The 72,089-nt window shown below is 43.5% G+C and overlaps 1 protein-coding gene across 1 annotated transcript; it reads left to right on the forward strand.

Annotated features, from left to right (window-relative positions):
- Positions 1-4,085: 4,085 nt before the first annotated feature.
- LOC145395295 (uncharacterized) lies at positions 4,086-44,305 on the forward strand. The gene is made up of 7 exons (XM_080268973.1): positions 4,086-4,166; positions 4,395-4,517; positions 10,963-11,186; positions 14,974-15,132; positions 15,542-15,632; positions 16,436-16,736; positions 44,175-44,305. Exons 1-7 carry the CDS (start codon positions 4,086-4,088, stop codon positions 44,303-44,305), a joined length of 1,110 nt encoding a protein of 369 aa, XP_080125099.1.
- The last annotated feature ends 27,784 nt before the right edge of the window (positions 44,306-72,089 follow it).

Consider the following 72,089-nt stretch of genomic DNA (forward strand, 5'->3'; position numbering starts at 1 on the left):
TTTCCACAAAGTAAGTGTATGGCCACATGACATGGTTTACTTTATATTCGACATACCACCGGTGTATCATACGCGCAGGTATAGCGGGGTACATATGGGGAGATGGGGTTCCTAGTGAGATATAACCAAGATTTCGGTAAGTATTGTGGGAATGTTTTTGTTGCTCCTTTCACTGTGCATGCAGTCTGATACCGCTCTAATTCTGTGTTTGTCCTTGCTTCTGACGGTCTAATCACCCCGTCTTCTACCGGTGAATTGCGTTTGGAATGATGATGAAGTGGTACTAATGCAAACTACGCTATCATTAAAAGGATTATCAACCTGTCTTTTAAGATGGGAGATTGTGCCTGATTTTCTTTAAGATCAGTGCATTATTTTCTATTCTTCATGGTGAAAATGGCTGCATCAATTAAACTCTTTATGATACCACCTAATTAAAAACACAAAAAAGTAAATCATCCGCCTACAAACATCTCATCTTCATCAGGTCCACTGACACTATCCATCACGGCTCTGCTCTAAGGCTGGTATTCTCGTCGGTTAAGGAGGCTCCCTAGCATCTCTTCCGTGACGATGTATTTCACAAAGTACCCAGTAACATTTTGTTTATTTGGTTCTTATATCTTTTTAATAGTGACATAGATTGCATGAATAACACTCATTCATTCATTATCTAATCCAGGATTGCCCCATAAAGAGCGTAGGAACCCGGGGCTAGGCAAGTTGGTCCTGACATTTAACATGAGACTGACCAGCCTCATTCATCCCTGACTAGCATTACATGAGCAATAAGCCTCAATCATCCCTTGGACGTAAATCCGCAAAGGCTCAATCCAACTGGAGCGGATTAATTACCCACTAAACCACCAGGCGCCATAATTTAGTTATAAGATTACCACCCAGCGTGGTAAATGGTTTCCTGGTGTACAGGAAGCCATTTGACTTGTCACTCAGTGTAGACTCACCCGTATACAGAAGGGAGATGAAAGAATGAAGGAAAAACAAAGAAAAAGAAGGAAGGAAAGAAGGAAGGAAGAGGGGAATGGGCAGCACTACATCAAATGACTGGATGGTGAGCGCCCCCACTTACGACTAGCGTCCCCACCCACCACACAAGTATAAAGTAACGCAGCAGAATCTGGAATAAATCGGCAAGGAAGAGGTGTTAATAACTTTACTAACCGTACGAATATACCGCCCTGAAAAAATACGGATCATAAGTGTTCTTTAAAAACTTTCCTTTTGCTTAGACTGAATGTTAATTTTAAGCTGAAATAAAATCAACGCTTCATCTATTTATATATCTTGCAAGTAAATAATCCACTTTGAAACAGGTATGTGTTGCTATCCTTGGTTTTCTGTCTGTCTGTCTGTCTGTCTGTCTGTCTGTCTGTCTCTCTCTCTCTCTCTCTCTCTCTCTCTCTCGTCACTAAACAGCTTAAAGATAAAACCAGTATTATATATATATATAAACGTGACAGGTGGCTGGTAATCTTAATGGACCCAATTTCTAATCCCGGCTGGGGTAGTTAACTGTTTGAGGATTTAAATTTCATTTCAGCAGATTTTACCACCTACCAGAAGGCCCGTCGACATGTAGAAATACCCCCGCTAATACCAATACACACGTCCTGTATGAGACAGCCCTGGCACGTTTTCAGTGTGAACTGTGGGTATTAGCGTCGAAGCGGTAACATGTGGAAGCTGCATAATAAAAGGAATGACTACTGGGCCTTAGGAACGGGCTTTGAAATCTATGCCCAGAGTGCGAAACATAAAACTAATATAAGCTTTATTTCCTATCTGATCAGCTCGATTATCTATTATTGTTTTCTATTGTTTCTCCATAAAAAGATCAGCACAATGCTCCTAATCAGTCTTGCCACAGAGCTACATAATTATAATCATTTGAAGCAAGAACTCGTCCTCAATGATAAGACACTGATAATACTGATTGTGGGGAGAGACACTGACATAATGATAACACTGATGATTTGATTATTTTGAATATAGGGAATAACACTGATAATATTCATCATACTGGCTGTAGGGAGAGACACTGATAATACTGAATGCAGGAAGACCCTGATAATGATGATTGCACTAAATAAATGACCAAGGTCCGACTTCTCGTTGGGTTAGGAGTCTCCCTAGCACCCATTCCACGACGATTGATTTTTGGATGCGGCTGGTTAGTATCCTTTTGCACGTTATCTAGGCACAGTATGGCGATTTTACAATGATTTCAGTAACATAGAAAGACAGTAAGGTGTAATGAGCACTATAAGTCGCTCAGGAAGAGATGTTACGGCGCTTCCTTAACCGAGGAGAATGGGAACCCAAGAGCTAAGAGGTATGCACTATCAGAAGCAGTAAAGAAAAGGCTGGACTTAGAACCATGCAGTACCTTCAAAATATTGCACTTTCCTGAAAATCTTTGAAGGAATGGGCTCGAGATGCACCGTTAAATAACGATGTCGTTTTGGTTAATGTTGAAAGTGGCATTTATAATCATGAAATACCGTAGGTCTTTATGCAACGATGATGATCCGCAGTTAAACTGAAAAGCGACATTTTATTCAATTTACGAAGAATCCATTGAAGCAAAGGCGTTAGTCATTTTTCCACTCATCTTGTTGGTATCATGACGTGCTTTTCATGCTCCATATTCTCTTCAGTTAATCCGCCCTATCCCTACGTTTTCTGGGCAGTGGTAGGCCCCAGTCCCGATATTTTTGGACCTTTTTTTTTTTTTTTGGCTCAAACATCCGTTTTTGGTGAGAAACATCGAAAATTCATAGAGAAATCGCTCACCTGAGGTTTAAAATACTCGATCTAGGTACGAGTACCTCCTTACCTGACTGGGTTTTCTAACAGGCTGGCACCAAAGAAAACGAGTTATATGGGAGGGTAACTATTTTATCCACTCATAAACAGTATTTATTTATTTACTTGGTACGAATTTATATGTAGTACAAGAGTATATTGGTTTTCAAACAGTAATATAGGCATTATAATCATTGTTTCACTCACTAACTCATCACCATTCATGACCTTTTTTTCCCACATTACCTGATCATCATTTCTGACTGTTTCTTCCTCTAATGCTATGTAAACTTTGTCCTCCACATTGTCATCGATTGAGGAATCACTCTGGCCCTGAATGTCTTTATTGGCCAGGTCACTGGTAACAGGTGAATTGCCAAGACAATGGCGTGAAGGGGGGGGAGAGGTTATGTGATGTAAGGCATTTTCCCTGCTTGGCATCTTGTAGAGGAATAGAGGAAGGTGTCCCGTGTTTATGTGCCAAAAATCACTCGCGAAATCACTCGCGAAAATTGAAAATTGTGCAAATTAGGGACCTTGCAATGTTGCCGTGTTAATTCACGTCTCCAGGATATGAAAGCACATCATGTGAGGACGTGAATTCACGTCTCCAGGACACGGCGGGTTAAGGAAGCTCTCTAACCCCATTTCCTAAGTGACTTTTTTTTTTTTTACATCTTACACTCTTCGTGTTGCATAAATCATTCAAGTATCGCCATACTCTACATAAAAAACGTACAAAAGGATATTAACCAGCCACATTCAAAAGTAGCCGCTAAGAGCGCGTCCACACTTGTCCTCGAACATGTGTTGGCAAAACAGCTAGCAACATGTTTGAATACAGATATGCTGCAGTATTTGGACAAATGTATGCAAACATGTTTCAGTGCAACTTCGAATTTACTGGCAGCAGAGGTAAAAGAAGCAGTTCGATGAGTGTCCATACGAGGCAGCTGAGCATGATGTAACCAACATGAGCTGGAAGCTGTTGTTGCGGCTTGTTCGTTATTGTGTTATTTACACGTTGCCAGCACTTGATCCAGCAACCGTGTGGATGTCCCCAAAGGAAGAAGTACTTGGGAGTTTCCTTTTGCAACAAGAATTCGGTCCCATATCCTTACAGCCCTCCCAGTTACTTATTTTAACTTAATGAGAGTCTCTTGTACTGATGGGGCTAACGGAATTTCTCCAGGATTAGTGATGATGATGATAAGGATAATAATTTTGAAGGTGCAGACGACACTGGCTCAGCTGTGAAAATGGCGAAGATACTGAATGCCGTGTTACAAGCTTCGTCACAGGACCTCTCGGTTACTTTTTTCATGGAGAAAAATACGCTGGTAGGTATTTCTAGACTTGTAATTTCTTTTCATGATGTATGAGTTGGGTGGGTAGGGGACAAGCATCATGAAATCAATGGGCTATAGTAGATATTATTCATTTTTATAACACATCTTAAACATTCGATAGTGACCTGAGCAGTGATATTAAGCAATGGTTAATGTTGAGTATAATGACTTATGTAATATACAAGGCGGATTTAAGGTCTTCTAACCCTAATCCTGCAGTTTGCTGGTATAGCTGACGTGACGGCGTGTTTGGGTGTGGGTGTGTTTGGTATGAGTGTGGGCGGCCAGGACGCTAATGTGACGCAAGTACACACGTCTCGGGTGGTCGGCCAGGCTCGTCAGGTAGGTCACTGTCATATCACTGCTGAGGGGGGTAGGTATCTGTCTCATTATTGCTTAGGCGAGAAGGTCACTGTCACATTACTGCTGAGGCGGGTAGGTCAATGTCACATTACTGTTGAGAAGGGTAGTACACTGACACGTCACTGCTGAGGCAGGTGGGACTCATCCTGCTCTGAAGTGTCTTTATACTCTTTTGTTTTTTAAATGATGAGTGTACTTAAAGACGTAAAAACGCTCATGAATTCCTTAACACTTTAACTGCGGGCATTGTTTTGCCCCGACTGGCCTCTCCCGCGGGAGTTTCAGCCAAAATGTAAACAAACTTTAAACCTTTATAACTCTGCACAAAATAAATCTAGAGTGAAAAAAATGTAAACAAACTTTAAACCTTTATAACTCTGCACAAAATAAATCTAGAGTGAAAAATAAGGTACCAATTGAAAGTACTAACCTTCGGCTTTGCAATGATGTAGGTTTCATGATTTCGTTGACTATCACTGGATGGGCAGTGCCGTTAGAAGTAAGCGATCTAAAATCACTATTTTTCGCTCACACACCATTACCTTCGCTCACACACCATTACCAAATGCCAACCTCATTCTGATAATAATACTATAAACATATATGAACACTGCACATACGATAAACACCCACTCTGTGTTCACTGAGGCAGGTAAAAGGCACTGTAATTGCCCGCACTTCACTGCCACATCAGCGGTGTTGTAATCTCTATTTTTCGTTCACACATCATTACCAAATGCCAACTTCATTCTGATAATAATACTATAAACATATATGAACACTGCACATACGATAAACACCCACCCTGTGTTCACTGAGGCAGGTAAAAGGCACTGTAATTGCCCGCACTTCACTGCCACATCAGCGGTGTTGTAATCACTATTTTTCGCTCACACACCATTACCAAATGCCAACCTCATTCTGATAATAATACTATAAACATATATGAACACTGCACATACGATAAACATCCACTCTGTGTGAACTGAGGCAGGTAAAAGGCACTGTAATTGCCTGCACTTCACTGCCACATCAGCGGTGTTGTCACTCACACAGCTGGACAGATACTGATGCGTGTTGGTCAGGGGTGGGGTGGGGGGCCCGGGGGGTGGGAGGTGGGGGCCCGGGGGGTGGGAGGAGGGAGGTGGGGGTCGGCTGGAGTGAAAGAACTTAATAGCTACTCTCCCTTGAAACAATTGGCGCACGGAAAAAACGCAGGGTATTCAAAATATTCACAAACATTCGAGAATGACACCCGCAGTTTGGTCCAGTTTTTGCAATGTCATTCTGAGATGACACCCGCGGTTAAAGGGTTAACCTTGTAGTACATTGTTCAGAATCCAGTGCAAAAGACGTAGATGAAATTATTAGTTGGCCAGAGCCGGTATTCTCGTTGGTTAAAGAAGCTCCCTCTCATTTTTTCTCAAGCGATTTATTTGGTTATTAAACCTTACTGCCCTCTTCAGTGTAACATAAATCCGTGTAGGTTGCTACGGATTCACTAAACTGATTATCAAAATTTATGGAGAGAAAAGCTGGAGAGGCGACAGGACCTCCGATGCCGACATTTTTTTATGTTTTCACGATTATTAATGTATTTACATTATTTCAGTACAGGGGGATATTGTTGCGGTATTTGTTATTCAAAACTGATTAACCAAGAATACAGCACAGAGATAGCGCATACCTCCGCCAGTGCCTATACCAGACAATTCAGGTCCCCACCAAAATGCTATACTACAGGCATATAGATTTCTGTGTGCAAGTGGTTTAGCATGTCAGTGAAGGTAAGCGTACCCGTCTTTCAAATAATCTAATACATAAATCATTAAAAAAAAAAGATTATCCAAAGAAATTGGATAATGCTGCAATGGACAGCAAGATAGAGAGACAGATAGACATAAAACGTGGGCAGAAATGTACACAATTTTTCTTTCCATGCACAACACTTCAGCACAACACTTTCATGGCACCTCACATTGTTTTCGTATTCTCGTGCCTCCCGGGCAATCTGTCCACAGTATACGTCCTGTGAACGTGGACAGCGACAAACCGTCTGTATATATTTTAAGTACTCCTAATATAAGGTACACACAAGCTGCGATACAATTCCTACATTTCGACTCAATCCTCCAGATGCTTTATGTAAAATCGAAAGCAGTATCTACGCAGTCATACCACCTGACTAGAGGCAAGCTGTGTAAGGGGCGCATAATAATACCCTATCTATCTATGTATTACCAGACGCCTTAATCCCTTAAGGGGTGGCGACAAACAAATCACCTCCATGTCGCCGTGTCCCCCGCCATTTCACTGCCCTGCACCCAGCTCACACACCCCTCTCTCATATACCTCTCTATCGCTCCATCTCATCCTTGGCCTCTCCCTCCACCTCATTCACATACACTCCCCTCGTCAGTCTCTCACCCTCCACCCTCTCCACTTGGTCAAACCATCTCAGCGTGTTTCTATGTTGCTTCCTATCACATCCACATCGACACCACAAAGCTCCCTCACTTCCTCATTTGTCAGTCTGTCTCTCCATGTGACTCAACATGCTCCTCTGAAATAACTCATTTCCACTTTTGTCCCTCCAACAAAGTCCAAGCTTCACTTCCATATGTCAGACTTAGTATCACGGTACTGTCATGTTGTAACTTTAATCATTTCCATGCTCACTTCCCTGTTTCTTATCACTGCCTTCAAGGAACCAGCAACCTTTCTTCCTTGTTGTAGCCTTTCAAGCACTTCACCCTCTAAACTTCCATCCTTACTCATCACACTACCCAAGTACTTAAAGGCACTCATTTTTTCAATTTCCTCCTCATCCAACCTCACTGTACATTCACTGACTTCACTTCTCTCGAAGACCAAAACTTTACTCTTCCCTACATTCACCTTTAGATTCTGTTTCTTACAAACTTTCCCAGACTCATCCACCAAGCCTTGCAGCTCCACTTGTTCTTCACTTAATAATACAGTATCATCTGCAAACAACAGTACAGGGAGTTTCCAAACACTGCCTTCTCTCACTAGGGCCGCTTCAACATCCACTGCCCTACCTTGTATCTCTTATATAACCCCATCCACATACAGATTGAACAACCATGGAGACGTGACACATCCCTGTTTCAATCCAACCTTCAAATAGGAGAATTCACTCAGTTCACTATCCACAGGCAATGCAGCCTTGGCACCCTCATACGTACTCCTCACGGCATTCAACAACTTCCCATCTACTTCATATATTCTTAATACTTTCCAAAATCCTTGTGTATCCACCCTGTCATATGCTTTCTCCAAATCCATGAAGGCCGCATACAACCTCCTTCCCATGTCTAGACTCTTTTCCACTAAAGATCTGAGAATAAATATCTAATCTACACAACCCCTTCCCTTCCTAAAACCTCCCTGTTCTTCTTAACAAATTCCTCTGTTATTTCCCTAACTCAGTTAATAAGTATCCTGCCATATACTTTTCCTGTTACACTAAGAAGACAAATGCCCCTATGATTACCATATACTTTTTCCCCTTTTCCTTTGTACAGGGGACTAATTATACCAGACTTCTAATCCTCCAGGACTCTGCCTTCCTCCCAGGCCAATCTGCACATCTTCCACACCCATCCTATTACTATCTCTCCCCCATGCTTCAGCATTTCACCACACACTCCATCAATTCCTCGGGCTCTCTCCATTTTAACTTTCCTTATTGATTCCACGACTTCCATCCTACTGATTTCTTCCTCTCTTCTCACATCCCTCCGTCTCCCAGCCATTCCCCAGCTACCTACACTCACATTACTTTCATTCTCTATGTTCAACAGTTCTTTAAATGTTCTCTCCATCTCCTCACTTTTTCTCCCTTCTCTACTAGTAATCTACCATTTATATTTTTCACTCCCCAACTAACTTCTTTGGTACCATGTCCTAATCTACCTCTTTCCAGGACATTTTCTTACATTCCGTCCACTTTATCCTCAAATTCCAAATTCCTCATCCACTTTATTCTTACTCTCTGTTACTAATCGTTTCACCTCGCTCTTCCTCTCTACATATAACTCTCTCGTCTGTATTTCATCTTCTTCCACTCGCTATATGCTTTCTTCTTTTGTGCCACAGCCTCTCTCACCTCTTCATTCCACCATGCTGTTCCATGAACCTCCTTTCGTCTTCTCTTCACACCACACACTACCTCACGTGCTGCACAGATTTCTTTTGTGAATATCTTGCTCACGCCTTCCACGTCCCCCATCTGCTCCATTCCATATTTACCCAATTGCTCCTCCACTTCCCTCTTTTATTCTGCCTTTTTTTTTCCATCTTTTTGCAACCCTTCCACCCTCCTTGCATGAACTACTTCCTCCTCTCCTTCGCTTCTATATCTCCATTTTACTTGGACTTTGATCCTGACCACCACCAAATGGTGGTTAGAAAGTCCACTCCCCCATCCTTTATATACCTTTGCGTCCATTACACACCTTCTCATCCTTTCATCCACATACACATAATCGATCATTGTCTTCCGTTCATTCATTTCACCAGCCGCCCTTCTCAACACTCGCCACATACAGTATACCTATGGAACATTTTGTGCCTGCAGAGGGTATTGGCAAACACCAACCCCCTCCCGGCACAAATGTCCGCTAAAGCACTGCCATTCTCATCCATCTCTGCAGGCACAACCTACTCAGCAACTATTTCATTTACCTTCACATTCCCTACTTTTCCATTCATATCTCCAATCAAAAACACTCTTTCATTCCTTTTAAACATTTCCATGCACGCTTCCACATTTGTCCAGAACTCTTCTCTCACTCTTCTTGCACGATCATCCGTTGACTCATAGATGCACACAACCGCCCACATTAATCCAACTTTCAATCTTACCCACACACACAATCCTTGAGGCAACAAATCCATACTCTCTTATATTCTCCTTCCATCTGTTACTCAAAACAATACACACTCCCTCTCTTGCCCTCTCTTTCTTACCTACTCCAACTCATTTACCCCATCCATACTCCCATTTTCTCACACTCTCTCCTCACCATTTAGTTTCAGTTAATCCATATACATCCACTTTCACAGCTTCAAGCACCTGGATAATCCCTCTCTTTTTCAGCTCATCATTTGCACTCCTTACATTCCAAGTAGCTATCCATACAATGCCTTTAGTCCGGTCCTTAGTTGTCACCTTTTGGTCTGTCCTGGTCCACGGCTTCTTGTTCGTATTTTTAGTTAGTTGTTTTCCGGGGAGGGGCACTAACTCTCCGCCAACCCGCTTACCGTCACGGAGGGAACACATGTCGGTTGGTTGTATGGTTGCCACCCAGCTTTGTATATGCTTTTCTGGTTTACATGAAATCATTTAGCTTGCCACTCAATGTACCTTGTAGAGCTACCCTAAAAACAGAGTACCACTACAATAAGGGGTGGAATATGGGCGCCCCCACCCATCACACTGATATTGTGCATAATTTTACTTCATGCAGAGATGGAGATAGTGCGTCCGTGTCTGTATAGATCCTAACCACTGATGAGTTAAACGTATGGTCTTTTATCTACATAAGTTCTGTTTTTGAGACAGGCAATATAGTTCTCAGAGAACCACCTCTGTGTTCGGACATTCATATGACAATATTCTGGTACGTTCCATACAATAAAAACATGATCTTGTAGCCATGAATAAATGATGTATGCAGCTTAGCCTACAGTCAGTGAAGCATTCTGGTGATTACTTTATTCTGGTCAATAATGATCTTTGTCCAGACAGTACATAGCAAAACCACTTTTACTACGATTATTCTTCTGTTATTTGTCAAATTTTCCTACGAACAATAATAATTTCAGTCGAAAAGAGATTTCGTTTGCAGTGGCAACTTCTTCAAAAATATAAATTTTGGATATTATTAGTACTACCATATGGTAATCCTATCAAACTCAAGAAAAGCCTTTTTAGGAAAAATTTTACAAACGAAAATATTTTTTGTACATTTGGTTGCACAGTCCATAAAAAATCCATTATTTCCACATGTATTTATTTTTTTTTAACAGGATTATTAGCAGACATTCGTTTTAGGCATATAGCACTCCAGTATAGTATATATTATAGGTCATTTACTCAATCTTGGACCAGATTTTTGTCCTTTTGCAATTTATTTTAGGTAGTTTAGTGGCAGAAAAAGACAATGCAGTGTCTCTATGTCCTTTCCATAGCAATTCTTCATGAACAGCATGATATTCTAGTGTTAATCTGTTATTACGACGCAGCACCCAAGATGAGGAAATGTCAGTTATAGATGACGTTAGAGCAAAAAGAGTGTGGTGATGTCAAGAGCTATCAAGGTGGGTCAATAATTCACTTTGCAGATCGTGTATGTGCAGCTCCCGCCATTAAATTCTAACAGAGAAAGTGTTTCAGCTACGGCAGGTGTCCAGGTCCATGGCAATGGTGGTGGTGAGTGATGACCCAGCCTTCCTCACCACGTTCACTGAATGGTCTCAAAGGGAGCGTCTGTTGGTGTGGTCCACGAGACTCGTTATTCTCTCCCGTCTCCCACTCCACCGCCTCCACCACCTCAGCAAAACCCTCGCTATGACCATTTCCATGCTCATCGTACTCAATACCCCGTCACGTCCTACTGGGTCAGAATAATACACCGAAATTGTTACATCACAACTTAAGAGTAATATTATGTCTCAGTGCATGAATAACCTTACGACTATGTTTATCACTTTCCAGATGCAGTGTGTATGTGTATTTGCCGTATGTGAAGCCAGACGCCCAGCCATTGCGAATTGCCTCTTGCAGGAATAAGGAGAGTTTAATGATCGAATTTCACCAACCTCCTTTCCATGATAAGTTCAATAGGTAAATTATTAGTTACATGAGGCTTTAGCTCATAAGGTAGTCGGTTGAGGGAACTCCCCAACACCTCTTCCGTATCGATTATTTTCGGATACGATTGGCTAATATAGTTTTTGCACGTAATTTGTGCGGAGCATGATGATATGAGAATTGTTTAAGTAATGCAGAAGAGGGCGGCAAGGTGTAATATGCAAGATAAATGACCTAGGAAGAGTTCAAAAGGAGCTTTCTTAACAGACAAGAATACGGGCCTTCTTCACCCACATAACTGACAGCCGGGGCACAACCTCCATTGATAAGAAATGTAATTATGATAATCTTTTAAATGTTTACTTGAGGATAGGTTGTGGAGGATTTAACAACAGGAAGCGTCAAAGAGAAAAGATGAAAAGTGCTCTATGTACAGTCTCCAGCAAAAATCGAGAGACCGGCATGACGAGCAGGTAGTTATATGTGGCACCGCTGCATCCCCAGTTTCAAACCCTCCCACCCCCCTTCCTCATTCCCATTCATTCGTCTACCTTTCACCCTCCCCACATCCAAGGGCAATAGAGTAAGGCCTACTCGCATTGTCACAACTACTCTTTCGTCATCCATTTGTCTTGGGAAATAATGGTTTTGTTATGATAATGAATAAAAACACATTACACAGTGTTTTACTGCACAGTTTAGTTATTTATACACCATGACCTGAACGCAGGGTGATGTAGTAATGTAATCGTATGATAGTGAAGTCTGTAATCATACACTTTATCATTTTGCTGTTGTATCCAGTCAGTGTGTAACATTAAACAGCCGGAAGCTATAAGTAGATGTTTGTAGTGGTCGGTGGTGTGTGGAGGCGGGTAGTTGGCCGTCACACGTTGTGGTGGGGTCATGAGGAGAGGGAATTGGGCCGTGGGTCGACGGCTGTACCCGGGGTGGTGGATAGTGTGTGTGTGTGTGTGTGTGTGTGTGTGTGTGTGTGTGTGTGTGTTTTCCACCAGTGCTCATAAATACATCTTTATTATCATCATGAAGTGTGCATTACAATATTGTCCACTGCGCCATATAATAGTGACATTTATAGTTTAACCATATGGCAAATAAACATCTAATGATCAGTGCACAGTAAGACCTTATTTTCTAAATGTTATTCAGTCAGATATGCAGTGCAATAGCAGATTATAATACATCAGTTTGAACGTAGCCTTTAACTCTACAGAGTAAGTCAGGCTAGAACACCAGATCTCCAGTAAAACATTCACTATTGTCACTATATCACATGTTATTGTAGGGCAACTGGAACAGGACGATAGCAAAGGTGGTGGGTGGCCCTAGTCGGTGTTGATAGGGTTGCCTTATCATTCCCTTAGTTATCCACAACATTCCATTATCATATAAATCCAGTGTATGACCCCATTGTTTCACATCGTTTTATAATGTGTTCTTAAGTATACCGGTAGTCAGTTACTCTTCCTTATTAAATATTTGTGTAACCAAAACCGTTTGTCCATTTTATCATCCTTCCCTCTCTCAGTTTCAGCTGACGATAGTTAACGGAAAAAACCATGGCCACACAGAGACAGAGGAAAGTAGTAACAGACATGGGACAGAAGTTGAAAAGCAAATAATAATAAGGTTAACCTGGCCACTACGTCTATTACGTTGCTATAAGTAACACTGACCAGTGTGAACCGTAACTCATCAAACCTTTATTGAAGACGTTCTCGCTGAAAACGAATAAACTGAATTATCTGTTGTATGGCACGATAATGTTGATTAGCGTCAGCTGCAATCAAGACAAGTTTGTTTGGTTACTATGCAGATCATCCATTTGCCCAATTTAGTTACTGGTTTCCTTTTTCGAAATACGTCGTGTTATAATCGTGTGAATCACAAATTACACCCTATTGCAGTTATAACTATATAAGGCGAGGTTATATTCCTGATATTGTTATCAAATAGTGGTGGGTCTCTTGCTGGAATGAATGGTATTAAGTGGCTGAGGCAAGGGGTGGAGGGGGTTGGTTGTATGCAGCACCGGATTAACCATGCTGTGGCTTGGTAGGCAGTGCAGACTGTTGGCCTGCAACATATAGATCTCTTTTTCCGTTAATTCCGGTGAACTTATGGCATGGCCTATAATGGCCTTTTTTGGTGGCCTCATGGATGATGGCACTTATTTGGACGGCCAAAGCGTATATTTATTCCGCTCTGGAAGTCTGGGTGGCTGTGACAGGGCCGTGGCCTGGTAGGCAGTTGCCTAATTTGCCTATACCTGGTAATCCGGCCCTGGTTGTATGGTGTGCGTGGGGTCAGCACACCACATGGCTCACTTTACTGTTGGCTGTCCTGTGTATGAAATTGACCTTGATACTTATACTATCGTCAGCAGCAATGAATGGCGTCTTAGTATTGACTGACCTTTGGTAATGCCAGCAACCACATCATGGCCTCGGCTTGATCAGCTTAGGTAATTTAACCACCAGACAAACTGTCATCCAGTCCCTATTGCCCAACGTTATCCAGCATCATGTATTAAGACATCAATTACCAAGATATTACTGATCATGTGTTTTACTTATCAGCAACACTTTGCTATTATCACACATGGGGTATTAGTAGTAACTAATGGTAATGACCTATAATAGAGTTTGTAAAGTAACTGATTACGTCGAGTAAGGGAAGGAGCATACCACTGAACACTACAAACATCTGCTTATAGCTTCCGATTGTTTATTGTTACACACTGACTGGATACAACCATCAGAATTATAAATTGTATGATTACAGACCTCACTGACATACAAATATACTACTATTTTATATCACCCTGTGTTCAGATCATGGTGTATGAGTAACTATACTAGGCAGTAAAACACTGTGTAATGTGTTTTTATTCGTTATCATAACAAAACCATTATTTCCCAAGACAAATGGGTGACGGAAGAGTGGTTGTGACAATGCGAGTAGGTTCTTACTCTCTTGCCCTTAAATGTGGGGAGGGGGGAGGGTAGACGAATTAACGGGAACGAGGGAGGGGGTGGGAGGGGTTGAAACTGGGGGTGCGGCGGTGCCGCACATACTGTACCAACCTGCTCGTCAAGCCGGTCGCTCGATTTTTGCTGGAGACTGTACTGAATCGATTATCTGCATGCATTAATCCATTGTAAATTTATTTTATATCATCATAACCATGTTCCATACATTAAAATGTGTAGGCATAGTTCATAAATATGAGCAGGTAATTGTAATGGTAAATGAACTATCAAGAGACAACCTTGAGAAATGAGCCACAAACCCGTCACTCATCACTGCAGCTTTCGAAATATGCAAGCTTCTCCCCAGAAGCCATTCACACATTATTCTACCATTTTTCAGTCACTCTGATAATTTATTTTGTTCTTACTGTTGCCAGAAAGTAACATTCAGTTTAGGGGAAAAAGTATCTTCTGTGAAGCAGTGATTTTATAACACATCAAATAATTTCAGAAGTAAGGGTTCTTTCCTTCTGAAACGGCCAACTGTTCTAAGTGTTAATTATAACATGTAATTTTTAACAGAAATTTCATTTGCCTGTAGATTCTTGGATGGTACTCAGTTGACAGTGGCTCACGCGCCGATGCCTTTCTACATGACCAAGGTGGTGGATGACCCAAAGGCATTCGTGGGGAAGCGAGTCATTATACTCAGCCCTGAAGTTACTCTGCTGGAAGTCATAGCAGAAGTTTTGAACTTCGAGTACGTTAAAATACAATGTATATATATATATATATATATATATATATATATATATATATATATATATATATATATATATATATATATATAATATAATTATAGAAGTGCTTTTCCTTGAGGTGCATTATTTGCCTGAAAAAGAATTGCTATTTATGTTGTAAAATAATCCAGACCCCTAGGAAACGAACTTGCCTCTTGTTTGGTATGTCTTTCATTAACCCTTCAGTAAATGGAGAGTCAATATTTCCTTAATTTGTATCTGTGTAACTGTGTACAGTGACTTTCTTGAACCAGTGTAGTTACAGAATACCGATGAGTATTGATATTAAAGTTAAAGCCAGACTACCTGAAGAGAACCATATCTTCTTTGTGGCTGAGTATACAGTGTATCTCGTCTCGTGCCATTCAGCTTCACGTTTGTCGCGCCCCATGATGGTGCCTGGGGGGCCAAGAGACCGGATGGTTCCTGGTCAGGCATGATTGGAATGACACAGCGGGAAGTAAGTTTCTGTTTTAAAGATTAATTATAGTAACTGGTATTAATATGCATACTGACAAATAATCTCTCTCCTCGGAAGTAGACTATAATTAAAATATTTCTGTGAATCATATATATCAAATAATGATTAATTTTAAACACTTGTTTAATATGCACTGCTATCCACATTTCTGATGTGGCACACGAATGCAAGAAGTGGTTTGGAACTTCCACAGTCAGGGCCTGTTTATATCTCTGTTCTTTCCTAAATCAGTTCACGTTTGCATGTTTGTTACAAAAAATGTTCATTCCTTCATCAATGCAGTACGTTCAGTTCCACACGCATTTCTTTCGGATACTCAGACACCAGTGATTCAAAAATTTCCACTCACTCTCACATTTCCTCCTGTATGGCCTCTCTCTCTCTCTCTCTCTCTCTCTCTCTCTGATATGTATGTTCTCTGTACATCATTTCTTTTCGTAAGAATTCACCTTTTTAACAAAGTCTACTACACTCACACTCCATATCTCAAGCTTACTGTCTCATATCTCACTGCTAAGCCAATTTTGCATAAGATACTGTATTTCTAACACCTCCTGATATTCACTGTCATATATGCAACTATTTTGTCCCCCGTGCAAACATTTTATAACTTTTTTTTCCTTACTGATTTGTGTGGTGTGTGTGTGTGTGTGTGTGTGTGTGTGTGTGTGTGTGTGTGTGTGTGTGTGTGTGTGTGTGTGTGTGTGTGTGTGTGTGTGATTGCTTGTGCCATACTGTCCCTGACGTGGCAGATAATTCTATTTCATCATTATCACACCTAGGAGGCGGACATTGGCTTGGGTTACTTTACCATCTCCTTGGAACGTGCTACAGCAGTCGACTTTGCCTACCCTATAGTTTTTTTCAACACGCGCATCCTAGGGGGTCGAGGACAGGGTGAGGTGGATCCCTGGAGCTTCCTGCTGCCACTGGGTCCCTTAGTGTGGGTGGGCATCCTGGTGACACTGATGGCGGTGCTCGCTGCTTTGCAACTCCTGCCACACTGCCTGCCTGTGAGTGCATCACACTGGAAGAGATTGTTCGTCAACACTGCCAACTGTGTTCGACTATTGCTGCAACAAGGTGAGGTGCACTCGTCCTTTTTTTCAAGCTTTTGGTTTGCAAGTCATACACAGAGGATGTTTTAGTAATGTTTTTTTTTTTCTTTTGACATCTGATATTAGAAGGATTCACGATGTGTTCTGTTGCGAGACTTTTTGTTTTGATATCTTCAGGACTGACGACTTCTCCAGATTTTTCAGTTATTTGTTTTCGATTACCACTGTCAGCATCACCTCTTAATAATTTCATGGAGGTGTTCACACAGTCTGGAGTCTTTTTTTTTTTTTTTTTTAATATGAGGATGAAGGAACCATAGGCCACGAGCCCGCAAAAATTGTTCCCTCCAAGAGAAAAACAAAATACAAGAGAGAGCCAAATTCAAGATCCGATCATTTCGAGATGCCTGGACACACTGCGTTTGAAAGATTGGAGACCATAGGAAGCAGGAAATACAGATGGGGGAGACAGTTCCAGAGCTGAGCTGCTGCATTAATGAAGGACCGGGAGTAACGGTTAACTCTTGCATTAGAGAGTTGGACAGAAAAGGGATGAGAGTTTGCTGCTAGACGGGTGCTACACGCCCGTCGAAGATGTGGAGAGATGCAAGCAGACAGTTCAGAGGAGCAATGACCATAGAAGTGGCGATAGAAAAGAGATATAGATGCAACAGTGCGGCAAAGAGACAGAGGTTGCAGGGAGTCAGTAAGATGTGGAGAGTTAATGAGAGGAAAAGCCTCTAACTCCACCCTATTGAGAAGGGCTGTATGTGGGGAACCTCCCTACACATGAGAGTTGTACTCCACACAGAGGCAGATAAAACCCGTGTATAGAGTCAACAATTGTGAAGGGGTAAAGAAGGAATGGAGTCAGCTTAGTACACCTAATCTCTTGGAAGCAGATTTTACAAGAGATGTAATATGATCTTTCCAAGATAAGTCCCAAGTGAATGAAACCACAAGCATATTCAAGGATGATGCAGGATTAAGCTGAATATTATTAAACATTAGTGGGTACACCTGTGGAAGATTTTGTCAGGTTGATAGGTGTACGAACTAAGTCTTTGATGCATTAAAAACAATAAGATTATTTTTACCCCAGTCAGAGATACTAGCCATGTCAGACATTAGGTTTGCCAAAGCTTCATCCCTTGTGAGTTGAAGTAACTGCTGAGATGGGCATTGCAGGAACCAAATGGAAAGGTGAAGGGTAGAGTCATCAGCGTATGAATAGATAGGGTTAGATGTCCATCTTAGAAGGTCATTGATGAAAAAAGGGAGAGAGTTAGTGATAGGACAGAGCCCTGAGGAACACCACTGTTGACAGATCTAGGAGAAGAACGATGACCATCTACAACATCGGTTATACAGCGACCAGAAAGGAAGCTAGTAATGAAGGCACAGATAGAAGGATAGAAACCGTAAGGGGGCAGTTCGGAAATTAAAGATTTATGCCAGACTCGATTGAAAGCCTTTGAGATGTCAAGTGTGATAGCAAAGCTTTCGCCAAAGTCCCGAAAAGAGGATGACCAGGAGTCTGGAAGGTAGGTGAGAAGATCGCCAATTGAGCATCCCTGGCAGAAACCATAATGACGACCAGAGAGAAGGTTGTGATGGGAAAGATGCTTTAAAATTTTTCTATTAAGAATCGACTCGAAAACTTTTGAGATACAGGATGTTAAAACAACTGGATGATAGTTAGAGGGTTGGCAATGGTCACGCTTCTTTGGGACTGGCTCAATGAGAGCAAACTTCCAGCAAGAAGGAATGGTACAAGTTGACAGACAAAGGCGAAAGAGTTTGCCTAGGCAGGGTGTAAGCACAGAAGCACAGTTCTTGAGAACAACAGGAGGGACTCCATCAGGCCCACATGCCTTGTTAGTATTGAAGCTTGTGATGGCAGAAAATACATCAGCTGAAGAAATTTTAATGTCAGCCATGAGGAAGTCAGAGGGGGAAAGTGAAGGAGGAACAGCACCAGCATCATCTAAGGTGGAATTGGAGGAGAAAGTCTGAGTGAACAGATCTGCTTTATCAGTAGAAGAAATAGCTACAGAGCCATCAGAGTAGAAAAGAGATGGGAAGGATGATGAGGTAAAGTTGTTAGAAAGGTTTCTGGCAAGGTGCCAGAAGGAGCGAGAATTCGAGTTGGAGAGATGAGAACATTTAGTACGGATGAAATTATTTTTAGCAGAGTGAAAACAGACTTAGCATGATTCCGGGCAGAAACGTATAAAAGATGTGATTCAGGGGTGGGTTGCTCCGGTACCTTTCAAAAGCCCTCTCCTTGTTGCAGACAGCATTACAACAAGCGTGATTAACCCCTACACCTCGGGCTTGTTTACCAATGTTTTGCGTGTCCCGCTGGGTTATTTGGGCTCCGACAGACTCTCAAAAAATATTTGCCAAAAATCAGTTATTAGACCTAGAGTAATAAAATTAAATATGCTTATGGCACATACCTTCAGCTTTCTCCTGGAATGTTTGTTGAGCCTTCGTCAGTTACCGTAGGACTTGTGGAGACCTCTGAAGTAGGGTAACGAAGTCTCCACTTTACACTTCCCAACAACCCGTAACATGATTACCACAGCCAGATACAAACACTATAAACACTTTTCTATAATTTTGAAGTAGTTTGGGATCCATACTTAAAAAAAAAACACTATGAAAGCAATGGAAATTACGAGCACGTCTGGTCGTCGCACTTGCGCTAGTTCGCTCTAAGTACTCTGTCATTTATTATTCATAAAACCCCTCACACTTTATATTTCTATTACTATATCACACTTATATATATCTGGAGTCTTTCTCCATAAGTTTCCTTCAGTCGTATTAGTTTATTGTCACTGAAGTCATTCAATTTTTCATTCAGTAAAATACGTAGAGCGCCACGGATTCACTTTCACTGTTATAACATAAATTATTTGTACTCATATTCTTATATTACTAATTACTTACATTACTATTTACATTTTCTATTCTATTTTCAATATTTATCCTTCTATTTTACTTACACTATGTTATTCACTGTCACTTTCAGTAAGATAAAACTATAATACACTGTTCAGTCATATGAACTGAACATCCATTGCTTTCACCTGCTATTTACACATTATTTACACATTATTTCCAAATCATTCTGCTTCCACACTTGCACTGTTAGAACTGCTTCTGGCTGTGGTAATCGAAGAAGCAGGTAACACAGAGGGGAACCTGGCACTCAGCGAACTGCCAAGAGGTGCGTTTATGCTCAGGTGTGTGGCAGGTGGTATGCGCACATACCTGACACCTGCGAATCGCAGCCTTCCTTTTCCCTGTGGCAGGCATAAGCCCAAGTCTGTGCCGATCCATATACGCCCTCTGCTCAAGTCGGTCGGGAAGTGTTACTGGATGGCGCCTTGGAGTTGCTGCTGTCACCCTACCATATCTTTCCAGCAACTGCTGGACACAAGTCCTGGTGAACAACCTCAGGGAGAAGGACTTGGGTGGCTTGACCTTCATCTTGTACAGGATGAAGGCGTTCAGCATCGTCATATCTATCAGATGCAGAAAAACTTTCCTGTACCACCTAGTATTCTTCCTGAGGCAGTCGATCTCACCAATCATCATGTCGGACTTGTCCACCAGCTGCATGTTGATATTATAGTCCAACACAGCATCAGGTTTCATCACAGGTTTGCCTGTCCTACGGTCGACCTTCCCACTGTCTCTCATCTCCCCCTTATGTACGGTGGTGAGCATGTGCACGACCCTCTTGTCATGCCACCGTATTGCCAGCATCTTCTCACACTTGCGTAGGTGCACGTCTCCTCGCTGCAAGGTTCCCGCCTCTGGGAATTTTGGGAAGTGGGCACGATTACTTTTCACAGTGCCGCAGGAGCCAATGCCGTGCTCAGAAAGATATTTGGCAAGTTTCGGTGCTGTATAGTAGTTGTCTGTATACAGGACATGATTCCCACCAAAATACTTTTCTAGGAGCACTTTCACTACACAGCCTGAGAAGCCAAGGGGGTGTGTTTTATCCAGATCGACAGTGCTGGCTGAATATATGACGAAGTCAAGGATGTACCCCGTCTTACAGTCGCACAGTACAAAGAACTTAATTCCAAAGCAATGGCGTTTGCCTGGAATGTACTGAACAAACCGAAGACGTCCTCTGAACAAAACCAAGGATTCGTCAATGACAACCTTCTGAAAGGGGTGGAAGAATGACATAAACTTATCCTTCATTCTGCTCAGAATCTCTCAGATCTTCCAGAGTGGATCGGTTTGGGAAGGTACATCGTTGTCGGCAAAGTGCAGGTTTCCCATGATGTTCCGGGAGCGATCTCTGGCCATGTACTTATTGAAGGTGGGTGAGGGTAGTAAGGGGTCCATGGACCAGTATTCTTCCAACTCATGCTTCTTGGAGTGTGGCACGAGAAGCATGAGGGCAAAGAACACATACAGCTCCTGCACTCCCAGCATGGACCACTGTTGCATCTTGGCTGCACCTGTACCACTTGCAGCACGTTGTGATTCATACCTGTTGGTCTCATCACATATGTGCTGCATGACTTCGTCATCTAGGAAGGCCAAAAGGTAGTCGACACACTCAGCAGTGAAGGCAGGCTGAACTATTGAGGAGCTCTCATCAAAAACTAGATTTTCTGGCACAAAATCTGACCCTTCCGTTCACATGAAGGCGTGCAGGATTCCCTGTCGTGGCGGTGAGGGCGGGTGGTGGTGGTGGTGGTGGTGGTGGTGGAGGTTGGTTGTGAGGGAGGTTTTTCTCGGTCAAGGTCACTTGCACTGACCCTAGGTTGCCGTACAGCACTAGCAGCCCTTACCCTACTAGCTACACTACTTTTCACTCTCCTTGATTTACCTCTACCTCTACGGCCTGCCTTCACTGTTGATGCTGGTGGTGACTCCGACGACGAAGACTCCGGAGATAACTCAGCCAACAATGATGAAGAAATGAGTGAAGTGGGGCTTGGGGAACGGGGAGGTGAATGCACTCGTGACTCATGGCGGGCTGGGTCACGTGGGGGCATTGTTCTGGGGCTAACATGCCGCCTTTTCACTCCCTTCCCAAATTCCTGTCCTTGCTGCACTAAAGGCTCTTTTCCCTTGGAGCTAGACACTGATTCACACACTGTAGCACTCGTTGTTGCTGTTTCTGGCACGATAACCTCACCTGGCTCATCACAAGATTCACCCGAATCGTCATAGTCACTGTCCATCATAATCATGGACAATTCTGCCAGTTCACGTGCCACTGCAGAGTCACTAAGGCCTTTCCTGCTTGCCTCACTACTTTTCTTAGGAGTAGAGGTCACGGGGCCCTTTGCAATGGGTGCAGAAGCGGCAGGAATGGCGGGGCGTGAGTGCGACATCGTTGCTCTACAGCAGAGGACAAGGAACTAAATGCTGCGGCTTATCTGAGAAGGGAAGGGTTGACAATAACACTTTAGGCTGACTGCTGCTAACTTACAGGCTAATTTTTTATAGGTAGAAAATCTCGGCAATACATAAAGAAATAGGTAGTTCCAGGTGAATGTAAATGTCAATTATTATTCTCCCTTCCTTTCTGATATATATTTTTATTACAGACATCGATTACAAGGCATAAATCAAATGGGAAATTACCGTGGTAATATAGCGAATGAATGCACGTGAGGTTTTGTCAGGTGATAATTAGCCAATTTCTGGTGTATAACACTATCACTTACCTGTTTTTTTTTTTTGGTATATATTATTTTGTATAAGTATAGGGCATAGGGCTTATTTCAATGGATGAAATCTGTGGAAAAATCTGGGGGATATTTGCGTAGTGCAGCGCGGCATGGGAGGTGAGAGGACAGGGTAATGGAGGGCAGGTAGGGAGGGGAGTCACGAAGGGGGTAAAATCACTAAATTGTCAACAATGGATGGGAGTAGAGATGAGATTTTGAGTGCTGACTAGTGTTGGACATTGGCAGTACTGATAGATGATACAAGCCACCACTTGAGAGCCTGGGATAATTCAAAATAACACAAAATCACAAAAGTGACGCCCCGCAGTATGATCCATTGTGGCCGAGCGTCACGAAAGTGACGCCCCGCAGTTAAGGGGTTAAACCAAGGCTTTCTTGCATTAGTCAAAGGATATGAGAAAGGAATGTATGCTCCCATGACCAAGAGAATAACCTCCGTAATGCGCAAGGCACACTCAGATGGCTTCCGGCCATGGAAGCAAAAATTATTCCAGGGAAAATCAAAGAAGTACTGCCTGGGGGCCTCCCAATCCGCAGCTCCAAAGTGCCACAGACAACGTTTCTTTGGAGGGTCCACAGGCCTTACGGGAGCAATAGGACAGGTTAAGGTGATAAAATTGTGATTGGAGGAGCCCAACAGAGGGAAAAGACTAACAGTGTAAGCAGAAGGATTAGTTGTAAGGAAGAGGTCAAGGGATACGGGTTGGATGCTGTACAAGTTGCTCTAGGTCATTAAGGATAGAAAAGGTGTAGGTTTGTTCATCAGGTGCATCATTGAAAGGAGAGGAGAGCCAAAGTTGGTGGTGAACATTGAAATCTCCTAAAATGGAGATTTCTGAGAAAGGAGAAATGAATAGAATGTGTTCCATCGTAGAAGTAAGATAGTCAAAGAATTTTTGATTGTAAAATTAGGGGATAAGGTAACACCACGGATATATTTAGTCAGAGAATAACAGGAAAGTCGAAGCCAGAGTGTAGAGAATTCAGAAGAATCGAGTTCAGGAACCTGAGAGCAAGACAAGTTGTTGCGTATATATACACAACAGCCACCTTTGCCTTTGAAATGAGTATAGAGAAAGTAGGAGGATACAGAAAAGGGTTTGCTATCAGTTGCCTCAGACAGCTCAGTCTCAGTTAGGAAAAGAAGGTGAGGTTTGGAGGAGGAGAGGTGGTGCTCAAAAAAGTGAAAGTTTGAGGAAAGGCCGCGAATGTTGCAGAAATGAAGAAGAAGTGAGTCAGACAGTGGTTCCAGGCATCTCTCTGAGTCGTCGCCGTTCGAGATAGAGGATGGACAAAGGTGACATTAAATTTAATGCCATTTTTACATAAAGAGTCACTGTTGTGTCCAGTTATAAACCGTTTTCTTCTGACATCTGACATCATGAATGTTGTTGTTGTTGCAGATGTGCGTGAGAGGGTTGGGTTGTGGTGGTGTGAGCGTGTGGTGGTGGGTGTGTGGATGCTGGCCACGCTGGTACTGACGCGGAGCTACGCCAGCAATCTGACGTCCCTCCTGACTGTCAGATACATTCCCATGCCTATACAGTCACTAGAAGACATTGTTGAAAATCCAGTTACTCTTATATTGCAAAAAGGAAGTTTTCAAGCACAAAGTATTATGGTAATTTTGTGACCTTGTAGCTTTTTTATTCAGTTTTAATTCATGTATGCTGCATCTCAGGGGAAATCTTTTTTGTAATGAAATTTCTGTTTATTAGAAATCGAGAACGAAATCATCATTATCAGTATCAGTTCTCATATTCCTAGTAACTGAACAACTGTTTTGGGATTTTGGTCTGTCAGTGAGCAGTCATTGATATGTCATTGATGATTTATTTCCTGAGAGAATGTTAACACGTCTTCCAGTCCTGTTTATACTGTTATGGAAATAACATGGGCCCGTAATCTTGTCGGCTAAAGGAGCTCCCTAACACCTTTCCCTAAGCGATTTATTTTGCTTTTTACACCTCACATCCTATTCTCTGTTTGTAAACCCTTCAAACAACGCCATACTCTTCATAAATAACGTACAAAAGGATATTAACTAACCACATCCAAAACTAAACAGCTAAGGAAGAGTTGCTACGGAGTCTCCTTACTCGATCAGAATACGGACCTATAAGAGTTTGTATATATTATTGGGTGAATCGCGATAGTATGTCAAAACGTGAAGTCATACGAAATGATGTACAACTGCACTGCTTAATTTTCAACTCTCAAGTAGCAGATTCCCCAGTGAGAATACTGGCGTAGGCACAAATACAGCCACAGTAATACTATCCACATCTACATCCCAGTACACACTTAAATGCCTTCCACATCTACACTCAAGTCTGAAGCATTGGGTGAGAGTGGTCGCTTCTGCAGTGACAAAAACTGGTATTCTCTGGCTTTATAAATCAGCCGCTTGTTGGATTCATAATGCCGTAACCATCGATGAGGACATAGAAACCCACAGTGGCAGACGGAAAGATATATTCCATACTGACACTGTTGGTTTCACTATTCAAATCAGCTGCTGTTCAGAACCCATAAAAACTTATATATCCACGAGGCTCTTGGCTCAAAGAGGCCAAAGAAGGGTCTTATACGACCCTAAAGCAGCCATTTTATGAATCTGACGACATATTTATAGAAGGTCTTAAGGTGTTTATACATATTAAAACTTAATATGACTCACACCAGTAATTCAGTAGGCCAATTAAGCAAAGAAAATGGCCTATTTGGTCGGCCCCTGGGAGGCTCTGGCAAATTCATGTATAACACACATACTTGTCAGTGTCAGGCGTGTGCTGAGCAGTTGTTACAATACAGTACTAACAATGTGTAAACCATGGACGTTTTTGGCATGGGATGACACTTCAAACTCATTATCAGTGTGCTTGTGCAAGAATGCTTATGCCTGCGCTCACCTGTGAGCTACTCACTTACCTAATGTCAATTATTCACTTTTAATTTCTTCCCCATTGCTCATCAGAAAATCATGCCATATTTTGATGATCTGCAAAAGGAGGGTCGATTGGTGTTAGCAGAATACAACGAGATAGTTGAGATGCAGGATACTCTGGTGAGAAGAGGCGATCATGTGATGGTGGCAGTGGAGCCCAGCCTGTACAGTATGATGGCACAGGATTTCTCTGTTAAAGGTATTATACATATATATATATATATATATATATATATATATATATATATATATATATATATATATATATATATATATATATATATATATATGGAGCCTCTGTGGTAGAGTGGTAGAGTGTGCATTTCGTACACTGGTGAACCAGGGTTCACGCCCCGCAAGGGTAATAAACTTTGGGAGTGTTCACCTGGCCACGTACTGCATTGGTGGACACAAGAAGTGCTCTGGTTGAACAAGTGTTGCTTACTATAAAGTATGCTTGCACCCAGTCGGCTTGCACAGGCCGATTACACTTGGTTCACAGACAACACCCACATCCAAAGCCACTCCAACACTACAATTACACTTACAAGCACTTCCTACCCTACTGTACATGCAATCTCTACCAGACAGCCTAAGCCATTTGGTAGAGATACATTGGTTGTATCGTCCCGACTTCTGTCAGGATAGGCCGGTCCTGCAGTGGATACTCAAACGGCTGGTTATATATATATATATATATATATATATATATATATATATATATATATATATATATATATATATATATATATATATATAAGTCCATTAATCCGAACATCGATAATCCGAAAATCCCAATAATCCGAATTTTTGAAGATGGCTAACAGAAACTCCAAAAGTAAAGAAAATCAAAATTAAAAAACTCACACTGGACGCCAAATGCGCCAAAGCGCTGAGTGGTGTTGTCATGGATCAGGTAATGCATGGATTGGTAACTCCTCGTAAATATCCGACCATTTCTGGGTGGTTTCAGGGCAATTCGCCACCAAGATAATTCGCCGTCACAACAATACCAGGACCATTCGCAGTCAGGATGATTCCCCGTCGTTTATTCACATAACATTTCATTTAGCAAGTACACTAGTCTTGAATACTTGTACCTCATCAAAGTCGTTTTAAAATACACCCAGGATGTTGTAGTACCAATTAAATTTAATGAAGACACCTATGGGGGACGCTAGAATATAATGCAAAGCGAACTACAGTGAGGTAGAAACAAGTTAATTATTGTCTAAAAGTGCAACTTATAAATGATATCCAAAGCCTATGCTATTGAAACATCATAGACTTTGACAGATCCCCCTGAAAACTGAGTTATAAAAGTATCAGTTAATCAATGATAAGTATATTTATAGAATGATGGGGAATTGTCCTGATGGGGAATCGTCCAAATTTTAACCCGTCACGTCCCGAGGTTTTCCGCACCTATGACATCCCCCAGTCCCGAGCCTTTTTGGAAAAAATTTTTTTTTGCTAAAACTTCCGCTTAGGTCGAGAAACGAAGGAAAATCACAAAGAAAGTGGTTCCCGCGGTCTATAAGTGGTCCGTACAGGTGCAGTTTCCCCCGGCAGGTATGGTGTTCTGTAATGGGCTGGATATGCGTTTACGTTTTCTATGGTAAGAAATAATGGAAGAAACAACACACAACACCTCTATATTTGTTGAATTTGAACTAATAAACAATAACAGTAACAATATAATGGATTTCAGACACATATATATGAAAAATAAGCATTGTACCATCGCGCGAGCATAGCGAGTTTGGTCCGAGTCGTAACATGCTATATGCTAAGTGTCTGGTATGAGTCAACCTATCATTTTTTCTACTTGTATACTTCTGTTTCAATGTCATTTTACCAATTACAACTGTTTGTAAGTGTTTTCAGATGTTTTTATTCATTATGATGATATGCAGCATAAGTATAGCGCACATCAGCTTAGTAAGCGCACTCGGTATGACTCGTATTTCAACATGCCAAATTGTTTTATCACTTTCCAATTATTTTCTCCTTTACATAGAACCTTCCTCCACCACTGTAAAGGTTTTCAATTATTTTCATTCATTACGAGGGCATTTAACGATATGCTAACGCATATTCACGTAGCAACCACGATCTCAAACACTCGTGTTTCATCATCTACTTTATTTATTCACTCCACTTATAATTTCCCACTTACATTACACCCGTTTACACCCCTATAATGCACTGTACATACTTACTGCCATTATTTATTCAAGTGAGCGTGAGAATACCGCATGAAAATACCCTCGCAAGGAATGTTTCGACAAACATAATACTCACACACTTATATACTAATTCACTCACACACTTATATACTAATTATTCACTTTATCACTTGCTGACTTTTACTTTCACTAATACGTGCCTTATTCATTCAACTGAGCGTCAGGAAATCGCATCCCTATACACACGCTATGAATATTTGACTTAGAATATATATCAGCACTTACAATAATTTGAACTTATATTATACCCGTAAGAATTTCCAGTAATAATAATTATATAATTACGGGCCGTATTTATTGCACTAAGCAACAGAATATCGCATCATAAAACCCTCGCTATGTAAGTTTCAACTTAGGGCAGATTTATATACTTACAATGTTTTCACTTATGTTCTACCCGTATGCACTTTATACTAATATTTGGAGATCAACATGACTGATAATTTCACTGAGCGTCTGTCTGTCTCATTTACCTCATAATTTCTGCGTCCTTTCGCATTCACACCATACTAAAATTGCATCAACGTGTGATATTCACTAAAACATGGGTGAATACAGAGACCCACGTCACACTGCACGCACTCATAGCGGGTGTCCTTCCTCTGTGTCGTGAGTCTAACCTGGGAATTACTGCACACGTGACACCTGCATTGGGACCTAGGTCTGTTTGGCTGGGGAGGGATAGGAGTGGGGAAATGACGGCCGGATATTCTCTGGGGAGTTTGGGCAATAGGGGCAGTGCAGGTGCGATGTTGGGGCCTTTCAACAGCATACTTTGCAAAGATTTCTCTTGTGAGCTCCCTCACAAAACCTTCAAATGTTTCCTGAACTCCTGTTGTCGTGGCGTGAAGGTGGTGGCAATTCAGAGCAGTGATATCTAGCAAGTGAAAGAACAGTTTTTTATACCACTTCATCGTGGTCCTGGCACACTCTACCGTCGATATGATGGAGTCTGACTGGTCCACGAGGGGCATGTTTATATTGTAATCCATAACACACTCAGGTTTCCAAACACGACGCCTGTTCTCGCTGCGGTAATCTATGGAATCAGTACGGTGCATCAAAGGGCGGTGAACCGTGGACAAGAGGCTTACTTCTCTGTTGTGGTTCCACATTGTTGCAAGGATGTTGTTGGCTTTGAAGAAGACAACCTCATTCCTTGCAAGTTTCCGCCCTACCTTGGCCATGTGACGCCAGTTCACCTTTACGGTTCCACAGACTCCCGTTTAATGCGTGTGAAGATAACGAGCGAGAAGAGGGCTAGTGTACCAATTGTCGAGGTAGAGAACGTGACCACGATGAAGGTAGTCTTCTATCATCGTCTTTACCACTGCTCCAATACTTCGATCTTCTATTATGTCTGTCTGTGCACCAGTGTACAAGACCATGTCTTGCACGTATCCAGTCCTACAGTTGCACATAACAAAGATCTTGAACCCAAAACGGTGCCTTTTGCTGGGTATATACTGTCTGAATGAAATATTGCCTCTCCACAACACGAGACTTTCGTCTATGACGAGGTCTCTATAGGGATAGAATGAGGAACGAAAGGTTTGCCTGAGGTGATCAAAGACCAACCTAATTCACCTCATTTTATCAGTGTTGTTTGCATTTGCAGGGTCATGAGCATCATAGAAATGGAGGCGACTTAGAATTTGTTGAAACCGATTACGGCTCATCACTTGACCAAATATTGGGGTAAACATAACAGGGTCCCTAGTCCAGTAAGCAGGAATTCTATTCTTTCTTATAATACCCATCAAAAGGACCAGGGCAAAAAATAAGAACATTTCTGGAAGGGAGACAGGGTAATCATAGATGATAGAATGCCTACTCCTTGTTCCCAATCTTTCACTCTCTAGGCGCTGGACGCTTGCAAACAGGTTGGTTTGGTATACAATCTGATCAACAAATGCCTCACTGAAAAACAGGTGGAAAAAATCCAACCTGGTCGAATTACAGTGAATTCCTGGAGCAATGCAGCCAGATCGCCCCTGCTCAGTGAAGGGGTGAATGAGGGGAGAAAAATCACTCCCATCCTCCCAATCCCACGACACAAATCCCTCGTCTCCATCATCCCCATCACCGCCTTCGTCTGGGTGGGGAGGAGATCCTGGTTGGGGAGGTGGGGGAGAAGGAGTGCGGAGGGCTTCCCCACTGTCACTCCTCTTCCCTCTGCCTTTACCCTTTCCCTTTCCCTTACCCTTATGGCCTTGAGGAACATTAGGGGGCTGTGGGGATGAAATAGGGGAATATTGGGGAGCATATGACGTGCTGGGGAGTGGTTCCTCCCCACCTTCTTCCTCCATTACAACACCACGTGCTCTCTCACGCACCCTAGCTCGACCACGTGTTAGGGGATATTGGGGAGCATAAGACGTGCTTTGGAGTGGTTCCTCCCCACCTTCCCCCTCCCTCACAACCCCACGTGATAAGAAACGCACTCGCACTGGCCCACGTGATCCACTATGCCGCCTCACACTACGTAGGGAGAGCAATGACTCACTCACGTCACTCTCACCTTCCCTAATCCTCCATGGACTTTCCCTTTCACTCCCCACTCCCTCCACTTGACTTCCTAGCTCCCCAAACAAAATGCTAGGCCCATACCTGCTCATACGACGTGGTGTGCGCTCTGGGCCACGATGTGTTATTACCTCACGTCCATACCATGTGGCAGCACGTCCCACGGCTCCGTCATCGTCCTCATCCTTGTCCTCGTCCTCGAATTCTGGTTCCAAATCACGCTGGGGATAGGGATAGGATATTGCACGTGCCTTCTTTGCCTGCTGCCCCTCTCTAGCAGCACGGTAAGTCACGTACTGCCGCTTCCTGGGAGACGGAACTTCCTCGTCACTGCTGGTGGTTTCTTCCTCCTCTGGCTGCACATCATCCTTGTCCATATCCTCATTGTCCAGTGGGGAATCACTGTCGCCGGTAAAGGTGTCCAGGGCGACTTGAATTTCGCTTTCTGAGAGACCTCTCTTAGCCATGTCTGAGCAGGACCGTGGCTACCAGGTGAGTGGACGAGTGTTGGGCTAGCGCTGGTCGCGCGGGGGTCGCCGAGTGTCCCCGCCTGGTGGCAGGTAGGGGAAGGTCATGCGAGGATACGTACTGCAAATCAAGCTCGAAAAATTGAAAATTGTTGAAATTATGCACATTGCAATTGCATGACGTACCGGTACGTCGCCGGGACTGGCAAATGCAAATCGTTGCAAAGTATCCATACGTCGACAGGATGGGGCAGGTTAATTGTGAATTATCTGACGGCGTACTGTAGGTTTAAGGAATTTTCCACAGTAATGCATATTAAGTTTTTGTGCTTTTACAATTTGTGCATATTATTATTAACCCTGGACTTACTCTCCCTAATTGGATTTACCTGCCTACAACTGCTGTTTTCAACAATACGCATTACTGGTGAGTTAAACAACCCATCCATCCATCATTCAATCCTACTTCACTCCATTTGGAGCGTAGGAACCCTATATATATATATATATATATATATATATATATATATATATATTTATATATATATATTTATATATATATATATATATATATATATATATATATATATATATTTACCCTCCCAGTCACACTCACTCGATTCGCGTGACGTCGCCTTCTTTTAGATCTGGCACAGTCACTCGAATCGAGTGGTTTAAGCACCAAAATATTCGTTAGAAAAAAACTTATAGGCCGATTTGTGTGATTTTTGGGCGCGTCATAGGGTCGCCAAAGCTCTCTCGAAGTAAGTCATTGGCAACGCTGTGTCGCTTCATCTCCCTCACCCCACTCCCTCCAATCTCAGTGTTTGTTGAGCATTCAGGTGGTGGTGTTTGACAGCTCGTGGTTCCCTTTAAATCGTCCATAATTCTCCCCCTCTCGCCCGAGGCAAAGGCCCTATTGACTCAGTGAGATAATACATTGTATGTGAACATATAGTGACGTGATATTGTCGATGGAACATACATATATGTATTGAAAAGCAATTCTGGCCGTTAGCAATCGTTGGGCCTTGGAGCCAGATGCATGGTCAGTGTAGCGGGGTTTCGCCACTCCACCCCCCCGTAGGCCGTATGGCGTGAGTGGAAATACGTATATAAATGAAGCCAAGGCATAAATATATATTGTTTGAAACATACTGTGGATGGCTTGGTGAAATTCTGGAGCCAGCAAGCGTTACGTACGGCATGAAACAGTGTTGTGAAGGGGCAAACCTGAAGTCGGGAGGGGAGAATTATCGGTGTTTTAGGGCTGGAATTATTGTGATTCTGATAGTGTAAATGCATATGGAATTGTATGAAATATACGTCAAACAAGCTGCGAGTTTCCGTGAACGAGTGTGGTGTGTGCTAAAAATAGCGTTGCCTCATACTCTCAGGGAGATGCTGACTCACACACACACTACATAACTCCTCATCTTCAAATCCCTGGTCTAACTGGATCAACACCCCTGGAGGAAGTGAGTTCTGCAAATTTTGTTGATATATATAATAATCTATTACCATTACCTCTCCAACTTTCAGACAAATAACCATTTTCTCCCACAGATTACACATATGAAAGAAAGTAAATCTCCACAGCAGTAACTATAGAAGAGTTATGTTTATGTGTAGTAGGTTATAACAATAGGAAACCATCCATGGAAGATGTAACAGTCTGTACAGATAGAGGGAAAAAAAGTTGGTAGCATAGTCTTCAGGCAGGTGTGCCAGGAAAAAACAGTGTGTGTAAAAGTTGGTAGCGATCGGAAGAGTAACCTCACTTTGTCGGCCAATTACTCGAAAACTATTAGACTTATCGATTTCCTGTTACAACCATCATCAATAACACTAAATTCTACGTAAGATCAATACCAGAATGTAAGCCTTTGGTAGCGTTTTGGGGGGTAAAAGGCGAGAGAAATGTTTTTGTTCCTAGCGGTTGTTGTGTGACAAGCGCTCGGAGTAATAACATCATTTTGTCGGCCAGTTACTCGAAAACTATTAGACTTACCGATTTTCTGTTACAACCATCATCAATACCACTAAATTCTACGTACGATCAATACCAAAACGTAAGCCTTTGGTAGCGTTTTGGGGGATAAAAGGCGAGGGAAATGTTTTTTTCCCTCGCGTTTGTTATCAGTGACATTCGCTCGGAGTAATAACCTCACTTTGTCAGCCAATTACTCGAAAACTATTAGACTTATCGATTTTCTGTTACAACCATCATCAATACCACTAAATTCTACGTATAATCAATACCAGAATGTAAGCCTTTGGTAGCGTTTTGGGGGATAAACGGCGAGGTTTTTTTTCTTTTTCCTCGCGTTTGTTATCAGTGACAAGCGCTCTGAGTACTAACCTCACTTTGTCAGCCAATTACTCGAAAACTATTAGACTTATCGATTTTCTGTAACAACCATGAGCTATACCACTAAATTCTACGGATGATCAATACCAAAATGTAAGCATTATATTACGTTTTGTGCGAGAAAAGGCGGTGGAAATGAGTGTCTTCGCGGCTGTTACCATTGATTAACGCTCGTAGTAATACCCTCATTTTGTCGGCCAATTACTCGAAAACTATTGGACGTATCGATTTCACGTTTGAACCATGATAAAGAGCAGTAAATTCTACGGATGTACAATACATAACTATGTAATATTTATGATAAGAATTCGTTGTTACGTAGGCGGGAACATTGCGTACGCCGTGCGCGCATCACGAAAGTCAATCACAGACGGAGTGCCTAGTACTTTCTTTCGATTTACTCGAGAACTATGAGGCGTATGGGGTTCATATTTGAGATGGGGAAAGCTGGTGAATTTGGGCATATTACTATGTAATAAAAACATAAGGTGTCTGGGAAAATTTAGCTATCAGAGGTCAGTGAATTTTTTCCGAAAATGGCTTTCAGTTTTTGGCCATTTTCTCGAAAAGTATACATCATATCTCAACCGGATTTGTTTCGTTAGAAAGCTGATCAAATTTTCTATAAAAACTTATTAGATCATTTTCCTGTATGATGGAAAACATTCAAACGGCGATGTTGGGAAGTGAAAACAGTTTACTCGACCATGCTTCTAGGGCTAATAACTTTTTTTCCTGGTGTTTTCCTGTGTTTTGGTCATGTTTATCAGATAGAACAAACATCGATGCATACCTGGAGATAGGTTTCATGGGAATACATGGATTTTTGGGTGGCGAAAATAAGGCAAGAATGTGTTTCATTCGCTCAAATTTGCTCAAATTTACCGTGTGCGCGCTCCCCGGCCGGGCGGCTTCGTAGTAAAAAATCGTGAGCCAGAAAACTTACTGAAACTTATCAAGCGCGAGAGGGTTTATATATATATATATATATATATATATATATATATATATATATATATATATCCATCATTCAATCCTACTTCACCCCATACGGAGCGTAGGAACCCAGGGCTAGGCAAGGTGGTCCTAACGTTTAAGATGAAACTGACCAGTCTCATTCATCCCTGATTGGCATTACCTTAGCAATAAGCCCCAACCACATCTTGGATATAAACCTACACAGGCTCAGTCTGACTGGAGCACCTTAATTACCCACTAAACCAACAGGTGCCATAAATTGGTAATATGGTTACTACCCAGCAGAATATATATTATATATATTTATTATAAATTATTATATCTATTATACAAATTTGTGTATATATATATATATATATATATATATATATATATATATATATATATATATATATACACAGGGGTAGGCAGCCCCGCCCAGGGAAGTACTATCGCCAAGGTAACGGGAGACTCAGGGAATTGCCTGGATTCCATTTTCTGTCATAGGCTTTGGTAGCTGGTTACACATCTTTCTGCCTCAAACATCAGAGGGCATCAGGTTGCCCTCTTTACACAACACACACATCCACATTATATCACATTGCCTTAAACCTGCTATCCTCTCTCCATAAAACACCAGTCTTGTCATTACATATCATACACATATCACAACACATCCCTGTTCTTCCCCCCATAAAAAGAACCATGGCTGCTGCTATACTGGGAATTAGGGCAGTGGTTTCTTGGGTCACCACCACCGGCAGGGCTGGGTTGTTTGCACAGGGTCCTCCCGGTCGTCATCAAGCGACTGTGCCACCTCCAATGTTGTGGCGCGCTAAATCTGCTCATCAGTGCAGTAAAATTTTCTTTTGCAACATTAGGGGACTTCGCTCCAACATCAACTCTGTTCAAAATTTCCACCAGTTTGAATCCCCTGGTTTGGTATTTTTGAGAGAGACACAAGTAAGCTCCACCTCTGATTTAGCTAGATTTATTTTCCTGGTTATATCTTGATTCAAAATTTCAGACCCAGAGGAGGCGTATGTTGCCTTGCTAAATCAGAAATTACCCTGGAGGAGATTAATAAAAATTTAATTGTCCTTATTTCGACTATTCCATATACAAATTTAATTCTTTTGGTACAATTAAGTATTTCTGTTGTGTTTATCGTTCCCCTACTGCCCCTCCAGAGCCGAGTTTATTTGACTCTCTGTCTTCACAACTAAGTGTCCTCAACATTAATACTGCATCAGAATTTACTATTCTGGGTGATTTTAATGTCCATAATGTTGAATGGCTCACTTATTCAGCCAGAACTGATGACTCTGGTCTTGAATGTGAGCTATTTGCAGACTCATTTAATCTCACCCAGTTAATCAGTCAACCCACCCGTGTACCAGACAACCCTGATCAAAATCCCCACCTATTAGACTTGTTTCTAACAACCAATTCTGATAATTATAGTGTTGAAGCGAAGTCCCCCTTGGATCCTCTGATCATTGTCTGATTCAAGCCACCAGTTTAACACCTACCACACCCTCCCGCTCTGAACAGGTCGTGGTGACTAAATGGCACTACGACAGTGGGAGGGACTCCATAATTTTTCCATGGATGTTCCTTGGACCTCCTTTTTCTCCCAAGATTCTAATTCCACATTGGGCCACATACAGGATTTCATTAAAGTCGGCATGTAAACATTTATTCCCCATCACAGTTACAGAAAAAGATGTAATACTCCTAAATGGTTTGACCACAATTGTGCTAGAGTAACAGAACATAAAACAATAGTCTATAACACTTATACAAGGACCAAAACCAAAGAAACCTTTAACTATTATAGAACTATCAGAAACCATGCTAAAACTATCATAAATCTTTCTTAATCAAACTTTCTGCATAGACAGGCTAACAAACTACTAAACAACCCAAATGATAACAAAATATTCTGGTCAACCCTTAATTAATTCAAAACTAACTTCACTACCACCTCTTCCATTCCACCTTTACAGTCCCCCAATGTTAATTTAGTAAATGACCCACGTGGAAAAGCCAAACTTCTTGTTGACATTTTTTCAACAAACTCAACCCGAAATACAGAAAATTGCAATATTCCAGTACTTGATTTTGATTCCCCTCAAATACCTCCATTCATGATTCACACCAGATACGTACAAGCTGTGTTACAGCATCTCTCAGCAGACAAAGCTACTGGTCCACATGAAATTCCTTCAATAGCATTTTAAAAAATGCTCCTCAGTGTTGGCTCCTGTATTGGCAAAATTTTTCCACTTATGCATCCGTACCTCAAGTTTTCCAGACTCTTGGAAAGAAGCAAATATCCATCCTGTTCCTAAAAAGGGGGCATCTTCTGATCCATCAAACTATAGACCAATTGCAATAACTTCCATTCTTGGCAAAGTTTTTGAGACGCTAATTAACAAACACATAATCAAGCAACTAGAAATCAATAAATTAATCAATGATTGGCAGTATGAATTTAGACAAGAACGTTCAACTGTAGACATTCTTTGCCTTCTTACCCATCAGATTAACAAAACAATAGACCAACACGGTGAAACACACACAATAGAACTAGATGTATCAAAAGCATTTGACAGGGTATGGCACCAGGCCTTATTGTCTAAGATGTCACACTATGGTCTTGCAGCACTGGTTCCTCTAATTTCTTCTTACCTTCATAATAGAAAAATACGGGTCATGGTAGATGGTATTTATTCTGTTTTATTCCATAAATGCTGGCGTACCTCAGGGATCAGTTTTGGCGCCAACCCTCTTTCTCATTAATATAAATGACCTCCTATCTGTCACTTACAACCCAATACACTCTTATGCTGATGACTCGACCCTTCATAGTTCTTTCACATTCAGTACCTGCTTTACACAATTTGATATTATAAATTCCCAAATAAACACAGCTATTTCTCTGAACCAGGACCTTTCTAAAATTAATCAATAGGGACAAACAAATCTGGTCTCATTTAATGCTCAGAAAACTAAATACATTAATTTCTCTAACAGAAAGAATCCCTCAGACTCTCACATAATTTTAAATGATGTCAATATTCCCATATCCACTACAATTGATATCCTAGGTGTTACTCTAAACCTCAACCTAAGCTGGACAGCTTATGTTAAATCCCTTACTAAAAATGCTTCCAAAATATTGGGATTTATGTATAGAGTTCGTGAGTTCTTCACTGACGAGCAGATGGCCACAATATACAAAAGTCATGTGCGTTCTCAGATCGAATACTGTTCACCATTGTGGAGTGGGTGTGGAGCGGTTGCACTGAGGCAGTTGGACAAAATTCAAAATAAAGCCATTAGATTAATCAATAATCCTGCCATCACGCAAGACCTTCCTCCATTATCAGTACGTAGAGATTTTGCTTCTTTAGCATTATTTTATAGATATTTTTACCGTAAGTGTTCAGACGAACTGACTTCAATTGTTCCTCGCCTTCACATTTTCTCTCGAAATACTCGGGCACCTGGGAGCGCCCATGAATTCACACTCTCTCCCCCGCAATGCAGAATTTCAGCTTATCAAAATTCATTCATCGCCAGAACTACTACTCTCTGGAATTCGCTTCCTGGGAGTTGTTTCCCACAAACATTTGATCCACTTCAGTTCAAGTCCAGTTGGTATGGGTATTTTATGAGTGGAGGCATGCCTTTAGGCACATGGACTTCTTTTTTTTCGCCTTTGTTTTTCCTTCCTCCTTTCATTATCTATTAATATATATATATATATATATATATATATATATATATATATATATATATATATATATATATATATATATATATATATGCGTCTGTCTATCTATCTATCTATATAATATATATATGATGTGTATTATATATTTATATAATAGATATATATTGTTGTAGGTGGGGGCACCCATCATCCACCCACTAAGTGTATTGGTACCCTTTTATAGGGTAGCTCTACATCGAGTGGCAAGCCAAATGATTTCATGTAAACCAGGAAATCATTTACAGTGCTGGGTGGTAACCTTATAACCAACCGACCAGTGTTCCCTACGTGACAGCAAGTGGGTTGGCAGAGGGTTAGTGCCCCTCCCCGGAAAACATCTAACTAAGAATACGAACAAGAAGCCTAGGACCAGGACTGACCAAAAGATGACGATTATGGACCGAACAAAGGACATGATACGGATGGCGACATGGAATGTAAAGGGTGCAAATGATGAGGTGAAAGAGAGATTGTCCAGGTGCTAGAGGATGTGAAAGTTGTTGTATGTGGATTAACTGAAACTAAATGGTGGGGTGAGAGTGTGAGAAAATGGGAGTATGGATGGGGTTTATGTGCAGGAGTAGGTGTGAATGAGAGGGCAACGGAAGGAGTGTGTATTGTTGTAACAGATTACAGGAGAATATAAGAGAGTATGGATCAGTTGGCTCAAGGGATTGTATGGGTAAGACTGAAAGTTGGACTACAAATCTGGGCGATTGTGTGTGTGTATGCACCAACGCAAGATCGTGCAAGCAGAGTGAGAGAAAAGTTCTGGACAAATGTGGAAGTGTGCATGGAAAAGTCTGAAAGGAATGGGAGAGTATTTTTGACTGGTGATACGAATGATAAAGTAGGGAATGTGAAGGTGGATGGAGTAGTTGGTGAGTGGGGTGTGCCTGCTGAGATAGATGAGAATGGCAGTGCTTTAGTGGACATTTGTGCCGGGAGGGGGTTGGTGATAGCCAGGCACAAAATGATCCACAGACATACACGGCGAGTGATGAGAAGGGTGGATGGTGAACTAAATGAAAGGAAGACAACGATTGATTATGTTTCTGTGGATGAAAGGGTGTGAAGATGTGTAATGGATGCAAAGCAAAGATAGGTTGGGGGAGTGGACTTTCTGACCACCACTTGGTGGTGGTAAGAACCAAGGTCCAAGTAAAATGGAGAAAGAGGAGAAGGGAAGGACGGGAGGAAGGAGTATATGCATGGAGAATGGAAAAGGTACAAGACCTAAGAAAAAAGACAGAATATAAGACAGAAGTGGAGGAAGGATTGGGTAAATATGAATTGGTGCAGATAGGGGATGTGGAAAGTGTGTGCAAGATATTCACAGAAGAATTATGTGCAGCATGTGAGGTGGTGTGTGGGGTGAAGAGAAGACAAAAGGGGGTGCAAGGAACAACATGGTGGAATGAAAGGTGAAACAGGTTGTGGCAGAGAAGAAGAAAACATATAATGAATATATGTGAAATAGGGGAGTGGAAGATGTTGAGAGACGGAAGAGAAAGTTATATATAGAAAGGAGGTGAGAGGTGAAAAGATTAGTAAAAGACAGTAAGAAGAGAGTGGATGATGAATTTGAGTGACAAGTTGAGGAAATGTAAGAAAATGTTCTGGAAAGAGGTAAAGAGAGTCAGACAGGGTGCCAATGAAGTTAGCAGGGGAGTGAAAGATAAAAATGGTAGATTACTAGTTGAGAAGGGAGAAAAAAGTGAGCAGATGGAAAGAACACTTTAATGAATTGTTGAACATAGAGAATGAAAGTAATGTGAATATAAGTGGCAGGGGAGTGGCTGGGAGGAGGGAGGTGAGAAGACAGGAAGAAATCAGTAGGATAGTTGTGGTGGAACCAAAGAAGAAATTCAAAATGGGAAAAGCCTCAGGAATTGATGGATAGATAGATTTATGTATATATATATATATATTTATTTATTTATATTATATCCATCCATCTATCATTCAATCCTATGTCACCCTATATGGAGCGTAAGAATCTAGGGCTAGGCAAGGTGGTTCTAACGTTTAAGATGAGATTGACCAGCCTCACTCATCCCTGAGTGGCATTACTTTAGCAATAGATCTTTTCCACGTGACGTCACGGGTCATGTGACTTTTGTTTACATCGCCATATTGCACTGCAAATTGTCAGAGGTCTAGAGAGAGAGAATTGCAGATTCCACAATGGTATTCCACTGTTGTGCCTTCGGCTGTAAGTCATGGCAGAGAAGCGGAAGTAATGTAAACTTCTACCGGTTTCCAGCCAGTGAGGAAAGGCAACAGAAGTGGATAGCTGGCGTGAAGAGGAAAAATTGGCAGCCACCCCCACCCCGTCCAACCCCACAACCCCCCCCCCACCGCCACCAAACCACCTCACACACAGCCGTACCCCACCTACACACCCCAAACCCACCTACACACCTCCACCACCCTCACACTGCCTCCCCAACTTTCTCACCACCACTCCGACCCCCCCCACCGCCACCCCCACCCCACCACCGTCCCCCACAGCCCCTTACCCCTACCCCCCAACTACCCCAACCCGCCACTTTCGAACCCCCACTCCCCCACCCCCACCCCCTTCTACAAACCCCCCAGCCCCCCACAAAACCCCCGACCACAACTCGACCCCCTTCCCCTCCACCCCCACCCGTCCTACCCCTTACCACCCATCCCCAACTCTCCCCACACCCTCATCCCCCACACTCCCCACCCCCCCACCCCCACTGCCATTCAAATCCCCCGCCCTTCCTCCACCTCCTTCCCCCACTCCCACACTCCCATCCTCCCTCCACCTCCTTCCCCCACTCCCACGCCCCCACCGTCCATTCATTCATCAACTTTTTTTTTTTTTTTATGTGAGGAAGAAGGAATCAAAGGCAATGAGCCCGCAAAACTGTTCCTTCCAAGAGAAAAAGAAAATACAAGAGAGAGCCAAATTCAAGATCCATTCCTTTTGAGATGCCTGGACACACTGTGTTTGAAAGACTGGAGATCATAGGAAGCAGGAAATAGACAGAGGGAGACAGTTCCAGAGTTGACCTGTTGCATAAATGAAGGACTGGGAGTAACGGTTAACTCTTGCATTAGAGAGTTGGACAGAAAAGGGGATAGAGTTTATTGCTAGACGGGTGCTACGCGCCCGCCGTAGAAGTGGAGGAGTGCATGCAGACAGTTCAGAGGAACAGTGACCATTGAAGTAGCGATAGAAAAGAGATAAAGATGCAACATTGCGGCGAAGAGACAGAGGTTGAAGGGAGTCAGTTTGAGGGGGAGAGTTAATGAGACGAAAAGCCTTTGACTCCACCCTATTGAGAAAAGCTGTATGTGGGGAGCCTCCCCACACATGAGAGTTGTACTCCACACAGGGGTGGATAAAACCCCTGTATAGAGTCAACAATTGTGCAGGGGCAAAGAAGGAACGGAGTCGGCTTAGCACACCCAATCGCTTGGAAGCAGATTTTACAAGAGATGTAATATGATCTTTCCAAGACAAGTCCCGAGCAAATGAAACCCCAAACATGTTCAACGATGATGCAGGATTAAGTTGAGAATTATTAAACATAAGTGGGTATACCTGTGGAAGATTTTGTCGGGTTGATAGGTGCAAAAACTGAGTCTTTGATGCATTAAAAACAACCAGATTATTTTTACCCCAGTCAGAGATGCGAGCCAAGTCAGACATTAGGTGTGCCATAGCCTCATCCCTTGCCTGTTGAAGTAACTGCTGAGATGGACGTTGTGGGAATCGTATGGAAAGGTGAAGGGTGGAGTCATCAGCGTATGAGTGGATAGGGTTAGATATACAGCTTAGAAGGTCATTGATGAATAAAAGGAAGAGAGTTGGTGATAGGACAGAGCCCTGAGGAACACCACTGTTAATAGATCTAGGAGAAGAACGATAGCCGTCTACAACAGCTGCTATAGAACGACCAGAAAGGAAGCTAGAGATGAAGGCACAGATAGAAGGATAGAAACCGTAAGAGGGCAGTTTGGAAATTAAAGATTTATGCCAGACTCGATCGAAAGCCTTTGAGATGTCAAATGCAATGGCAAAGCTTTCCCCAAAGTCCCGAAAGGAGGATGACCAGGAGTCTGAAAGGTAGGTGAGAAGATCGCCTGTGGAGCGTCCCTGACGGAACCCATACTGACGATCAGAAAGAAGGTTGTGATAGAAAAGATGCTTTAAAATTTCTCTATTAAGAATAGACTCAAAAACTTTTGAGATACAGGATGTTAAAGTAACTGGACGATAGTTAGAGAGTTGGGAATGGTCACCCTTCTTTAAGACTGGCTGAATGAGAAGAAACTTCCAGCAAGAAGGAAAGGTACAAGTTGACAGACAAAGGCGAAAGAGTTTGCCAAGGCAGATTTTAAGCACAGAAGCACAGGTCTTGAGAACAACAGGAGGGACTCCATCAGGCCCATATGCCTTATTAGTACTGAGGCCAGCAATGGCAGAAAATACATCAGCTGAAGAAATATAATGTTAGCCATGAGGAAGTCAGAGGGGGGAAGTGAGAGAAGAACAGGACCGGAATCATCTAAGGTGGAATTGGAGGAGAAAGTCTGAGCCAAGAGATCTGCTTTATCAGTAGAAGAGCCATCAGAGTAGAAAAGAGGAGGGAAGGATGATGAGGTAAAGTTGTTAGAATGGTTTTTGGCAAGGTGCCAGAAGGAGCGAGAAGAGTTAGAGTTAGAGAGTTGAGAGCATTTTGTACGGATGAAATTATTTTTAGCAGAGCGAAGAACAGACTTAGCACGATTCCGGGCAGAAATGTATAAAAGATGTGATTCAGGGGTGGGTTGGCTCCCGTACCTTTTATAGGCCCCTCTCCTTGTTGCGGACAGCATTAGAACAAGCGTGGTTAAACCAAGGCTATTGTGCATTAGTCAAAGGATATGAGAAAGGAATGTTTGCTCCCATGCCCAAGAGAATAACTTCCATAATACGCAAGGTACACCCGGATGGCTGTCGGCCATGGAAGCAATAATCATTCCAGGGAAAATCAAAGACGTACTGCCTGAGGACCTCCCAATCCGCAGCTCCAAAGTGCCAGAGACGATATTTTTTTGGAGGGTCCGCAGGTTGTACCGGAGCGATAGGACAGGTTAAGGTGATAAGGTTGTGATCAGAGGAGCCCAATGGAGAGAAAAGATTAACAGTGTAAGCAGAAGGATTAGTTGTAAGGAAGAGATCAAGTATGTTGGAGCTCTCTCCAAGGCGATCAGGGATACGGGTAGGGTGCTGTACAAGCTGCTCTAGGTCATTAAGGATAGAAAAGGTGTAGGCCTGTTCACCAGGTGGATCAGTGAAAGGAGAGGAGAGCCAAAGGTGGTGGTGAACATTGAAATCTCCAAGAATGGAGATTTCAGAGAAAGGAGAAATGGATAGAATGTGTTCCATCATAGAAGTAAGATAGTCAAAGGGAATTTTTGATAATCAGTAGAATTTTGAGATAAGTAAAGATCACAGTTATATTTAGTCAGAGAATGACCGGAAAGCCGAAGCCAGAGTGTTGAGAAATCAGAAGAATCGAGTTCAGGAACACGAGAGCAAGATAAGTTGTTGCGTATATATACACAACAGCCACCTTTGGCTTTGAAATGAGTATAGAGAAAGTAGGAGGATACAGAAAAGGGTTTGCTGTCAGTTGCCTCAGACAGCTCAGTCTCAGTTAGGAAAAGAAGGTGAGGTTTAGAGAAGGAGAGGTGGTGCTCAACAGAGCGAAAGTTAGAGGAAAGGCCACGAATGTTGCAGAAATGACAAAGAAGAGAGTCAGACAGTGGTTCCAGGCACCTTGAGTCGTCACCGTGAGAGGGGCTGAAGGTGGGGTCATTTAATGTCCCCCCCCCCTTGGGACTCCAAGGCTATGTTATTCGACGCCATTTTTGGAAAATTTTGAAAAGAAGTGTGATATGTACTGTGCATGTAGTTTGGTGTTGATAGTTGGAGAAACTTGTATTGGAAAGCATGCTGGCCTACTCTCTGTGTTACTGAGACACTGAAAAAGTTCAGCAAAGGGGGATGGTCGGGACCTAGTCCCGAGGGCTGTTGAAACAGGAGCTCCAGCTCTCCCTGTCATCAGCTTTCCATCCACCTCGGGAGTACTGCCCTGCTTGACTGGTGCTACAATCTACTCCCAGTCATTGTATACAATCCCATCCCCCCTGGCCTCACGTCAATAATTTACTGTTTTACCAAGACGATTTACATATACTGTATGTCAATTGCCGGTATATATATTACACATATTTATCCTGAGGGATGTCTCGGTGAACTTTGACGGGGTGTTCACCAAATAATAACAGAGATCGCCATATCTGAGATCTGGTTCGGTCCCCAGTACTTGAAACTGCTGAATTTCTCCCTAGTTATGGTCTAAGCGTCCAGCCTCAAACACTTTATCTTGTTCCTGTACAGATCTTGGTGGCATTGGTCCAGATTTCTGCATGTATCTGACAGTTCAATCTCTGACAGCCCTGTCTGGACAGCCACTAGGCTACTATGAGGAGTTTGCTGTCCAATATGGAGTCGTAAACAAAACAACGTGATTTCTGTGACGTCGCTGCAAAAGGTCTGTAAACCCCAACCACCCCTTGGTTATAAACCTACACAGGCTCAATCCGACAAGAGCACCTTAATTACCCACTAAACCACAAGGTGCCATAACTTGGTAATATGGTTACTACCCATCATAGTATACAATATACATATTTATTATATATATATATATATATATATATATATATATATATATATATATATATATATATATATATATATATATATATATATATATATATATATATATATATATATATTGTTATGGAACAGAGTAAACTGTCCCGCAAAGTTCCAGGTTCAAAACAAAAGAGTTAGGTAAAATTATAAGTTAAAGTTTAATGCTCAAACTAACAACTAAACATTCAGGACTCATAAGGATAATGTAATGGCAAAAAACAGGTTAAATATATGGTTAACTGCAATAGCCTCTATTAACACGAAATTAGCAAGAGTAAATTTATCTAAGTCAGCCCTGATAAAATAAGAAAACCAGATAATGCTCAGTTAATTTAAGATATATTATTACAGATACAAAATATTATCAAAAATGACTGATAAAAAAACACATGAATCACAAAAACCTCACTAGGCCTATGAATCAACACCTCACGCTATACAGTACAAGGAAAAAATGTAATAACACTTATACTCAAATTACACAGCTGCTAGATGGCTGGAGACTTCCTGAGCACTCACAATAATAACAACTGTACAGGGGAGGACAGAGAAGTGAGCAAAATGAAGAGTAGATCTAAGTGGCAATTAATGCAGAGACTGAGCTCATTATATAGGGGCCGGCAGAGCTTGATACAACTTGTAAGAAGGACGCGCAAATGAAGCCATAGGGGACAAAGAGTTGACACTCCTGCTCTGAACAACAGAAAGAACGACTTACTCTACTATAAGGGAGGAGGGGGGGGAGTGAGGTAGAACACGTACTATGGAAGCCACGAGGCGAATCGTGATCAAACATGCAGCATACTGTACGTTAGAATTATACAAAGGATAATGAAATCATAGGCTATGTAACACCTTCCGACAAAGAAAAAGAAATTTACAAAGGAAATTTCTTATTACTCTAAAACAATCTGTCTAAAGTCTAGATAAGCAATCTGCAATAACATTTTCTTTCCCCTTGACATGTTGTATGTCTAATGAATACTCCTGAAGAAGTAGACTCCATCTTGTCAATCTCTGATTTTTATCTTTAAACTTACTAAGGAATTTCAGTGGGTTATGATCGATATAAATGACTATGGGGTCAAAACCAGAACACAAATAAAATGAAAAATGCTGTAAACCCAAAATCAAGGCCAAAAGCTCTTTCTCAATAGTTGAGTAGTTCTTTTGAGGTGGAGTGAACTTCTTACTGTAATAAGATACAGGGTGTTCAATACCCTGATCATCCTCTTGCAGCAAAACAGCCCCAGCTCCTGTATCACTTGCGTCAACAGCCATCTTAAAAGGCTTAGCAAAATTTGGAGTAGCGAGCACTGGCTGACTTAATAAGATAGCTTTAAGTTTCCTGAAAGAGGATTCACAGTTATCGGTCCAGACAAATTTAACTCCCTTTTTCAGTAGGTCTGTAAGTGGTGATACAAGAATTGAAAAGTTAAGAACAAATCTCCTGTAATAACCTACCATTCCCAAAAATCTTTGTAGCTCTTTCCTACTTTTAGGTCTGGGAAGATCACTTATAACCTGAACCTTAGCTGCTGGTGGTGCAACGTGTCCATCACCAATTACGTACTCAAGGTACTGAAATTTAGCTTGACCAAACTCACACTTTGATAAATTAGCTACAAGATTAGCCTGAACCAAACGCTCAAGAAATTTACTGACATGGCATAGGTGATCTTTCCAGTTGTCACTGAAGATTAATACATCATCAATATAAACAACACACCCTGCCAAACCCTCTGATACAACATTCATGAGCTTCTGAAATGTGGCTGGTGCATTCTTCATACCATATGGCATTACAGAACATGCAAAAGTCTTTCCTAATGTTACAAAACATGAGATCTCCCTAGCACGTTCAGTCATAGGTACTTGCCAGTATCCCTTTAACAAATCAAACTTACTTATGTACCTAGCCTTTCTGATCTTGTCTATGCAATCTTCCACGCGAGGGAGAGGGTAAGTGTCTGTTTTGTTTATCTGATTAACACGTCTGTAGTCGATGCAAAGCCGCTGTGACCCACCTGGCTTAGGGACTAGAGTGACAGGAGAACTCCACTCGCTCTGACAGGGCTCAATCATCTTGTGGTCCAACAGGTAGCCAAGCTCCTTCTGGATGAGAGGAACTTTCACTGGGTTCACACGGTAAGCAGGCAGTTTAATTGGCTTTGCGTCTCCAACATCGACACCATGCATCAACACAGTGGTTCTTCCTGGAGTGGCACGGAACACTTGCGGGTACTCCTGCAGTAATGCCGAAAACTCCTGCCTTTCCTCGGGAGCTAGATGAGAAAGCTTAGTCTGGAGATCATTCATGATATCAAGATTCTTCCCCAAACTATCACTCAGGCTCATGCTGCACGGGAGAACTTCACTTGCAGACTCAGGTGGAACAGCTACAATGCAGACTGGGTTATTTTCGTCCCGCCTGTGATATAACTTTAGCATGTTGATGTGACAAAGTTACTTGTTCTTTCTATGATCTGGTGTGGCGATGACATAGTTGACATCACTGAGTTTCTTCTCCACGAAATAAGGACCACTAAACTTGGCTTGAAGAGGTTGCCCATGCCCTGGTAGCAGAATCAAAACCTGATCTCCTGGCTGAAAGTGGCGTAACCTGGACTTCTTATCATACCAAGTCTTCATCTTCTCCTGAGCAGCTCCTAAATTCTCTCTCGCCAGCTGTAAAGCAGTGGACAGCCGTTCTTTGAACTTCATCACATACTCCAGCAGGTTGACGTCATCTTCCTCCGACAGCCAGCATTCCTTGAGTAGCTTAAGAGGTCCTCTTACTTCATGGCCAAACAGTAGTTCAAAGGGTGAGAAGCCCAGTGATTCATTTGGAGATTCTCTTGCGGCAAATACAACGAATGGAAGACCTTTATCCCAGTCTTTCTGATGTTCCAAACAGTATTTCTTGAGCATCGATTTGAGTGTTTGATGATATCTCTCCAACGCTCCTTGGGTCTGGGGATGGTAAGCTGAAGACGTGATCTGGGTGATGCCCAACTCTTTCAGAGACTGCTTGAAAACATTTGACATGAAATTACTTCCCCGGTCTGACTGTACCTCCTTGGGCAGACCAAACTTTGTGAAGAACCTTAGCATTTCCTTAACCAGGTTCTTTGCTGAGATATTTCTAAGTGGAATGGCTTCAGGATAACGAGTAGCCATATCAATCAGGGTCAACACATAAGAAAATCCTGAAGAAGTCTTAGGAAGAGGGCCCACAATATCCACCAACACACGGGTGAAAGGCGCCTCAAAAGGAGGAATGGGAACTAGAGGTGCAACCTTTTTGGTCTGATTACTCTTCCCCACAACTTGACAGGTGTGACAAGACTTACAATACCAGGAAACATCCCTGAAGATACCTGGCCAGTAGAAGTGTTTCAAAATGCGTGCCACAGTCTTCCTCACTCCAAGGTGTCCTGCCAAACTGGAATCATGAGCCACTCTATTGATATCCTGCCTACAAACACGAGGGATGACAACTTGATGTACAACCTCCCATTCTCAGTCGGCTGATGCTGTTCGGGGTCTCCACTTCCTCATAAGTACTCCTGCCTTTATATAATAACAAGTAGAAGCACTAGCTGACTCTTCCTCACTGCAAGCAGAGTTAGCTAGACCTTTCAACTCAGGGTCAGCAACCTGCAACTCAACCAACTCTTGACGAGACAAATTATCAACACTACGAGGTACTGCCTCATCTGGTGAGTGGTCCAAATTAGCAAGAAAAGTGTCAGCTAGGATAACATCATCATCATCATTATCCTCAAAGTCACCAGTAACTTTAGACTTAGCCCTAGTCACAGCACATGCAGAGAACACATCAGGGACATCACAGTCCTGGGCCGCAGCCACTGGCTCACTAGACAACTGAGGAGCTGGACACACTTGACTTCCACCAATATCATTTCCAAGTAAGAAAGTTACACCTGACATTGGGAGTGTCTCAACCAACCTAACCATAACAGAACCATTAACAAAACCAGACTCTAAATTCAGTCTGCACAGGGGGACAGAGAAGTAATTATTCCCTACACCTTGTAAGATTACAGTTTCATCAGAGGAATTAACATTAGAGCCTAGAACACTGGTCAGCATAAGGGATTGGCAAGCACCTGTATCACGATATATTTTAACTAATTTCCTGTCATTACTGTCCAGAGGACTGACAAAACCATCAGACGGGAAATTAGCACATGAACTCTTGAGAGTGTCACCCACGTTACTGCTCAAAAGAGGAGCTTCATCATGAGAATTTAATTTACCCCTCAAAGCAGGTTCAGTTAACTCAGTTAAAGAATTCTGGGAACTCTCAAGGGTGGACACTAGACCAATTGACTGAATATTTAAAGACTCCTTTTTGTTCACATCACGCTGTCTCCTGAAACATTTCTCCGTAGTATGACCAAGCTTACTACAATAAGTACATTTACTTTTCTGAAATCTAGAGGTGAAGCTGGTATTTACTTCCTGAGAAACATCATCTTTATTCTCTTTCCTGTTACCTGTACTCTGAGTAGAGGCAACGTACTTACTCTCAGCTTTCCTTTTTTCTTTAGAATATCTCTTGTCAGTGAAAACATATTCATCAGCTAAAACTGCAGCATCAGACAAATTATCTATTCTTTTCTCATCAAGATATAGGCTTACATCATTATTAATACACCTTTTGAAGTCCTCCAGCAAAATCATCTGTTTAAATTTGTCAAAATCAGAATCCACATTCTTAGAATTTAACCACTGCTCTAACAGATCTTCTTTGATTTTTGCATACTCAACATGGGATTGCTTATCTTGCTTGTAAGTTGTCCTAAATTTTACTCTATAGGCTTCAGGAACAAGCTCATAGGCCATAAGAATCAAGCTCTTAACTACATCATAATTATCAGATTGATCCTGAGGCAAAGATGCATAAGTTACTTGAGCTTTACCGGTGAGAACAGTCTGAAGGAGTACTGGCCAATACTTTTTGGGCCAATTAAAACCTGTAGCTACCCTCTCAAACAACTGAAAATACTTTGTTAAATCAGATTCATTAAAAGGAGGGACAAGTTTAACATTTTTAGCCACATCAAAATCATCAGAGCTAGATGATCCAGTTCCACCTTGTTCCATGCGATACTCATGGTCTGCCTGAATCCTAGCAAGTTCAATTTGTGCCTCCTGAGAACGTGCCTGAAACTCAGCCTCCTTAGCACGAGCCTCCTGAGGGGCTAGCTGTAACTTAGCTAATTCAATCTGCGTTTGCTCATTTGGAGGAGTTACATTAAACAAGCTTTCATTAATCATGTCGACAATTTGATCTTTAGAATCATGAGAGTGAACAGCAATTCCCAATTGTTGAGCAACAAACTTAAGTTAATTCTTTGTTCTGTTTTCTACATCACACACTGTTTGCACATTTGACAAAAAATCTTTGGCTTCATCAAGCGTAGTAATAGTAGACATCATGAATAAATCACAGTCACAAAAGATCAAACATTATCCTTATGATAATATCCTGAATATCCTGATAAGAGGTCGCCAAATTTATGTTACGGAACAGAGAAAACTGTCCCGCAAAGTTCCAGGTTCAAAACAAAAGAGTTAGGTAAAATTATAAGTTAAAGTTTAATGCTCAAACTAACAACTAAACATTCAGGACTCATAAGGATAATGTAATGGCAAAAAGCAGGTTAAATATATGGTTAACTGCAATAGCCTCTATTAACACGAAATTAGCAAGAGTAAATTTATCTAAGTCAGCCCTGATAAAATGAGAAAACCAGATAATGCTCAGTTAATGCAAGATATATTATTACAGATACAAAATATTATGAAAAATGACTGACATAAAAACACATGAATCACAAAAACCTCACTAGGCCTACGAATCAACACCTCACGCTATACAGTACAAGGAAAAAATGTAATAACACTTATACTCAAATTACACAGCTGCTAGATGGCTGGAGACTTCCTGAGCACTCACAATAATAACAACTGTACAGGGGAGGACAGAGAAGTGAGCAAAATGAAGAGTAGATCTAAGTGGCAATTAATGCAGAGACTGAGCTCATTATATAGGGGCCGGCAGAGCTTGATACAACTTGTAAGAAGGACGCGCAAATGAAGCCATAGGGGACAAAGAGTTGACACTCCTGCTCTGAACAACAGAAAGAACGACTTACTCTACTATAAGGGAGGAGGGGGGGAGTGAGGTAGAACACACACTATGGAAGCCACGAGGCGAATCGTGATCAAACATGCAGCATACTGTACGTTAGAATTATACAAAGGATAATGAAATCATAGGCTATGTAACAATATATATATATATATATATATATATATATATATATATATATATATATATATATATATATATATATATATATATATAGTACGTTTATAATAATTATTGTGTGTATCTATATCTATAGCTATATCTACCTATCAATCCACCTATCCATCTATCTGTCTAACTGTACCGTATTTGTGGTAGGTGGGGGTTCTGACCATCCACTTACTCGATATAGTGCTGCTCTCGGGTGTCTGCCCTTTCCTCTCCTCCATCCTTCTTTCCTTCCATCTTCTGTCTTTTCTTTCCTTCATTCTTTCCTCGTGCTTCTCCCTACCGGTGACTTTACACTCCCTTTTCTGTCTTTCTTCCCTTCATTCTTTCCTCTTCCTTCTGCCTGTGGGTGACTCTACACTGAGTGACAAGCCAGCTGGTTTCCTGCATACCAGGAAACCATTGACTACGCTGGGTGGTAACTATATAACCATATATTGGCGCCTGGTGGTTTAGTGAGTAATTACGGCACTCCAATGTGACTGAGACGGTGAAGGTTTATATCCAAGAAGTGGTTAGGGTATATTGCTCACGTAATGCCACTCAGGGATGAGTGAGGCTGGTCACTCTCATTTTAAATGTCAGGATCAACTTGCCTGGCCCCGGGCTTCTACGCTCCTCATGGGGAGATGTAGGATTGGATGATGATGATGATGATATATTATATATATATATATATATATATATATATATATATATATATATATATATATATATATATATACAATGCGTATCTATCTTTCTATCTATCTATATATATCATGTACATATATACAATGCATATCTCTCTCTCTCTCTCTCTCTCTCTCTCTCTCTCTCTCTCTCTATATATATATATATATATATATATATATATATATATATATATATATATATATATATATATATATATTATACACATATTGTAAGGATTTAAATATATATCATGTACACCCGCGAACCAAAGTTTCGGTACCCCCCTCGATGGAAGGAAGTGGAAGTCAGGGTTAGAGAGAGGGCAGGTGAATGGACAACCGTGATTGGTACTTTGGAACTGGGCTACGAGGCGAATAGTGAGAAACCTAATGAGACTGTATTCGAAACATTTCCATGCTATTCACCTGCAAAACTTTATGCGTTCGTAACATACATACTGTAACATATAACATATACTACTGTGTTATCATGGTGTCCTGTGATACTGACCCATCTGTTTCGGATCCTCATCACACAAACAAAGCACCGAGCCAGTTGTATATAAGTTGCAACTTGTCATTATAACTGCAGTCATAATTTTTGTGAATGTTATCCCTGGATTGTCTAAGGCTATAATATAGACTGATTGTGAATTTAATATTGATTCTCACAGTAGTTGTGCGGATGATTATATATGTGGCAATTATTTTATGTGGACGACTAAACCACATTGTGATGGACAGCGGAGAGCATTCGCCAATAATTTACTATAACCAGATGAAATTAGATGCAAACAACACAAAATATTATGAGACAACGAAGACACAGCTGTGGTATCCTGCTCCGCCTTATTATCAAGGCCTTAACTGGGGCTTCACCTCATACGTGCATTATTTTCCTTCCGTCTCTGCGTCTTTTATTACTCTTACTTCCCGGTATCCTCATAGTGCGAGTCGTCATAATCCTTGGAGGGTTTCTTGTCGTCCGGTCCTATAACCCGTACTGTATTACATTATTCCTCGCATCATCACTCCCAGACAAACAACGTTAGCCCAAGACTGCTGAATCTGTTAATACCATTATTGCCACTGCCACTACTATTCCCCCTTTCCCCATTGTGTCTACTGCAATTCCCCTCACAGTACTACTACTGCTACTCCTATTACTACTCAACTATAAATCTGTATAATAATACATATGATTGTCCTTATGTCTGTGTATCTGTTAATCATATTGTCCCTGTCCCACCGTCGACAACTCGTCACTTACCCCGCACCGCTACCCCAGTTGCACCCCACCCCCCTCTCTCCCACCCGCCATGAGCTCTATTCCTCCCCCACTCCGAACCATTTTACCCCTCACCTCCTTCTTGGGCCACCAGGCCTGTTGTTCACCTTTTACCGGTGAATATACGTGGCATGCATTAATAAGAATAATTATAAAATTGACAGCAACAACATACATCTGCAGTATTCCGAACATTACATAATTATAAAAGTCGCAGACCCAAACGTGCCTATATTACGGAGCTCTGATATATTAACCACAGAACCGACCACAGACCGTTCCTATCATTGCCACTGGACCTTACCTGTAGCACTTCACCATAGTAATACAACCCACTGAAGTCCTTTGTGGGATCACTACACATGTTTGGGAAAAATAACAGCGCACAACATGCCTACAACCCATTAAAATACACCTGTGACGTTTCACTGACATCCATTAAATTGCCTAGAAGTTAGCGGACAAACAAACACACGGCTGGACATAGACTGAGGCCGAATGTCTCTCATCGGTATATGACAACCTGACAACTATTACGATCCTGCTTTGTAGGTGTTATTATAGTTATAATAATAATAATAATAATAATCGTAGTAGTAGTAGTAGCAGTAGTAGTAGTAGTAGTAGTAGTAGTAGTAGTAGTAGTAGTAGTAATCACATGTTAATATCCATGATACAGAGGAGGACAAACACCATAATCTCCCTGATAAAACAAGTGAAAACAGCTGTGACATATAAAACCAAACAGTGCCATAATATGCTGTAATGGTAGGGTTATAGTAATACTAAATTAATGTTTGACCGCAACCCAACCTTCTGTCATGGCAAACAGATTCTGCATTGCGTCGACACATGCTATTCCAGTGTGTGTCCTTCTCAGTATCGTGCCTAATAACATGTGATTAATTATTATTATTATTATTATTATTATTATTATTACTGTGATGACACCTGCAATGCAGGATCACAAGAGTTTTGTCAGGTCGTTACATACCGATGCGAGACATTCCGTTTCTGTCTGTCTGTGTCCAGTCGTTTGTTTGTTTGTCCACTAACTTCTCCTAGGCTATTTGATGGATGTCAGTGAAACATCATATGCTTATTTTAGTGGTTTGTAGGCATGTTGTGCACTGTTATTTTTCCCAAACACGTGTAGCGATCTCACAGAGGACTACAGTGGGTTGTATTACCATGGTGAAGTGCTATAGGGAAGATGCAGTGGTAATGATAAGAACGGTCTGTGGTCGGTTTTGTGGTTAATATATCAGTGCTCCGTAAAATAAGCACGTTTGGGTCTGCAGTTATTAAATGTAATGTTAGGAACACTACAGTACACATCTACGATGTTGTTATTTTTATATTATTATCGCCTACCTTTAGAAGGCAGAGCGATCATGTTTTTAACTGCATCTGTGTGTGTGTGTGTGTGTGTGTGTGTGTGTGTGTGTGTGTGTGTGTGTGTGTGTGTGTGTGTGTGTGTGTTCCTATTATATCTCATGAAAGGTTTGAGCTATCAACATGAAGCCTTCAGCGTATCAAGATATGGCCAAAATCTTGGAGGAGTTCGAAAATGGCAACTCGGGGTCAAAGTCAAGGTCACCAAACTAACTGGTAAAGGTCAACTAGTTTTTATTGCCTGCCTTTAGCACCATTAAATCTCATGAATGGCTTGAGCTATCAACATAAAACCATGGTATCAAAATATGGCCTAAATGCTGGACTTAGCAAACAGAATATTTTAGAGGACGATTACCGTTTAGCTCTCAAATGCCTTCTTTTTTATTATTAATGCATGCCAAGTATATTCACCGGTAAAGGGTGAACAACAGGCCTTCTGGCCCAAGGATGAGGTGAAGGGTAATGTGGTGTCGGAGTGGGGGAGGAGTAGAATCCATGGTGGGTGGGAACTGGAGTAGCGGTGCCGGGTCAGTGACGAGTTGTCGACGGTGGGACAGGGACAATAATTATGATTAACAGATAGACATAAGGACAATCATATTTATTATTATACATATTTATAGTGGAGTAGTAATAGGAGCAGCAGTAGTAGTACTGTGAGGGTAATTAGACACAATAGGAAAAGGGGGATTACAGTAGTAGTGGCAGTGGCAATAATGGTATTAACAGATTCAGCAGTCTTGGGCTAACGTTGTTTGTCTGGGAGTGATGATGCGAGGAATAATGGAATACAGTACGGGTTATAGGACCGGACGACAAGAAACCCTCCAAGGATTATGACGACTCGCACTATGAGGATACCGGGAAGTAAGAGTAATAAAAGACGCAGAGACGGAAGGAAAATAATGCACGTATGAGGTGAAGCCCCAGTTAAGGCCTTGATAACAAGGCGGAGCAGGATACCACAGCTGTGTCTTCGTTGTCTCATAATATTTTGTGTTGTTTGCATCTAATTTCATCTGGTTATAGTAAATTATTGGCGAATGATCTCCGCTGTCCATCACAATGTGGTTTAGTCGTCCACATAAAATAATTGCCACATATAAAATCATCCGCACAACTACTGTGAGAATCAACATTAAATTCACAATCATTCTATATTATAGCCTTAGACAATCCAGGGATAACATTCACAAAAATTATGACTGCAGTTATAATGACAAGTTGCAACTTATATACAACTGGCTCGGTGCTTTGTTTGTGTGATGAGGATCCGAAACAGATGGGTCAGTATCACAGGACACCATGATAACACAGTAGTATATGTTATATGTTACAGTATGTATGTTACGAACGCATAAAGTTTGGCAGGTGAATAGCATGGAAATGTTTCGAATCCAGTCTCATTAGGTTTCTCACTATTCGCTTCGTAGCCCAGTTCCAAAGTACCAATCACGGTTGTCCATTCACCTGCCCTCTCTCTAACCCTGACTTCCACTTCCTTCCATCGAGGGGGGTACCGAAACTTTGGTTCGCGGGTGTACATATATATAGATAGATAGATAGATAGATAGATAGATAGATAGATATAGATAGATAGATATATGGAGTCTCTGTGGTACAGTGGTAGAGTGTGAGTTTTCGTACACGGGTGAGCCAGGGTTCACGCCCCGCCAGGATAATAATATTTGGGAGTGTTCACCCAGCAACGTACTTATTTGGCAGACACAAGGGGTGCTGTGGTAGAACCAGTGTTGCTTACTGTAAAGTATGCTTGCACCCAGTCAGCTTCCGTGGGCTGACTACACTTGGTTCACAGACTACACACACATCCAAAGCCATTACAACACTACAAGTACACTTACTTCTCACGCTTCATACAATCTCTACCAGACAGCCTAAGCCACTTGGTAGAGATACATTGGCTGTATTGTCCCGACTTCGATCAGGATAGGCTGGTCTTGCAGTAGCTACTCAAACGGCTGATATACTGTATGTATATATATATATATATATATATATATATATATATATATATATATATATATATATATATATATATATATACTGTATATATATATATATATATATATATATATATATATATATATATATATATATATATATATATATATATATATATATATATATATATATATATAGAGGCAGTGGCTCAGTCGGTAGAGAGGTGGCCTGCAGTCCTGACGGACCCAGGTTCGAATCCCGGCTGGGGCAGGGAACAGTTTAAGGATTTGAATTTCATTAAATCAGGCTTTACCGATCTACCAGAAGACCCGCCGACCTCTCGTAAAAATACCCCCGCTAATACCAATAAACCAGTCCTGTATGAGGCAGCCCTAGCATGTATTCAATATGGACGGTGGGTGTTAGAGCCGAAGTGGTGACATGTAGAGGTGTATGGTATGTAGGAGGACTGCTGGGCCTTGATAGCAGGCTGTGAAGCCTATGCCCAGAGTCGGACACATAAAATATATATATATATATATATATATATATATATATATATATATATATATATATATATATATATATATATAATTATGTGTGTGTGTGTGTGTTATCCTTGGTGTTTTTAGGCAGCTTCCCGCACTAGAAACGCCTAGGATGCAACTGGGTCCTTTCTAGACCGTAGCTCTACTATCAAGATAGAGCAGTGCACAAAAACTCAGGGCAACAACTTTACACGTATATTGACAAAATCTGAGCTTAGGAACAGGCAGACGTCAAGAAACAGTAAACTTGACAATTATAGGACATGTACTGAGATCATGGGTGGCAGTATCGCGCAGGAGACTGTATGGACAATAGTTCTGGGTCAAAGTGAACTGCTCACTATACAGCGCTCGTGATACTGGGCAGGGGAAATTAGTCACTGTCACACTAGGGGAAATTCACACTGAAACTAGAGTGCGTGGCTCGGTCTTAGGCCCTGCTACTCTGAGGAACTTTATTATCGTGGCCGAAATGCAGATCTTGCACATTCACTGAGGTCACTATATTCACTACTTGGTTTTTCCTCAAGTCACTGTTTTCACTGGGGGTCTACACTCAAGTCACTACATCACTGGCATATCTTTTACTTAATTTCACCTTTCACATATTAAAACACCGCCCTGTCTATAAGTCACTGTTTCACTGTCACTGCACTTGCACTGTCACTCACAGTTGGGATCCGGGTAGGGAGGCGGTGAGGACAAAGGGTGGTGGGGAAGCTCACAGCCCGATTCCTGATGGGGCTGAGCCTTGCCAGGGGCCTCTGTGTCCCACGGCCATGGAACCACTTGTAGGGGCGTCCTCTCTCGTCCAGGGCTGTGTGAGACGAAGGGCCCCACACTGTCATGGCTGGAAACTGGAGTGTGGACCTGAGGCCTGGGGCCAAAGGGGTTCGTGAAACATTCACTCAGGCGCCTGACAGAGGACAAGTGTCTCCTGCACCTGGGTGGGGAGAGATCCTGCCCAGGGGTCCTGGGGGCGGCCTTAGGGTCCTGTCGGCTGCATTCTCCTGCAGTCAGGGACGCCGTCAGGAGCTGGCTGCGGCATCGGCCTCTCTTGGAGTCCGTCAGGTAAGGCCCCTCCGGAGCTAGCTGTACTAAGAAGAGCCCTGGGGATAGTACAGGGCCCCTCCAGTAGTCCTCGGGGCTGAGACCTTCCTCCTGAAGGTTTTCTCATTCGCAGCAGACAGCAGGGTTGTCTGTGCCCCCACCGGTTGGCAGATTTGATGGCAGATTGCCCTCTCATAGTGGAGTCACAGGGGGTGAGGGGCTTTGGTGCTCCTCCCCGGCACAACTACCGGTCGTCGCTGGGTTCCCATGGGCAACGAAATGAGGGCGGCTACCGGTCGTCCCTTCATCATTGGCGCGGCTGCTGGCCGTTGCAGGGGCCTGACTCCCTGACGGAGGCACAGGCAAAGTGTGGCTACCGGCCGTCACTTGCCTGTCGGTGCGGATACTGGCCGTTGCCGAGGCTCTGTACAGAGGACAATGTGCCGATGCCGAGCTGCTGCAGGCTGTCTTCAGCCGATGGGCATGGCTACCAGCCCTCGCCTGTTTTGTGTCCTCAGAGGCAACTACAGGAAGAGGGAGGACATATCCTTCTCTCCCCAGTGCGGCTACCGGCCGTCGCTGGTTCCTGTAGGGGAGAATAGCAGCACCTGACAGGGGAGTGGCTACTAGCCATCTCCTGCCTTGCGGCTTGGCTACAGGCCGTGGCCTTCTAGGGGCACAGCTACCGGCCATCACCTAAGCCTGGCTACAGGCCATGGCTCTTAATGGGGAACGACTACCGGCTGTCTCCTGAAGGGTAGAGCAGGTACCAGCCCTCTCCTGAAGGCATTCCGAATGGCTACCGGCTGTCTCCTGAAGGGCTGAGTGACTGCTGGCCATCTCATAAAGGGCGCGGCTGCTGGCCGTCAGTGGAGTGCTGCTTGGGGCTGAGGAAATAGCTCCATCCCGATCCTGTCGAGAGTCAGCTCGGCATTTTACTACTGTCGTTGGGGAAAAAGTCAGGTCCCGTGACTGGAGGTGATAGACTTTGGTGTTGTTGGTGTGGTTCACTGGCTGGAGGTGTTGGAGGAGGGCATTCCACACTGTGTTGGCTGGGTTTTCATCTATTTGGGTGTCGCAGGTGATGAAGAGGGTGAATGGGTCGGTAGTGGTGTGGAGGAGTCACAGGAGTTGGAGAGGCCATGGACGCGGAGTTTGTGTCCGATGGGTCGCGCCCATGTAGGTCGTTGTATTCTCATGTTGGTAGGATCTTGTCTCCTGCAAAGAGATGTGCTGAATCCTGGAGACTGCAGGGGAGCATGAGGTTTTATGATGGGGCAATGCAGTGTTGTGTCTCTGGAGAGTAGTGTTGGATGGGATTTGTGCCTGGTGTAGCATGAGTGTGATGGGGCTTGTGTTAGGAGAAAGAGTGTGGTTTTGCGGGGAGATGGGTGGTGTAGGGGTGGTGGCATACCTTGCTGGTGGGCGTGAAAGGCAGCTGGAGTGTGTGATGGTGGTTTTTAGGATGGGTGTGGGCAGCGAGCTGGGTGTGTGGTGTTGGTCTGTTCGAGTTGTGTGTTGTGGGGAGGCTGGAGGGGTGCATGGGGGTGGAGATGCAGCGACGGGGTTGGGGGTGGTGATGGGCATTGGGCGGGGTGAATGTTGGGTGGGCGGAGGAGAGGTTGGTGCATGGGCTGGACACGTGGTGCTGGGCATGGGGGATGGGGAGGGCGGCAGGAAGGGGTGGGGGAAGGGTTTGGAATTTTCTTCACTGATGAGTCTTAAGGTGAGGTGTGATGCGGCGTGACGGGCGGTGGGGTGGGAGAGGATGGGGAGGGGGAGGCAGAGAGAGAGGGTGAGGGGGATATGTAGCAGTCGTAGGAGGTGGTGGGGGTGTGGCGGAGGTGGCGGGTGGTGGTTGTTGTTGGGGGGGCTGGAGAAGCAAGGGGGCAGAACGGGCGCACATGATGATTCCTGAGGGCTCTGGGCATGTTGTGGTAATGAACCGTCACTTGGTATGGGTTGGGGACATTGGTGATGGTGTAGGGTCCCGTGAAGTGAGGTGCAAGCTTGTGGGGCATAGGGAGCTTCGCTATCATGATGGTGTCACCTGGCTTGTACGGGTTGGAGGGGTGTTGGGTTGGAGGTTTAAGTTATTATGTAGATGTGAAAGTCCCCTTTTCAGACGATGAAGGGGGTCGGACATGGGGGAGGTGACGGGGGGTTGTAATTGATTGATTCATTGATTGATAAAACGCATGGCACCGCAACAACATGGTCATATGGCGCCGTATAAGCAAAAATATAAGCAGTAGAAATATAAACAACATTAAAAAGTAAAACTCCATATTAATAACTAAACATCAAACTAAAAACAGTGGAATCATAAAAGGTGAAGGAAGCCAGCCTCCCTCAGAAATAAAAACAAATCGTCCCCAGGGGTACCAGATTCTCTCCCAAGCATCGAAGAGACAGTGAGCACCACCCTCCCCTCGGTGCCTCAATAGCAGCCTCCAACGTAAGTCGCCCAAACTGGGACACTCAACCAGCAAATGCCTGACAGTAAGGGGAGCCAAACAGTCATCACAGAAAGGCTGCACACCTCCAGACATGAGGAACTCAGGTGTGAGCTTGGTATGTCCAATGCGAAGACGAGCCAGAACAGTTTCTAACTTATGAGGTATTGTAAAACAAACTCTCTGAGAGACGAACTTGGTGACTTCCTTTAGCTTGCTGACAGGAATGCTATCCCACCGTAACTGCCAACAAGCACGAACAGCAGACAACACTGAAGTGCGTAAATCAGTAGCAGGTAAAGGGCAAGGAGCACGTACAGGTTGTAAAGCTGCAGCCTTAGCAAGTGCATCTACCCTTTCATTACCTATGACACCAACATGCGCCGGAACCCAGCAGAAATCCACTCTCTTCCCTCGACGACGAATGAGGAACAGCCACTCCAAAATAGCTAAAACTATAGGATAGGAAGAGTTAAAAGAGTCCAGGGCCAAAAGTGCCCCTTGAAGTCACTAAAAATAGTAAAATGATTCCCATGGTGAACCAACACCAACTTCAGGGCTAAAACTATAGCTGGTAACTCTGCAGTAAAAACTGTGGCAGCCAAAGGAAGACTACCTCCACAGCTAAAATTGGGAAATGCCACTCCAAAACCTACACCAGAGGCGGATTTAGAGCCATCAGTATACACAGGCACAGATCCACCATGATTAGAAGAATGTTCTAAAAATAACTGTAAAAGACACTGAGGAGCAACAGAATCCTTGGAGTCTGCAAAAAACCTGCAGTAGGTCACCTTGGGCAAGATCCATGGAGCAACCCTTGGGATCCAAACAGGACTGACGGGTACTCCTCCATGATATCCCGAACCCTATAGCCAAACGGATGAGGCATGCGAGGATGTCTACTATAATACAAAAAACAAGACTGTTGCATCACACACTTACAGACAAGTGAGTCTGGAAGGCGACAAATTCAGAGCCAGCACCGTGCTGCAACAGACTGATGCAGTAGATCTAAGGGAGGCACACCAGCTTCCACCAACAAGCTGGGCATTGGAGATGACCGAAAAGCCCCAGTTGCAAGGCGAAAACCAGAATGATAGACAGCATCTAGGGTTTTTGTCTGGCCTCTGTGGCAGACGAGTAGATCTCACAGCCATATGACATCTTGGAAGCTACAAAAACCTGAAACAAATGCAAGAGCATCCTCCAATCAGCACCCCAAGAGGTATGGGACAGAACGCTCAAAAGATTGAGAGCCTTCATACATGATGCTTTAAGACTTGCCAAGTGTGAGACCCAAGTCAAACGACAGTCAAACATCAGGCCCAAGAATTTCGTCTCTTCCACACAACGGAGTCTCCTGCCACAAAGCTGGAGATCAGAGTCTGGGTGTACCCCTCTCATCCTACAGAAGTGCATAGCCACAGTCTTAGAAGGGGAAAACCAAAAACCCTTGGAAGTGGCCCAGGCAGAGATCTTGTCCAAGGCAAGTTGCATATGTCGCTCAGTAGCAGACATGCGGGAGCCCGAAAACCATATAGCTAAATCATCCACATAAAGGGATGAGGATACCCTGGTAGACACAGAGTCGAGAATATCACTGATGGCCACCGCAAATAGGGAAACACTTAAGACACTCGCCTGTGAGACACCTTCCTCCTGGCACAGTGGCGCAGAAAGGGTAGAACCCATACGGACCTGGAACACATGATCAGTCAAGAAGTCTCTAAGCAACACAGGCAGACGACCATGTAAACCAAAGGCATGTAGTTGTTGGAGGATGCCATGGCGCCAGGCATTGTCATAAGCCTTCTCAACGTCAAAGAACACAGCCACAAGATGTTGCTTAGAGGCAAAAGCTTCACAGATTGATGCCTCAAGTCTGATAAGGTTGTCGGCAGTGCACCGTAATTTCCGGAAGCCACTCGCGAAAGAGAGAGAAAACCACCCTTCTCCAGAAACCATATACTGTAAACCTGACATTGACCATCTTTTCAAACAGTTTGCACACGCATGATGTCAAACTAATAGGGCGATAGTTGGAGATATGAGAATGGTCCTTACCAGGCTTTGGAATGGGAAGGACAACAGCCAACTTCCAACTCTTGGGCATAGAGCCCTCACTCCAAGCCCTGTTAAAAAGGTCCAATAAGAATTGAATTGAATCAGTCGGCAGATGACGTAGCATAGCATATGGAATGTCGTCAGGTCCAGGAGCAGTGTCACCACACTCCGAGAGGGCAGCACGCAGCTCTCAGAGACTAAAGTCTAAATTATATGGCTCTCCACCACGAGAGCTAAAGTCAAGACCAAGCCTCTCCTGATTCCTACGAAAGCTAGCATATGGCCCAGAAGGATCCTTTTTTGAGACAGCACAAAACTGATCTGCAAGAGCAGAGGCTACTGCATCAGGTGCAGACACTAGGCTTCCGTGAAGTCACAACACTGGTGGAGAGGGGGGCATGAACCTACCAGAAATCTTGCGCACCTTTTTCCACACACTAGGCATTGGAGTAGAGGATGTAACTGTAGAAACATACGACCTCCACGAGTTTCGGTGAGCATTCTTCATGACCCATCTGTAGTAAGCACGTGCGTTGCGAAACTGGATTTTTAGGGAAACAACATCACGACTGGCAAAATACAGACGGGCAGCCACTTTGTAAGCTCCCTTTGCTATAGAGCAGTCGTCATTCCACCATGGCACAGGTCTCCAGGAAAAAACACCAGAAGTCCGGGGGATGGAATGAACCCCTGCTGAGAAAATGGTCTTAGTAAAAGAATGTTCAGCATCGTCGACAGTTGAAAAATCAGTAACCCTGTTGGCAAATACACATAGTTTCTCAAAGAGAGACCAATCAGCCTTATCCAGACACCAGTCTGGCATACGGGCTGCAGGAACAGAGCGAGTAGTCTGGACCAACACGGGATACTGGTCACTGCCATGCAGGTCATCCAAAACCACCCAAGAATAATCAAGGGCACAATCAGAGGAGATGGGGAGGTCAATGACAGAGTACGTGCCAGTCTCAACATGGAAATGGGTCTACCTCCCATTGTTGAGGACAACCAAATCTAAATCCCCAACCAAAGAAGCAAGAAGATCACCCCGGGGATTTGAAAGTGAGTCACCCCAAAAGGATGGTGGCCATTAAGGTCACCAAGGAGAAGAAAAGGGGGTGAAAGTTGGCTGGTAAGGGTTTCCAGATCAGCACGCATAACAGGGATGGAAGGTGGATGGTACAGACAACAGATGGTATAGCACCTCCCAATGTGCATCTGTACTGCTAGAACTTGAAGGGGAGACTGTATCTCAAAGGAAATAAAGGGGACATCAGAACGGCACAAAATTGCACATCCACCTCTGTGACCGCCGGGAGGAGACGCATGGAAGACCTCATACCCACTAATAGAAGGGAACTGTTTATCCCCCATCATTTTCTCCTGAAGACAGACACAGAGCGGGCTCAGAGCAAAGAGTAATCACTGCAATTCCTCCCAATTCGCCATGGCACCTCTACAATTCCATTGGAGACAAATTGGTACTGACTGAGCCATAGTGAGTAGTAATAAATAATATGAAATGAGAAATATCAAGGCTATGTAGCAACCTCACTGGGAAGAGTGTGAAAGCCCTTCTTCCTAGGCGTGGAGCTCTGCCTTACCAAACAAGAAGACAATGAAGATTTAGAGTTTCCATGGTTGGAAGGGCCCTTACCTCGAGACCGGTCCCGTCCATCGTCAGAATGAGCCCGAGGCACAGAGACTGTCCTGGAAGACCCACTTGTTCCAGCCACACCCCTGCGTGGGAGCCTGGCTGGCACCTTGGGGCCAACCAGACCTTCCCCAACCGAATCTACCAAGGCCTGGCTGCCGGGTGACTGATCAGAGGGAGCCGGTGACCGAGCCTTTTGAGTATCCAAAGGCCCAGACTCCGACACACCTGAGCAAGAAGCAGGGACTGGGATCTTAGAAAGATCGTCAAGAACACCCACCGACTTTGGTGCCACCATTGCCTGGGTTGCCGAGCGAAGAGCCCCTTCAGAGTCCACATGTGGCACAGAAGTTCGAACCTTAGGTGGAGGGGAATCACCCAAAGACTTCTCACTCCTCACCCTTTTGAGGTTGGCAGATGCAATCTCCATCTCCATGCCAGAACTTGGGGATGCACTAGAAACTGTAGAGGCACACTGTGGAATAGACTGAACATTAGTATCAGAGCAAGCAGGTAGTACAGGAGCAGCAGCCATTACAGGAGGAGCAGCTGATACAGGATTAGTCCTCGGAACAGGAGTATCACTTGGTAGAGTAGTAGCAGCCGGGACAGGAGTAGCAGCTAGTACAGGAGTAGCAGCAGGTACAGGGTTAGCTGCTGGTACAGTAGTAGCAGCCAGTACAGAAGCAGCCGCCAGACGAGATGCAGACTGCAAAGGTACTGGACTTTCTGAGAGACCACAAGGAGAGGTAGTAGGACGTCTGGTATCAGACAAGGGACGAGGAGTAGGGTCAGAAAGTGGAGCAGGGGCTCCATGACGGTGCACAACAAGTTTTGACTGAGAAAGAATAGAAGCAAAGGACACACCAGGGCGGATATACATAGACAGGACACGTGTCTTAGCTTCGGTAAAACTCAGCCTCTCGGAGGCTCTGAGAGACAAAATTTTGTGTTCCATTTTGTAACGATCACAAGATTTAGAAGAAGCACCTGCTTACCACCACAATTGACACAAGTTACAGGGCCAGGGCATTCCACACCCTCATGAATATCTAAAGAACATAACGCACAGACTGCTGGAAGACCTAGTGCAAGGCGCCTACAAGTCCGGCCAATATGACCAAAACGCTGACAGTGGAAACATCTACAAGGCATAGGGACATATGGCCTAACTTTGTACCGGTACCATGCAGCGTTAAGAACAGCAGGGAGGGTCAAGGAATCAATGGTCACAATCAATGATGGAGTTGGCACAAGGTCACCATTTATCTTCTTAATCCTCTCAATCTTTATTACATTCTGGGCAGACAACTCTACAACAAGGCGTGCCTCATCATAAGTCAATAGTTCCTTAGCATAGACAATGCCACGAGAATGATTCAATGAAGCATGGGGGGAGCATGTAACTGACTGACCAGAAAGCTCTGCTTAAGATAGAATAGTCGCACTCTGAGAAAGGTCAGACACCTCTGCCAACAAACTGCCATCAGCCTGTGGAACAACTTTAGGGGTCACACCACAAGCAGTGACCAGTTCTCGATGGGTCCGGAAAATGTCACATTTCCGGAGGTCTACCCCAGCAGGACCACGTATGACCAAGAACTTGTTGAAAGGTGTAGGAGGAGGAACAAGTAAATAATCCATAATACATACAAAAACCTTCATTCCCCCACCCCCCCACCCACCACGGAGACCAACAGGGGGAGGTCATATGTCAGGGCCAGTACCACTGACGACCCCAGGGGTAGCGGAGGAATTTACGCAGGTAACCACTGGGGGACCTAGGCAAGGGTGACTCCAGGACGATAGGAGCCACCAGGCCCCCCAGTGCCCACTTGACCCTAGCCAACACATGACCAGCCGATTGACCTAGTTGGTCCCAACCAGGCCAACCGTCTAGCCAGAATAAGGGACCAAAGAGGTGTATTGCTAGCTGCAGGGCGCAGCGTGTAGCATCGCTCAACCTCCAGGACTCCCGTCTCCCAGCATTATGGGACGCCACATATGGCAAACACATGGGGAGGCAACAGTCCCGCCCTAGATGGCAATGGGCATGGACTAACATCACCGGCAGCCCTCCTCCACCAGTGATGTAGGGGGTGCTTGGTCCACGAGGCCGACAAATACCGAACCCTACAAAGGTAAGCATGCCTCCAAAGTAGGTGGCACTGCCAACCACGCTTCAAGCCCACCCACCACATCAAGGTGACCCCCTGCAGCGGGGACGGGGGGTTGTAAGGGCTGTCACAAAGGTAGGAGGAGAGGCGCTTCCCCAAACACATGTTAGTGAGGCCTTTGCTGGGCATGTGACGATGAATTTAGAGTACAAATCGACGAAAGTGATGACGTATCAATAGCCTGATTTTGAAGGCAAGGGCCCCACTACATTGACTGAGAGCAACTGCCAGGGTAAATGGGGAATGCTGTGTCCTGATGGGCCGGCAGTGCGGGTGATGTCATTTCCTAAAGAGCATGCTTGGCAGGATTCGTTAACCCCTTAACCGCGGGGCGTCACTTTCGTGCGCTCGGGCGCAATGGATCATACCGCGGGGTGTCACTTTTGTGATTCTGTGTTATTTTGAATTATCCCAGGCTTCGAAGTGGTGGCTTGTATCATCTATCACAACTGCCAATGTCCAACACTGGTCAGCACTCCAAATCTCATCTGTACTCCCATCCATTGTTGACATTTTAGCGATTTTCCTCCGTTCCTGACTCCCCTCCCTACCTCCCCTCCATTACCCTGTCCTCTCACCTCCCCGGCCGCGCTGTGCTAAGCAAATCTCCCCCGGATTTTTCCACAGATTTCATCCATTGAAATAAGCCCTATGCCCTATACTTATACAAAATAATATATACCAAAAAAAAAATAAGGTAAGTGATAGTGGTATACACCAGGAATTGGCTAATTATCACCTGACAACACCTCACATGCATTCATTTGCTACATTACCACGGTAATTTCCCCTTTGAATTATGCCTTGTAATCTATTTCTGTAATAAAAATATATATCAGAAAGGAAGGGAGAAGCCTAAGTGACATTTACATTCACCTGGAACTACCTATTTCTTTATGTATTGCCGAGATTTTCTACCAATAATTTATTAGCATGTAAGTTAGCAGCTGTCAGCCCCATTGTCACTGTCAACCCTTGCCTTCTCAGATAAGCCGCAGCATTTAGTTCCTTGTCCTCTGCTGTGGTCAAGGCATGTTGCACTCGCGCCCCGCCATTTCTGCTGCTTCTGCACCCATTGCAAAGGGCCCCTTCACCTCTACACCCAGAAAAACTCGTGAGGGAAGCAGGAAAGGACTAAGTGACTCTGCAGTGGAACGTGAACTAGCGGAATTATCAATGATGATGATGGATAGTGATTTTGACCCTTTGGGGGATTTGTGTGATGAGCCCGGTGAGGAAATCGTGCCAGAAACTACTAGTGCGAGTGCTTCAGTGTCCCAAGTTATCCCTAGCTCCAAGGGAAAGGAGCCATTAGTGCAGCAAGGGAAGGAATTTGGGAAGGGAGTGAAAAGGCGGCGTGTTAGCCCTAGAACAATGGCCCCGCATGACCCGGCCTGCCATGAGTCCCGAGTTGATTCACCTCCCCTTTCCCCAAGCCCCACTTCACTCATTTCTTCCTCTTTTTCTGCTGAATTATCTCCGGAGTCTTCGTCGTCAGAGTCACCACCAGCATCAACAGTGAAGGCAGGCTGTAGAGGAAGAGGTAAATCCCTGACCTGTAAAAGTAGAGTTGCTAGTGGAGTAAGGGCTGCTAGTGCTGTAAGGCAACCCAGGGTCAGTGCGAGTGACCTTGAACGTGATAAATCTGCCTCACAGCCACCCTCCACCCTCACCCACCCTACTCCGCCACGACAGGGAATCCCGGATGCCTTCGCTTGGATGGAAGGGTCCTATTTTGTCCCAGAACATCTCGATTTTGACGAGAGTTCCTCAGGAGTACAGCCTGCCTTCACTCTTGACGAGGATGCTGAGTGTGTGGACTTCCTTTTGGCCTTCCTCAATGACGAAGTCATGCAGCACACGTGATGAGACCAACAGGTATGAATCACAACATGCTGCAAGTGGTACAGGTGCAGCCAAGATGCAACAGTGGTCCATGCTGGGAGTGCAGGAGCTGTATGTGTTCTTCGCCCTCATGCTTCTCATGCCACACTCAAAGAAGCATAAGTTGGAAGAATACTATTTCATGGACCCCTTACTACCCTCACCCACCTTCAATAAGTACATGGCCAGAGATCGCTTCCGGAACATCATGGGAAACCTGCACTTTGGTGACAACGATGTACCTTCCCAAACCGACCCACTCTGGAAGATCCGGGAGATTCTCAGCAGAATGAAGGATAAGTTTATGAAATTCTTCCACCCCTTTCAGAAGGTTGTCATTGACGAATCCTTGGTTTTGTTCAGAGGACGTCTTAGGTTTGTGCAGTACATTCCAAGCAAACGCCATCGCTTTGGAATCAAGTTCTTTGTACTGTGCGACTGTAATACGGGTTACATCCTTGACTTCGTCATTTATTTAGCCAGCACTGTCGATCTTGATAAAACACACCCCCTTGGCTTCTCAGGCTGTGTAGTGAAAGTGCTCCTTGAAAGGTATTTTGGTGGGAATCATGTGCTGTATACAGACAACTATTATACAGCATCGAAACTTGCCAAATACCTTTCAGAGCACAGCATCGGCTGCAGCGGCACTGTGAAGAGTAATCGGTCCCACTTCCCTAAATTCCCAGAGGCAGGAACCTCGCAGCGAGGAGACGTGCACCTATGCAAGTCTGAGAAGATGCTGGCAATACGGTGGCATGACAAGAGGGTCGTGCACATGCTCACCATCGTACATAAGGGGGAACTGAAAGACAGTGGGAAGGTCGACCGTAGGACAGGCGAACCTGTGAGGAAACCTGATGCTGTGTTAGACTCCAATATCAATATGCGGCTGGTGGACAAGTCCGACATGATGACTGGAGAGATCGACTGCCTCAGGAAGAATACTAGGTGGTACAGGAAAGTTTTTCTGCATCTCATAGACATGACGATGCTGAACGCCTTCATCCTGTACAAGATGAAGGTCAAGCCACCCAAGTCCTTCTCCCTGAGGTTGTTCGCCAGGACTTGTGTTCAGCAGCTGCTTGAAAGATACTGTATGGTAGGGTGACAGCAGCAACTCCAAGGCGCCATCCAGTAACACTTCCCGACCGACTTGAGCAGAGGGCGTACATGGATTGGCACAGACTGGTGCAAATGCCTCCCACAGGCAAGAGGAAGGCTGCAATCCGTAGGTGTCAGTTGTGTGCACATACCACCCGACGCACACCTGAGCACAAACGCGCCTCTTGGCAGTGCGCTGAGTGCCAGGTTCCCCTCTGTGTTACCTGCTTATTTGATTACCACAGCCAGAAGCAGTTCTAAAAGTGCAAGTGGGAAAGGAAAGTAATGTGAAAATAATGTGTAAATAATGTGTAAATAGCAAATGAAAGCAATGGATGTACAGTACATATGATTGAACAGTGTACTATAGTGTTATCTTACTGAAAGTGACAGTGAATAACATAGTGTAAGTAAAATAGAAGTGTAAATATTGAAAGTACAATAGAAAATGTAAATAGAAATGTAAGTAATTAGTAATATAAGAATATGAGTACAAATACTTGATGTTATAACAGTGAAAGTGAATCCGTGGCTCTCTACGTATTTTACTGAATGAAAAATTGAATGACTTCAGTGACAATAAACTAATGCTACTGAAGGAAACTTATGGATAAAGACTCCAGATATATATAAGTGTTATATAGTAACAGAAATGTAAAGTGTGAGGGGTTTTATGAATAATAAATGACAGAATACCAACAGCGAACTAGCGCAAGTGGGAAGGTCATTCACGCTCGTAATTTTCTCTCTTTCACAGTGTTTTTTTTTGGAGTATGGATCCCAAACTACTTGATAATCATAGAGTAGTGTTTATAGTGTTAATATCTGGCTGTGGTAATCATATTACAAGTTGTCGGGAAGTATAAAGTGGAGACTTCGTTACCCAAATTCAGAGGTCTCCACAAGTCCTACGGTAATCAACGAAGGCTCAACAAACATCCCGGTAGAAAGCTGAAGGTATGTGCCATATGCATATATAATTTTAATATTCTAGGACTAATAACTGATTCTTGGCAAATATTTTTTGAGAATCTGTCGGGGCCTGAATAACCCCACGGGACACGCAAAACATTGGGAAACATGCCGGCGGTGTAAGGGATAATGTCCTTGGCTAGGGTGGATGGGTTAGGATTCCAATATGTGTCATTGAAAATCTGGAGGAGTTTCTTTGTGTCCAGGTGTATCCCGTTGTGGATATGTAGATGTCGGAGGGCATTGAGGGCGATGTCGGGGGTGAGGACGATATGCCCTGATGGGGTGAACAAGTGGTCACCCTGGTGATGTAGTTTTTGGAAAAGATGTTGGGGAATCCAGGGGGGTCATTCCTTGTGTTGCCACTGTTGTAGGAGGTCTGATTCGGTCTGTACGGTGTTGATGGGGAGCCAAGAGAGAGCGTCTGCATTTGTATTGAGTTTGCCGGGGAGGTAGGAGATTTCATAGTTAAACTTCTTCAGTGTTTTGCACCATCTGATGAGCTGGGCGTTGTGTGTGTGTCGGACTGCCGCAGCCAATGAAGGGACTGGTGGTCGAAAAGATCATAACCTGGGTCCCCAACAGGTATGCCCAGAAGTGCTGTGATGCCCAGACAATGGCTAGGCACTCCCTCTTTGTGGTGGCATAGTTCTTTTCTGCCTGATTGAGGATGTGGCTAGTGCAGGTGATGATATGTTCGCAGCCCTCTTGGACTTGGGCTACACAGCACCTATTGCAATCAAGGAGACATCAATGTAGAGACGGAACGGGAGGGAGTAGTTGGGGAAGGCCACGACTGGGGCGGAGATGAGCTTGTCCTTAAGTTGTTGGAAGGCGGCTCGTCTTTCATCCGTCCAAATAAAAGGTTGTCCCTTCTGGATGAGGTCATGGAGTGGCTTTGCAATGTGGGTGAACCCTTTCACGAAGCATCGGTAATAGTAGGTCAGGCCGAGGAAGGCCCGGACTCCGTGGACGTCTTGTGGTGGGGGGATGTCTGAGATGTCACTGAGCTTGTCTGGGTTGGGGGATATGCCGTCCTGGGAGATGACATGCCCCAGGAAAGAGACGGCTCTGGCAGCTAGGAAGCACTTGGAGGGCCAGAGTTTGAGGCCGGCCTGTCGGATGTGGACAAAGACCTTTTGGAGGCATTGGAGGTGGCCGGCCCAAGTCTTGCTGAACAAAATAACGTCGTCTAAGCAGGCTAAACAGATCTCCCAGGTGAGGCCACTGAAGACAGACTCCATTAATCGCGAGAAGATGGCTGGGGCGAAACAGAGGCCACAGGGTAAGCCGTTAAATTCAAAATGCTTTCCGTTGCTGGTAGAGATGGCGGTCTTACCTCTGTTCTCAGGTCGTACTGGGACCTGCCAGTACCCTGACCGGAGATCGAGAGTGGAGAACCAGGAGGCGTCGTACAGGGAATCAAGGGAGTTGTCTATCCTGGGAAGTGGGGTTGCATCCTTGATGGTCACATCATTGAGCCAGTGGTAGTCGACACAGAAGCTCATGGTGCTATCCTTCTTCTTCACGAGAATGAAGGGAGAGGACCAAGGGCTGGTGGAAGGGGACACAACCCCGGCCTCAATCATTTTCTGGACCTAGTGGTCCTCCTCCTCCTGTTGCTTGGGATTTTTCCGCCGGGATGGCTGGCAGATCAGCGGACCCATCATGTACATTTCGTGAGCTAGGTAGGTGGTGCGTCCAATGTCGGAAGGCCCCATCGTGAAGAGGTCCTGGAAGTCCAGGAGGAGCTGGCAGAGAGTGTCTGATCAGTGGGGGGAGAAGTGGTCAGGGATGGGGGGTAGGGGGGTGGGAGAGGTGGAGGGGAGGGGGGGAAGGGTTCGGCCTCTTCTATCTCCCCTATTACGAGTCATTTAGGTAGTGTTAGGGAGGATGGGGTGAGGATTGCAATTAGGAGTGCCGTGACGTAAGGGGGGGAGAAACGTTGGGGGCAAGAGGTAGGCCAAGAGAGTTCCTGGTGGCAGGTATGGGGAGAACAGGACAGACG

This window comes from Coenobita brevimanus, chromosome 30 (genome assembly GCF_032717465.1).
Source record: "Coenobita brevimanus isolate Jiangsu-jjx chromosome 30, ASM3271746v2, whole genome shotgun sequence".
Classification (NCBI taxonomy): domain Eukaryota; kingdom Metazoa; phylum Arthropoda; class Malacostraca; order Decapoda; family Coenobitidae; genus Coenobita; species Coenobita brevimanus.

Excerpts from the sequence above, each read along its gene's own strand:
- LOC145395295 (XM_080268973.1), top strand. The coding sequence starts at position 4,086 with ATGGCGAAGATACTGAATGCCGTGTTACAAGCTTCGTCACAGGACCTC. Across the intron at positions 15,633-16,435 it reads TTGGAATGACACAGCGGGAA|GAGGCGGACATTGGCTTGGG; the intron begins GTAAGTTTCTGT and ends TATCACACCTAG. Across the intron at positions 16,737-44,174 it reads TCGACTATTGCTGCAACAAG|ATCTTGGTGGCATTGGTCCA; the intron begins GTGAGGTGCACT and ends GTTCCTGTACAG.